This window comes from Corvus hawaiiensis, chromosome 4, assembly GCF_020740725.1.
Source record: "Corvus hawaiiensis isolate bCorHaw1 chromosome 4, bCorHaw1.pri.cur, whole genome shotgun sequence".
Taxonomy (NCBI): Eukaryota; Metazoa; Chordata; class Aves; order Passeriformes; family Corvidae; genus Corvus; species Corvus hawaiiensis.
In genome coordinates, this window is record NC_063216.1 from 43,595,362 (window position 1) to 43,667,450 (window position 72,089).

Here is a 72,089-nt window from a genome sequence, read left to right on the forward strand (position 1 = left end):
CAAGGCTTTATCTTATTTTCTGCAATATTTATTGGTAACAAATACTGGTAACACCCAAAATTAGTCTCAACTAGAGATACCTAAAACAGTAATACTAATGTAGGAGTACTGATTTTGGTATATTAGTCTTCCTTCTTACCTCCCAAATTTTTATTAAACCTCCATCTGAGGTCTGAATTTGAGATCTAAGAATCAGGGACTCCGTAGCTGGGCTGCTTTGTAAGAACAAGACACCTTTCAAGTATAACTTTCAAGTATAACACTGACATGACATTGCTTAGGTTCTTCTGCCAAAATCTAAGCACCTGAGATTTTCAACCAGAACAAGATCAACTCTACTTAAACTGGAGGCTGAACAAGCAGCTGCTTGTTCTGGTATAACCAGCTCCCATAAACTTACTCATTCAAATACATCCTTAACTGTAATAAATTGTTTTAGTTAATTTATTGCTTACTTTTTGTTTTCTAAACTGTAACAGACTGATACTGGAATTTCTGGTGGAGAAACAAACGTTCCTGCAGGAATCCTAGAGCCCTGGCTGTTATCTGTGGTTCTGTAAAACTGTGGGATTGTGATTAATGGTAACACATAAGCTGGTGTGAAGAGGGGGCAGGTTTGTGAAGCTCTAAAGGACTCTTCAGCTTCCTTCAAAGATCCCATACCCATGTGAAGTAGCACTTGGTGCTGATTTAGGGACATACCAGACTATTGCACTGGTTTATCTACAGACCTTGCATCTTGGCTTGAAGCCAAAGGTGCTGCTGCTGCTGCTGGAGTTTACCTGAACAAGAACAGAAAAAGGGGAGCAAAGCTTTCCACCCCTGGTGTGACAAAGGTGGTTCTGGTCAGGAAATGTCTTAACAACCAGTGCATAAATAATGTTGTCTTTGACTCCCTTTTCAGCTCTGAGTGTTTTGTTAAATGTGGTTTCATACATCCCTCTTCCAAAGTTTCTGATTGCCAACAAATTTCCTGCAGTAGCTTGGTACACATTAAATGTTACAAGTAGATTAGAAAACAAGAAAGAAAGGAACACAAAATTAGACTTCTTTCTAACATTTGGAAGCTGAAAGAAGTAGTTACAGTTTTGAAAGTAATGTCTACAACAGTTCTGTAATTGGCCCATATATTGTGTTTAAACTCCTCTTTTCTAGATGTTGCCCTATTTTCACTAGGCCCTCTAGTAATGATAATAATAATCATAATAACAACACCACCACCAACAATACCAACACCACTTTAAATTACTAAAAGCTGGGTTTTTAAAAAACTTAAATTGCCATCTGGATGCTTACAATATTGTGAATTCAGAATTAATTAATTAATCCTGAATCCATCACAAAAGTAGTATGTATATTTAATACATGCAAAACATTCATTTCACAATCAATTTTTACTTATAACACCCCCCCTTTCCTTATTCACACCTAATAGTAGTGATAAGCTTGAGAATTAAAAAACCAGCAAGTAACAGTTGCTTATGACAAATAGACCTGAAAGGTTTTCCTCACACTTTCCATCCAAATTCATACTTAGAATAAGAAAAATCTGAGAAGTCTAAATTTAAAAAAGTTAGAATTATAAACTACCCAATATTTAGAAGAGTTTCTTCTTACCTTTTACCTAAATGTGTAGGATGCAAAGCACAGCCAGTGCAGAGTCTAGAAGTAAAAATAAGTATGATTTAATAAGAGGCAGGAATGTGAGATGATTAAAAGCAGCACAACAGAAAGAAGATAATAACTGTTATTGTACATAGCTTGCTAATAATTCTTTTACATTCATTCTTTTCCTAGGAATTTAGTAGATTTGCCATAATACAGCATAACATTTCTAAATTTTCAACAAGATTTTAGAAGTAGAGTTTCTGCCTTATTTTTTTGTATCTCTGAGATAGAACTTTCCATTTCTCTTCACTGCTTAAAACATTATTCATATTTATGCTTGATAGCATGCATTATGAATAATACAGCTTGAAAGTTAAATACTAATTTAAACATCTTCTATTCTCCATTGTTAATCTTGTTTTCTCAATAACCAAAAACTGATTGAAGACAAAATACTGTTCAATACATGAAATTAAAAACTTGTAAACATTGTTAACATTGTATTAAGTATAGCTGGTCACAAGGGCCTTGAATAATATTCACACTCTTAGAAAAGACAGCATAGTAAGACTGTAAAATTTTATGCTGATAATGTCTTTAGTTACAGAAAACAGACAGGAAAAAGTTATACTGCAGGAAGGGAAAAGTAACACTGCAGATAAATATTTATCTTAAGTAGAGCATTCATAATTAGTAGTTGCCTGTGGAAATACCAAACAGTATTGCAAACAGTAGATTTCATACCAAAGGATTTGCTTTAGAGACGAATTCTTAACGTTTTTGAAGCAGTTAAAAATGTCAGTGCTTAACACTATAGCAAAACTATATATACCAGGATTTTGATTGTGAACTATAAAGCAGCAAATGAAGAATAAATATCCAAATGGCTTACCAAAAAATAGCAGAACCTAGAATGAAGCTTTAAGTATTAAATGTATTAAATATGTGTGGATAGGCTTTAGCTTTGTGTTAAATGAGTTTATCCAAGGACAATGACACCAATTAAATTTATTCATAGTGTCCTTTTTCTAGTCATTTATTACAAATTACCCACCTTTTTACTGTGTGTTTATGCTGTGTTTTTCTACTTTATCAAGTAATTCAGGAAAGAACCAACATGTTGAAAGTAGCATGTGTTCAGGATTGTGATATCTCTAGTATATTTGCATTTTACAGAGGAGAAACTTAAAGAATTAAACTAGAGTGCAAAAACAAGGTAATGAAAAAATAAAGGTTTCAGCAGTGGGTAATTCAGTAATGGGGAAGGGTAACAGTAAGTAAGGCAGGTAAAGATCTAAGAGGACTATGTGCAAGAAATGACCATCTTCAGTCATAGACTTGCCAAGATGGTAAAGAGGCTTTAAACATGCTGCCAGGGGAGGAGAACTTCCTTCCATCCCAGTCCCACTGGTTTGATGCCAGTGCCGCCGCAAGAGATGCCCAGAATCTGGAGGAAGGATCATAGTGATGCCTAAATATTTTTAGCTTTTTTACATATTTGTAGCTTTGTGGATTTTTAATATATAGCTGTATAGTTTCTAGCACTTTCTTACACTTTAGAACAGTAGTTATCCTTTCTTACATATTATGTCACATTCTTGAAATGCTGTTTGGTCTTATTTTCAAGGAAAAGAACTTCTAACAAGGACATCTTGCTTTGCACCAGTGCCTGGGAGACATAACAAGATACAGCGCTAGGAACCCCTTGGAGACACTCCAGCAGGCCAGGTCCAAGGGTGGGTTACCAGGGCAACCAGTCTCCTATTGGATGTACTAATTAGTTGAACTTATAAAAATTGTGAAAATTTAATGCTGCGTGTGGACATAGGGATAATCTGTGCACCTGAAAGCTTTCATTAAAAGACTGCTCTTTATGTTAGCCATTCTAATACTGTTTTTCTTCTGCTTTTAGGCAACAAGAAGTTAGCAGGAGAGCACCTGAAGAGCAGCACAAAGGAATTCCAGCTACTCCAGCCAGTGAGTTGGCTTCACTGGGGGGGTCCCACTTAAATGGCTCTGTGCAAATGCACACAGCATGGGGAATAAACAACAGGAGTGAGAGATGTGCACATGCCTGCAGGGCTACAGTCTTACTGGAATCATGGAGACATGGTGGGATGGCTCCTATGACTGGAGTGTTAGAATGGAAGGATACAGACTCTCAGACATATCAGAAGGATGCATCTCTTCAGAGACAGGTAGGAGCACCCTCACGTTCACAAGCCCTCACCTTCACAAGGGACTTCAACCATAACAATATCTATTGGAAGGGCAACACAGCAGAGCATAAGCAATACAGGAGGTTGCTGAAGTGTGTTGATGATAACTTCCTTCTCCAAGTGACACGGAAGCCAACAAGAAGAGGTGCTTTGCTGGGCCTTGGTCTCACCAACAGGGAGGGGCTGCTGAGGCACATGAAGCTGAAGGGCAGCTTTGGCTGCAAGTGACCATGGAATGGTAGCTTTCAAGATACTTAGGGCAGTGAGGACAGTGCAGAGCAAGCTCACTGCCCTGGACTTCAGGAGAGGAGAGGGATCTCTTCAAGGATCTGCTTGGTAGAGTACCACTGACTGACATCAGAGCTGCATCTCTGCTGTATGGTGTAAAGCATAGTCTATGCTGACAGAATTACAGCTATGCAAGGAACAGGATTGGCTGGCTTTAAGATTGAGAAAACATTTAAGTGATTCAGAATCATTAAGTTACATTTTTATCCTGTGAAAACTCATGTCCTCCACATCTGCACAGCAAGTAGGTGTAGCTTATCATACATAATGATGCAAATCAGCAGTTCAACTTGTTTAAGTAGACTGAGAAGCAGTGATGGAACTATGCACATATATATTTTTCCCACACTGATCATAATTAGATTTTAGGATCTTGTTGGGGTTTAAACCCAGATGGCAACTAAGAACTCTGTAGTCGCTCACTTACCTCCTCCCCACCCTGGTGGAATGAGGAGGAAAATCAAAAGCAAAACTTGTAGGTTGAGATAAGAACAGTTTAATAATTGAAATAAAGTTAAAAAAAAATAGTAAGTAATAATAATGTCAATAAAAAGGAAAAACAAGTGATGCACAAAGCAATTGCTCACCATCTGCTGACCGATGCCAGACACCATCCCCGAACCCCAATTAGCCCCCAGTACAGGTAACTCCCTTAGCTTATACAACAGGGCATGATGGTCCATGGTGTGCAATATCCCTTTTGCCAGTTCAGATAAGCTGTCCAAGCTATGTTCACTCACAGTTGTTTTGGGGCTGGGGTTTTTTTGGGTTGCTTTTTTTTTTTTGGTTGTGTACCTCCTCACTGGCAGAGCATGAGACCAAGAAAGTCCTTGGATAAACACAACTTAGCGACAACCAAAACACCAGGGTGTTATCAACATTATTCTCATACCGAATCCAAAACACAGCAATGTACTAGCTACCAAGAAAAAAATTATCCCAGCCTAAACCAGGACAGATCTTCAGCTCAAGAACTCTGTCACATTTACCTTTAGGGTGTTTAGCATACAATCCTGGTAAATACTGCTGAAGATTTAAGATTACTAACTTTCATTGTGCTTAAAATAATTTGTAAGAGATATTGGGAGGTGAGGGGGTCAACCAAAGCTAAATCTAGATATGGAATAAAATCTTAATAAAAAAATATCACCTCCAGTGACCTGGCCTGTATTCTTACAGGCTTGCCAAGAATTTTTTAATTTTTTTGGTCTTCTTGTTAGCAAGATCAAATGTAATGAGCTCAAAAAGACATCTGACTGCAGACATGACAGTTTTATCCATGACTTGAGAATCGCTGGGCATGTAGAAGACCAATGTTTACCAGTCTTTACTTGTCAGAACTAAGCAGAACAAGGATGGAAATTTGATTTACTATTTTAAACTATTCCAACCAGCAGACTAATGGCTTTTCTAGGGGATGTCCCTGTTACAAGAGTTTTGTTCACATTCTGTACTGACTTCAGAAGCTTTCCAACAAAACAAACAAACAAACAAACAAACAAACAAAACCAAACAAAATCAGTCACAACAGGTATGTTTTGATATTAGCTCAGTAGCACTTAGCAAAAGGAAAAAAAATTTGTAATATTCCTAAACATTTATTCCTAATAGAGAATCCACATTAACAGGCTATCAAGTCCAACTATTTGTGAATTTATGTTTCGTTGTAGAGGTTCAAAATGTAGACCACTCTGTGAGTCACTGGAAGATGAAGAGAAATGGAAATGTGTGGCTCATTGCAAAAATAATCTCCTTAATAGGATGGTAAATTATGCTTTCTTTGAACAGTGGCTTGAGTACCAAAATGCTGTGTCTATGTAAATAGTTTTGGACTGAGACTTTTCAAGAAGTTGCTCATCATGTCTTTATCTGGATCTGAAATAAAAGGGCACTAAACTACACAATGGCTGCTTGAAGGGTAAACTCTGCCAGTGTAATCAATGGGTGATAGTGTTTCATCTGTCACGTCTCCAGTCCGGATATGAGTTTGTATCTTCCCCATTGCCTTTTGCCAACATTGTTTTCAGTTGCTCTAAACTACAGTGACTCCAGTTCTCTGCCTTTTCCATGTGAAGAGGGTGGGGTGTTTTAGTAAAAAAAGCAGACTTCATGGACTCTGGCATGAACCCTTTGAGGCTGTACAATGCTGCGATGCCATGCAAGTCAGGGAAGATGTGGTGATACTATGTGAAGACTGACCCAAAAACTCAAGAGAGATGATATCAACACCATCAAATGGATGAATAAAACCATATGATGAATCCTGATAGAAAAAATACAGTAACCATCACTTCACTTTGTCCACTTTTGACTGTAGTCCTCATTTATGATTGTTTCAGTTGATTAAGACTGGAAGCACAATAGAGGTTAGTGCATGTGTACTTAATTCAGTTCTGACTAGAAGTATAGAAGTATAGAAAGTATAGAAAAATAGTTGTCACACCTCTCTTCTGCAGTTATATTTATTAGATTAAATTTATAATCCATTATATAAAATCTACTAAAGCATGTAAAATGCCTCTTAAATCACCTTCAACTTGATTTCATCTTTTTATGTTATTGAAAGCATGGAATAGTTGAAAGTGAAGCATCAAAATTAATACGAATTTTAAACTGAATAAAGGCACTATTAGTGTTACCCATGGCTGGGTGTTATATACAGATGAGAGGCACAAGCATCAACTATGAAGACACAGCATAAATACTGAGGATATTGTGTCTTTCTGAATTAGCAAGTACTTTGTGTTTCTATAGCAGTTAATCATAAGAAGTTAAAAAAACTTCACAAATGGGCAAAGTTTAAGGAAAGGAAGTAATATTGGTCAATGCCTTGTTCCAGATCACATGAAAAACTTAATCAACAACAGATTGATTAATCAAAAACAGATGATCTGCCTTTTTTTTTTTTAATATATTGTGAAACATTATATTAAACGTTTTATTGAACATTTGTAAAAGTTGCCTTGAGCCCTAATCAGAGTCTCTGGATCCTGTAATAAAATAAATTATAAAATTATTCTTCAGTGGTTACCCATAGAACTACCAAAGAAGTTGTAAGGAAAGTTCATGAGGGAAATATCCAGCTGTGGGATAAATGCAAATTCAAATCCACAGCTCAATGGGACCTTCCACATGTCATACAATGTAGAAACCTTGTATTGATTTGGTCTTGTGTCACAGAAGACCCTATACTTTAGTAGTAGCTTATTAAAAACTACTACAGACAGCAGTGGTGTCTCATGTTTATGAAGAGACTTATTTTTCTTACATACACTGCAGCATTATCATGAAGTTTATAATATAAATTAAACCTCATAATTCTTAGATTTACTGTAGATTGTAGATTTGTATTTGTAAGGTTGTATCTGAAAAATTATATGTTGTGTCTTACCTGGGCAGATGTTCAGTTTTTTGTTAAACCAGATAAATATTATTTCCTCAAAGAGATAAATATTAGAGGATAATGCACTTGCCAAGTGCACTATAGATTTGGCTGCATTTTGCAGATAGACAAAAGCAGCAAGTACTTTGTGACTAATAAATTGGATTTTGGGAAATTTACTTTTAAATAAAGAATGTATTTTGTATAATTGAATATTTATTAAATCCATACATTTACTCATGCAAATACAATATTTTGACTTTGGCCGTACAGAATTTTGGTCCTGGTTCTCCCAGGGCAAATACCCAGAGATTCAACTTCAAACACTGCTAAGGAACTGAAGACTTTTTCAGTTTAGAAACTGGGTAATCAAGTACGAAATGTGGAAACAGCCTGGAAAACTAAAACTACAGAGTATGTAAGGAAAGTTTTACCTAAAAGAGGTGGCTACATGTGTACAAAAGTTAAGCAGAAATATCCCTTACCTTTTTCTCTTCAGTCCAGATTCAGCAGAACTGGCGCAGAAAAAAGTATTTAAAAAGTAAGATGAGTTGAAGTCCTATGACAAAGAATTGCAGATTCCCAATGTTTTCAGCAACTGAAGTATCTCATCAGAAAGAATATTGCACTGCCTATTCTGCTGTTTTTCCATGATAATTTATTCCCATTCTTTCAGACGACAACAGTAAAGTGATGCCACAAGAAATCATTCTGTCCTGAAGCAGATTAAAAATGGAGAAATCAAGACGGTAACAAACAGGGTGGAGCCCAATCCACTCTTCTCATGCCAAAACAGTGTCAATTAAAGATTTATTTTCTTGTTCTTCTGACTTCAGAGATCCACCCAGTGTCAGAAGTTGGTATTGAAGTCCCAGAACACCAGACACTGTACTAAACACTCCAAGGTAGCACCACTGTTTTAATCTCTGAAAAAAAATGCTTTGACAAGCTGGGGGTGGGGGGGGGTGGAAGAAGCACGTTCTTAATCTGGGAAAGGAATCTGCATTTATGCCTTATTTATGCCTTTGTCATAACAAACATAAACCTTGGTGCTCTGCTTTTCAGTATATGAAATCCTTCAGTTTTATGAAGTCTAGAACATCACCATACCAACAGGATGTTATCTCCCAGTTTCCAAGTCTTGCTACATTTATTTTTTCTTGATGACATTGACATTTGATAATATGGATGAAGAAATGAGAATGACTAGGATTCAAACAGAATCTTGTCAGAAGAAATCTAAATAAATTTTAAAAAGTGAACATTTTTAACATCCATAATTATTTCAGTAGAATGGATTATGATTTTAAAAAAAATATATTTTGCAGTCTTTTGTCTTGAGATTTTACCAGCCTGCTTTTATGTTAATTATTTGAGACTTCCCCTGTAAATATGTCCAGCTGTCTGGAATTCATCTTATATGTTTAATTTATGTCAGACACTGATTTAGCTGTAAGCCTTAGGCATGCTGGAGCTGGTTTTCATTTTTTTTCCCCCAAAGATTCAAACCCAAAAGAACTTATGTCAAAAGCTGTGAAAATGAGAAACTCGAGAACTCTTCTGGAGTCAGATCTGCCACATGGAGAGCTTCTGAATTTGTTATTTTTCTTCCTGAAAACTGATCTTACAGTTCCACTAGAAAAGGCTCACATCCAAATATGACTAGTAATGAAAAGATTTCTGTACAATAAGCAGGCCACTAGTAACTGCTGGCTGACATAAGGTACTGAAACTTTTGCAGGAATGGCTCATGGCATGATGTTCAAGAATTCTTTGTCTTAGGACATTTTCATATATAGAGTCAATTTGAGGCTATAGATGTCATCATCCTCCTACTAATTAACACAATGAGATTCCTGCAATGTATCTCCTCTCTGAAATCACTTTACATTAGGGGAACTGAAACAACCAGTAAAGAAATTTTTCTTTCTCCATTCACTAAGAGAGAAGACTTCGATGATATATTTATACTGCTAAACGAAAAAAAAATAAATAGCAGCTGGGAGCAGCTGAAGCACTGACCTCTCAGTAATTGACACTGCTTAACTGTAAACTTACTCTCCAGATGTATTTGGACTCTTCTGAGGAGACGATTCCAGGAAGTCCCTAGAGAGTGGGCTAGTCCTAAGCACCAACTGGTCTTGAGGGACTGGATCTAAGCCCAGTTATTTGGCAGCATAGGCAAAGTCAAATATCAACCCTCTGTGCCTTAAACTGGGGCCTTTGTGACTACCATCCCCTTCAACTTGTTTCCTTGCCAAGTTAAGGTTCCTGAACTTTCCTGAAGATAGTATAAAGAAAAGATATTTGGAGCAGGACAAACATCTAAAATTCTTTGATTTTCCTACATATTTATAGTAGAGATTACATTTAAAAATAACAGTGAAGTGCTGCTCGAAAAGCTGAAAAATTCTTCTGGCACTGAGGGTCATGTCACACCTCTTTACATATCAGTTTAATTCTCTTTCACAACTGTTTTGCAGGACCCAGCCCTGGGAAATGAAAACATTCCCTGGCTGTGCCAGTTACACCTTGATTCCTCATGGCCCTCCCCGGATAACCACCTTGTTGCACCTCAGGTTCTTCTCACTTACTTTGCTGGTGTCACTCACCTAGTGGCTCGCCCCAGCAAGGGAGTGTGATTGCATCAGTACAACAAGCTTGGTTTGCCCCAAGTTTTCTGTAAGAGCGCAGCAATACTGCAGCACTTTTCCAATTTAATTAGAGCTCACCTAATCCACCACATAGATCCAAGATACAGGTGAGCTCTAATAGTGGGAAGACTATACACTCACAGGTTGAAAAAAATCCTTCCAGAACTTGCCTCTGAATGTACCACCACTGGGGACCACAGACCTGAGTCTACACCCAGGTGACACATGCACGACTCAAGATCAACAGCATCAGATCCATCAACAATCCAGACTGTTTGCTCTGTCCTCAAACAGTTGAAAGTCTTTGTATCTTTGCATAAACTATTAAAATACCTTTCTTCTGTTGGCCTACCATTATGCTAAAGACTTAAATGTTTCAAAATGTTGGGTGTGTTCCAATATCCCTCTTCACTCTAGTGAAGGTGTCATCATGCTTCCCATAGCATGTAATTTGTCAGTAAAACAACCAATCTGAAAAACCCTGAAGGCAAAAATTCCTTTTCCAAGGTCACAAATGGGAACTGTTCTAGCTGATCCAATAGAGATATGCATGAAGTTCCAACTCCTACCCACCACCTGGGATTAGTTGCATCTGGGAACACTTGTTACTTGAAAGCAAATGCAACATGCCACATGGGACAGAGTAATTTCCAAAACTGCAGGACATGATAGGATATTGCTTCTGTACGTTTCTACAGTGTTTTTAACAAAAAGAAGGGTATTGTACCTTCCATACATAGATGACAATGCTACAGTATAATTTCACACTCCTCATCAGAAAAAAAAGTCTCAGGAAATTATTGTGAAGTTTATTTTTTCACTTCTTTCTCCTTCCAGCATTCTGTATGGAACCAAATCCATTGCAGTATTTACCTGTCAAATAGAAAAGTTACAATTGCTTATATTATTTTAAATCATGCCAATTTGAGCTTTTAGTTTCAGACTTTATGTTTTGAGGAATATCTGAAGTGTTTAAAAAACACTGAGGAAAATACCAAAATAGTGGAAAGTGCTGCATTTGATCTACTATATATGTACTTGCATATGTATCCAAGCATGAAAAATTACCACAGCCACTTGATCTGTTAAATATCTCTAACTGGGCTGTAGCATCTGCACCCTATAAATAACAATATAAATAACTATTATCAATCATGTACACAATTTGAAGAATTAAGCAAGACCAAACATCCCATCAAAGGGCAAAAAAAAAGCATTACATACTCATCACAGTCTTTGGGGTTAACATTGGTCTAGGTGTCCAATGCAAGTACAAACTCAACAGAAGAAGCCCAGAGTCTTCTTTGCCTTAAAGAGGGCACAAGTTCTATGGTTCAGTTTCTGACATTGCTTGCTTACTTCTCTTCAACATGTTGCTCACTTCTAGGAGTCCTTGCTCAAAGGCTTATGTAGGGTCTCAAGTACCAATGAAGATCCTCAGTTGAAAACCTCTGGGGATACAGGAAAGGGTGCTGAGATTCCTGAGAGGGAATTGCCATTCTTTTTAGCAACATCTAACAGGAGGGAGTTAACTGCTACTTGAATGTGTTCCATCTGAAGTTATCTGCAGTGACTATTTCATGTTCCTAAAAATAAAACCTCTTCCAAAAGAAAAAAGCTTCTTGTATGCAGTTTGGGAAAGACAGAACTCTCAGCTCTTCCATCAGACTATTAGTACCTGAGGTGAAAACCTAAAATAACGTTTTGACATCTTCCAGATTTTAAAGAAGTCTTCTTTAGTAACTGATAGGTACTAAATAATTGCACAATCATAAAAAGGATATTTTTCTCATCACCAAGTGCATGTCTGAGAACATAACAATGTCACTGATTCATATTTTAGCATTAACTCACCATAAATACCAAAGTAAAGATTACAGACTACTTTTTTATTTGAAAAGCTTTTATAAATAATCTTCTGTAAAATATCTCATTTTAATCTCCTATCTCAAACAAATTGTAGGTTACGGGGGTTCTGGGGTCCAGTCGGGACGGCCGGACATAGACGGTGACGGATGGAGACGAGAGATCTCTATAGGCAGGTCTTGGGACACAGCCGGTTTATTGTAAAGGGCGTGGGTATTGGGGCACTGCTCAGAGCTGGTAGACTCAGCTCTGAGCAGGCCCAAGAGAGCAAGAGAGTGAACGGGTGAGAGAGAGAGAGAGAGAGAGTAGGAGCATGAGTGGAAGTGGAAGAGAGAGAATGAATAGAAGAGAGAATGAATAGAAGTGAGAATGAGAATGAGAATGAGAATGTCTGAAGTCCTGGTTACAATACAATAAATCATCTTCTGCACTGAATATTCTAATTGTCACTAACCAATCTAATACAAGATACAAATCCTATAGCATTTACATACAGCCTATAAGAGTTCTTATATTACCATAGAGTGTTACATCTTAACTTCTAAAAACTACTCTTTGGACCCCTTCTGCTGAGCTAGTAGGGTCTGCTCTGACCCTTGGACCTGTTTGCAAGCAGAGGGTATTGTTCCATCAAGAGGGGATTACTTCAGTCGGCCATACCATTGTTTTCTAGTTGTTCAGTAACTAAGACCTGGTATTTCAAAAGTGGCTTTCATTTCGATGTTGCCTGTAGTTTTCATATTCCCAAAATCTTTTGTCAGGCAATCATATTTCCAAGGCTTTCCTGTTTCATCTTCCCCAACAACAAATATCTTGTACTTATACCTCATTCAAGAAAAGATTCTTTTAGATATGTACTATACTCTGTTCAGATATATCTCTTGGTGAAATAATATTTGATTTTAAGCATGTCATGAGGCATTTCAATCTATCATTGTCCAGCTCTGCCTGCTATTTGAATGTGATCCTTTGTTCCGTTTTTCAAACTTATAGTCTCCTCTAATTTTTACTTCTTTTTACTTTCGTATGTATTTTGAATACATTGTGTTCAAGACACTGTGGTCAGACTGTTCAATAAGAACTTACCTACATTTAGTGTTTATTTTGAAACTGGGTGTTGGATGTTCCTGCTTGGATAGAAACTGCTCTCTTCTTTGGAAGATTGCACACAGGTTTCTGTTAAAAAAAGAATTAAAAAATCCAGAAGAAATTAATTAAGAAACAGAACAATAAAATTATCAAATTATCGATTAACTGGATAGCGTGTCAGCTGGCACAGGCACAGCACAGGATCAACCATGAAACTGCAGAAGAAATGCAAAGAATACATAAATCTTTGTTACCTCACCAACCAGGGGATCCACCCTGAACCTATGATTGTAATTGACACTTGCAAAACAAGAAGAGCAAAAATAATTTTAGCCTAAGCCATGTAGTACCAAAAGATACTGAACATCTTTTATATTCTGAAATCTGGCCCAGTCCTTATAACTCAGACTGTGCTTCTGTAAAAATAAAATTCACTTTACTTTTTATCATTGAATTTAATTTACATGGTAAACATGTTACTAATTTCCTGCCTCAAATTTTGAAACAAGTCAAATTCTGTGTTCCTGTATTAAAATGTATGGTCTCCTGTATTTTAAATGATTCTATTTGTCCTTTACTGAAAATATATTCAGTATTTAATACAAAAACTTTTTCTCCAGCATCAATATAATCTGTTTCAAAGGCATGAAGTCAAATGCAGCTAAAATAAAATTTCTTTATTTTTTGTCTTAAATTCACACATTGCAACGAAACCTCACAAAAAATTTCTTAATCTATTACTCATGTCATAAGCAAGGAAGTTTCTTCATATTTATTCTTTCTATTTGAATGACAGCTCCCTTGCAGTTTTCAAATATTTATGACCTTTGTTCAAATGTGTAGGTAGCAAAACCATCCGAAAAAAATATTCTTTTTACACATGATATTTTATACCCTTTACAGAAAAGAATTTAACACTATCAATTTCTCTATTGATTAACTGTGGTGAATCTGCTTGTTTCTGAAAATTTAAAATTCCTTGCATGATAACCCTAGATGATAGGAAAAAGCTAGGAGTATCAGATGACTGAAATGAAAGAAAGGATATATGATACCACAGGATATGCAAAACCACTGGAAAATTCTCAGGGTCTTCTTTCACAGATGGTTAAGCACAGATGGTTAAGTTTTCTCTTAGATAGAAATTTATAATACAGATCATGTAGCATTGTTGAATAAACTCAGCACACTTGTTGGATGAACAGTAGGCAAACATACAATAACAATCAACAGAGTGGGAATACCCACGTCAGGGTAATTTCCCATAAAAGAGCTGATGTTTTGCCAATACCTTACAGTTCTATAAACATTTTCCTTTCTAGTCTAAAAGATACTAATTTCCTGCTACTGGTGTGTGAAAACACTTAGAAATAAAGGTAACTGTACAAAGGCAACTGGAATCAGATGTATGCAAAGCTCCGGGATGGCCAAGTAAGGACATGTGTGGCAGGAGGGAAATTTCTGCAGCTTACATGTAGTGATACTGAAACTGCTTTGTAACTACAGTGGATTAGATTTCAGAGATGGACATAGGCACCTAGCAATGTTTAAGAGACCTGTCCAGCTGCTACTTGAAAAAGTTTTTAATATGTCCTATGTCACATTTGCGTGTTTTTAGTACTGTGAGATATGTAAAAATGTAAGCCTGATTCCTGGGGATATTCCTAGGGATACCAACTATTTGAACAGAAGTACTGACACAAATAGCACATTAATGTAGAATGATAAATATGTGGGGTGAGGAGGGGGAGTGAAACAGCAAACCTTTAACTTGCTTCCCTGTAAATATCTTCAAAGAATGCACAGTTTTAAACAGAAAAAACCTGAGAAATTTTGGATATTATGTACACATTACATTACTCTACCCTGTTTTGCATGAAGTCACTGGAATCTATTTTGAGTCATGTAGTTTGTCCAGTTAGACCAAAAAAAGGGTAGAAAGTGTTTTGAGCAAAGAAAAGTAAGCTTGTTTAGCATAACATTTTGGACTTTACAAAGCATATGTATTATCCACTCCCTCTATACTTGTTGGATTTAAACTAAGTCTAGAGAGGAAGGCAAAGGAACATAAATAGTAACATGATACCGAGTTTTATTTTGGTGCTTGTGATTTCATAGCATGTTACTCACTAAAAAATACCCAACAAAACATTCACTCTCAGGAAAGGCACAAAGATGCGCTCATCTTTCTCCAAGTTTAAAAATCATGGCAAATCTGCAAAGACATTTAGCATGCATAATGGAAAAGAATCTCTCATGTTTCTCAGTTTCAAAAGTCAGGTTTTGTGAGTTTTACAGGAGACACCGATCTAACCTAGAAAGGCTTTTTTTAAAATGAGGTTCCTTCTGCACAAGAAAGTCATCACTGCTCTCCAGTCAGCACTCTTGGTAGGATGTTGCATCCCTTAACAACCAATTAGGTAGCAACAGAATGCTACTTAGAGATATGAAAATAGAACAAATGATTGAAGTGAAGGTGTTTATGCAATTGCTTTACCCTCTCTGATGCTTGCTTGTCACTTACATCACTGAAGGCATTAGGGCCAATCTGAACTTCTAGGCAATTACAGGTCTGGAAAGCTTCACAGAAACCTCCGTCTTAAAGATTTTAACACTAGCTTAGCTACTGGGAGGGTGCTGGGGGTTAATGCCTGAACACCCGCTGCTTTCCCTTCTTTAGCAGCCTGTGCACTGTTTGGGGGGAGCAGTAGGACACGGGCCCAAACAACACAGGAATGGTAGCCAGCACCCGCAATGAACACCCAGGAGGCCCAAGCCCCCGAAGCACCTTACTTGGCGCAGCCTGGACAGCGCCAAGGAGAGCTGCCGCTGACCGTCCAGCGGGAGATGAGAGGAGAGGAGAGGAGAGGAGAGGAGAGGAGAGGAGAGGAGAGGAGAGGAGAGGAGAGGAGAGGAGAGGAGAGGAGAGGAGAGGGCAGGAGAGGGCAGGAGAGGGCAGGAGAGGGCAGGAGAGGGCAGGAGAGGGCAGGAGAGGGCAAGGCAGCCCGCTGCCGTGCCCCGCCACCACTCCCTGCCCACATAGAGCCGTGCCCTTCGGTAAGATGGCGGCCTCCTCGCTCCCCTCCTCTACCAACATGGCGGGCCGCTCGCCCATTGGCGCCCGCCGCCGCCGCGCGATAGGCTGAGGCGCCGGCTATCCCTTTGCGAGGCCTCGCCCTGAGCGGGAAACTACATTACCCAGGATACCCCGCAATAAGGGCGTTGCCCCGCGCCTCTTCTTTTCTTACACGTCGTATCGCTGTCCCTTTTGGGGTGGGAGGGACGGGGCGCGGTCTCGCGAGAGTTCGCGCGGGCCGGTGGAGGGGGTGCAGGGCGCGCCGAGACCGTTGTCGTGGGTCCATGGCGGCCGCGGAGGCGGCGGCCGCGCCCGACCCCAGCGGGCTCTCCCCGAAGGAGGAAGGGGAGCTGGAGGACGGCGAGATCAGCGACGATGACAACAACGGCTTCGGGCCCTGTGGCGGCGGCTCCGAGCGTGCCGGCGGCCTCGGCAGCAGCAGCAGCAGTAGCAGGCCGTACTCGAGGCGCCGGCCGCCCCCCGGGCTCCACGGGAGCGGCTCCGTGTCCTCCTCCGGGCGGCCCTTCCCGCGCTCGCGGCACCAGCCCCCGCCCGACACGGGACACGTGCACGGCCACGGCGGCTACCGGCCTAAGGACTCATTCCGCTCCCACCCACCGGCACCGCGGATGCCGCCGGGCTCGCACTCCGACACGGGCCCCCGGCTCTCTTTCTGGGAGCGCAGCCACAACGCCCTGGACCGGTTCCGCTTCCGAGGCCGGCCCTACCGGGGCGGTGGGCGCTGGGGCCGGAGCCGAGGCTGCAGCGATCGGCCAGGCAACCCTCCGGGGAGGCCGCCCGGAGGGGGAGGCAGCGGCGCGTTCAGTAGCAGCCAGGGCTGGAGGGAGCCCTCGCCTCGAAAATGTATCCTTGAGACGCGAGCGGGGGCGGGGGGCCTGTGCTGCTGCGGTGGGCCTGGGTGTGGCGGTGCCGCGCTACGTGGCCGAAAGCCCTGGGAAAGGTCGCGTTTCCCTCCCGCTCTGGCAGTGGGATTCCCGAAGCGGTAACGGAGAGGAAGGCTCTCAAGCTAATCCTGGGGGTTGGCTGGGGCAGCCGGCCCTGCTCAAGGAGAGGCTGCTGGGAAGTCGGATTACTGCCGTGATCTGGCTTGCGGCTTGGCCGATCCGTCGGGTGTAAGGAAAAAGAAAAAGCATAGCCTGAAAGGAAGCTTTTGTCGGTTGGATTCCAGGCGGCTGCTTTTCTAGCCCGAAGTGTGAAGATTGTGAGGTGGGGTCAGTCTTTGGTGCGGCAGTGTTAATATGTATAATTAGTGTCACAATTGTAAAGCTAAAACGCTAAGCTTGTTAATTTCCTATATTGTGCAATGAAGGATCTACTGTGTTTTTTTCTTTCTCACTTTCATCCCTTCAGAGGCTATTGTACATAGGTTTAGCTTTAGTCAGTTTTAGCTAAGCTGAAGTGGGTCTGCATACACAAACTATGCTTTATGTGGGCATTCAAATAAAAGCCATATTCACATTCCTTGTAGGATGTTCTCCACTGATTGCTCTTAAGAGGTTTAGATGACTCTCAGAATTCTGATATTTCATCCTTTTAGGAGCAGGAATTGTGAAAGTGGTGGGAAAAGCTTCCCCAATTTTTCTTGTTTGCTGTAACAAGTAATGTAAAGAACTGACGCTGAGTGTAGCTTGGGGCAGCCTGGTTACTTCATGTAACTGCATTGTTGCCTAACTGAAGCTGTAGATGAGAGGTAAAAAACACTGAGCAAGAGAGATGGCGGTTAAATCCTGTTCTCCAGAATTTTGCAGTGTTTTATTGTCCTTCATATCAATATCAAAGGATGTGTGTTTGCTAGACTGTGCAGGTTGATCCCTCGGATCCTTGTGTTTTATATTATTATTTATGTCATTAATATTTTTTATTTGTTTAAATGTGGATGGAATATGTAAAATAGCAATAGAGATGTTTTTATTAAGTCTCGTGGTAAAGTTGCAGCATTATTGAAGGCTTCATCGGAACCTTTCATTCAAGTGTTTTATCTTGAGAGGCAACGAGTGAAGATGTGATTTGCCCAAGTTTTCACAGTAAGGCAATTCTAGTGCTGAAAATAGTTTTCAAGACACTTAATTTGCAGTGTTGCTCTGAGTAGCCAAAAGTGGTTACTTTCTGTATAAGCAGTAATTTGCAGAGCAAATGTTTGTATTGTCCTAAACAGACCTTGCAATGTTTCTTAATACTGATGCAGAGTCTCCTTCTCCCTTTTAATTGAAAGAGCATTCAGAAGCCAATAATTCCATTTTCAAACCAAAAGCAGAGAATGCGGATGTTAGATGTGTTTTTACTCCTGGCACTTAAGATTTGCTCTTCTGTTTAAACATGGTAGATAATGTTCTGTTACTCTTGCTCTTTAATAAGTGAACATTCAGTTGTTTATGGATCATGTAGTTAAGGAAGGTCCATGATTTTCTCTCAATATGAGCTACTTCCTGTGTTTGCCACATCCTTGCCACCTAATGGAGTCAGTATTAGAGAATTCATAAATATTAAGGCACCTCCATGTTGCTAACATTAATGGAGTACCAGTGTAGTTCATTGGCATGTGGCTTCAGCGGAGACTTTCATATCAACTGGTGCAAGGAGCCTCATGGCCTGGAATGGTATTAGAAGTTCCTCCCAGAAACTAAAATGTTTTAAGTGTATTGAGTCCTGGTTTTGGCTGGGATGGAGTTCCTTTTCTTCTTACTAGCTGGTGCACTGCTGTGTTTTGGATTTAGTATGAGAATAATGTTGATAGCACACTGATGTTTTAGGTGTTGAGTAGTGCCTACACTAAGTTGACTTCCAGTGTCCCATGCTCTGCCAGTGAGGAGGTGCCCAAGAAGCTGGTAGTGCGCAAAACTGAGACCCAAACTTAGCCAAAGTGGTGTTGCATACCGCAGAACGTCAAACCTGGTGTATAAACTGTGGCTGAGAGCCACTGATTGCTGCTTGGGGATGGGCTGGGCATCTCTCAGTGGGTGGTGAGCAATCGTATGTTGTATCACCCTCCTTCCTTGGGCGTTATTCCACTCTCTCTTTTTGTTATCTCCCTTTCTGTTGTTATTACTATTTTACTTGATTTCCATTATTAAACTGTTCTTTTTTTCAACCCACTTTCCCTCAACCCACATTACCTTTTTCCAAGTTCTTTCCCCATCCCACCATGGAGGGGAGGGAGGAGTGAGTGTGTGGCTGTGTGGTAATAAGTTGCTGACTGGTGTTAAACCAAGACAGTCTGGTAAGACAGATTTTTTTACTTGATTTAACCTATGAAGTTGTGCTTTTCACCACGTTTTGGCGGAATATATATGTAAGTGGAGTAAAGGACATGGTGGAGCACTTCAAGAATTCTTGTTACTTTTTTTGGGGTGTTAGCTTTTAATAGGCTTTTCTCTTTCAATTCTTGGCAGCGTTAGTGTGAAGCTGTTATATAGTAATTCTCCAGGAATTCTTGCATAGAGAAGTGTGGAATTTGAGTCTGAAGTATAGAACCTAAATGGGAGTTTCTGTTTCCATTGAATTCTGAATTTTTCACAGCGTACATTTTTCTTCATTTCTAATGCCCCATTTCTTCATTTTGGTTCTCAGATGAAGTTGGTTGAAGCACCATTGTTGTTTTAATATATATATGCCTGTCTGCCTTTCAAAGCACTTAATGGAGTCTTGCATTCTATATGTAGAACCGCATAAAAATATTTCTACATATGTGAACCACAGAATTTCTGGTTAACACCATTGTGGGAGCTCCTAGCAATTGTATTATTGTGAGCACGAAAAACATCTCAAAACTGTCTTGTTAGCCATTTCCAGATGACTTTAGAAGCTGTTGAAGCATTTCAATAGCAAATAGCAGTGAGGCTTACTTTTATAAATTATGGTAAGTCAATTAACTTCAGAATTTCCTGTGATTTACAAAATTACAAAAGTAGCTGGCTCTTTGAAAGTGGAAATGTGTTGGAACGGAATTTCACAAATATGCTTATTGCATGATTTGGTGTTATATTGCACATAGTTTTTAGTATTTTCAGCATATTTATAGGTTGTTTGATTGCTTTTTGGATTCTATGTACTTTATCTTTGCTAGTTTCTGCTTTTTGTGCTGACACTTCAGAAAACACTGTATAGCAAAACATTTCCTGGTATTACGGAAGTAGCTTTTGTAGTATACATATCAAGATTCTTCATACTTATGTTAGAACTTAACATAGCAAAACATCCAAGTAGTTGATGCTTGTTATGAGCAGAAGACAAAAATGTTTTCTTCTGGATTCAGTATGTCTGTCTTCAGAGGATACCTATTTTAGCTTATAGTTTTACTCTGTTTATTGTTTTAAGACATGCCGTTGTTGAAGAAGTATTTCACGTAACTGGGTGTGAGTCAGCTATTATCACAGTGGGGTTGATACTGTGAGTCAAATGAGTAAAACCTGACTTGGTATCTTAAAAGATTTCCCCTTGAGCATGATTATTTTACAGGATAGTTTTCAAGTGTCAGGTTAAGGTAAGAGGAGTTGAACCTCTAATAGTGACAACTTTTGTTGTGGGTAGAGGTGCCGCATGGAATATTTCCACTGTTTGCCTTGGACATTCATAGGCAACCTTTTCTGAGTAATTCCCAGTCGTCTTCAGCATTTCTGAATGTTTTGATCACAAGTCTTAGTCCCTTTTTTTTATTCCCTTCAGTTGCTCATTGATTCTTCTGTGCCTTACCTCATTTGCTGTACTGCATATATGACAGTGTGTAATGGTGCTATGGCCAGACTTAGTATTGGCTAGACGTGGCATTTTATGAAAGGATAAAATGACTGAGAAGGAATTTAACCTGTCTTTTTCAGAATGTTAGATGGGGAGTCAATACTGGAGTTATGGACTCTGGAAGTCTGACTTTCTATGATAGAGAACCATCTCGGCATTATAGCTATTGTTTCCAGGAGGATGGTGTGAGTAAGAGATGAGACTTCTCAGCAATTCATGACCTTCTTGTCATAAGTAGGATATTTGAAATTGTTGGTTTGAGAAAATGTTTGTCAATATGTAATAATGGCTACAGCTTTTGCATGGTACTCGTATTTATTAAGGCTATTTTTCAAGCTAACCTTAAGATAAAATATACAAAAATGACCTATAAGTTAATGTTTGTCTTAATTTAGTCTTCCGTGGTAATATTGCCACTGTTTTAAGATTATGCAAATTCTCGTCTTAAGTTTCTTGACCAGTAATTCAGCCAAAACTTTTGGAAGGTCCCCATCTAGAAAGCAGAACTACTCTTCTAAAAATGAAAGCTCTGTGGAAGAAAGTTTTGAGGATCTGCTCTTGAAATATAAACAGATACAATTAGAACTCGAACACATTAATAAAGATGAAAGACTAGCTTTGAGCAACAGGGAAGAAAATGAGAAACAAGATGATGAAAAAACAGTGGACACTGAGGACCAAATAACTGTAGAAAATGACAGTATTAAAACGGACGCTATAAAAGAAGTACCTCCTGAGGAGAAAAATCCGGTTATGGGCTTTCAAGCATTTGAACTGAAACCTCTCAGACAAAAACTGCCTACTCCAGCTGAGAGGAGCAGATTGAAAAAAGGCAAAGAAGGAATGAAGCAGTCCTCGCAAAAATCTGAACTAACAGAATCTGGCCAAGGTAAAGAAATACTTATAAAGTTATTTTAGCTTGTGAAGTTCTATTTACTTGCTATTATCTATTGTATTTATTAGGTGTCAGAGAAAACTTCCATTAAAATGTTAAAAGTTACAAGTTAAAGATTCAACATACTTAACTCTTGTGTTTTGTAATTCCTTGAATTACATAAACATGTTTGGAAGCATGTTTTTGCTTTGGATTTTAAATAATGTGGTTGTTTTAGACCGATTGGCAGAAAGCATGAGGACAAGACTTGAAGGTTTAAAGTGCTGTTCACAGCAGAAATCACCGATTTTTTTCCCTGAAAGTTTTACTTCTTTATTTGCCTTGTTCTTTTCTGCAGAAGCAATATGTGGTTATTTTTTAGCTGAAAAAAGAACATTTAGAGATCCCTTTTTCTGCATTTCATCTTTGTGTGTTTTCTGAAGTGGAGGACTAGGATCATGGAATATTCTGAGTTGGAAGGCACCCACAAAGATCATCAAGTCCAGCTCTTAAGTTAATGTCCCCTACAGGGATCAAACCCACGACCTTCGCATTATTAACACCATAAGATGTTTTCACGAGAATTGTTTTCATCGTTGTTGATATTCACAAATAGTCAAGAAATCATAGGCCAGAAATAGAAAGGATTTATAGAAGAAATGCAGCCAAAGAGTAGAATAAGTGTTTTGTCAAAGATTGTTCTGGACTGCTGACTGAAGAGGGTAATTGCTGAGATGCATTAGCCAGTTACTGAAAAACAAGTGATCATATATATTCCAGCTGACTTGTGGAAAAAGCACTTGAGCTTACTACTAAGTCTGCTGCAAAATAAGGCAGCTGACTTAAGCTTCCTACTCTGAGGCTTCATTTAGTTTAGTAAGTGATTGCTGTGGTTGAGGGTGGTGCTTGAGGCTATCACTTGTCATCTAATGTTCCCTAATTTGCCAGTGTGTATAAACTATCAATTTGAGTGGGAAGAGACAAAGTAGTTAATGGATTTAATAAGACTGCAGGTGAGTAATTGGCAGGAATATGAAGAAAGGTTGGACTAGAGCACTGAAAGTCAGAATGATTTATGTGTAACTTCAGAATGAGAATTTAGGAGACATCTTGTAAAGAAAACAAAAGAGAAAACTGATAATTAGTAGTCAAACCACCTTATTCTAGGTAATTTCTCCCCATCCTGTGTTTCCCATTAATAATAAACTTTTTTTGTGTTCTTTAAGAAGTCATACAGTTCTTATTGGCAGAGATGAAGAAAACGAATAAATTTTCGTGATAAAAGAAAAACTAATAGCCTGTGGGAAGAGAACGTAGCAGGACAGGAGTAAAGCAGCTATTTAAAAAGCAAAACAGTCTCAAAAATCCAACTTCCAAACTTAAAAGCACTGGAGTTGAGAATACAGTTCATATGGTAGTGAAAAATAGATGCTGTAATATGCATATTAAGAGCATTTAATTTTTACATGATACTCAAATCTATGATACATGAATGATGTGAAAGCAGACAGATTATGTATGACTGAATGTTTATGACAATATAAGGCAGGCTTCCAAAGAAGAATTCAGCTGATTGGAGTCATTGCAGATTCATGTGTATTAAGTGATTAATGTATACTACATTAATCTCCTTACTGCCACTATACATGCTGCATGTATTGGGAAATCAGCAAAATTTGATTTTCCCATTTTATTTATTTTTAAATGGTGTACTGGATGTTTCTACGGACCTGTAAAAGTTGAGGAACTTGTCTTAAAACTCAGGGAAGTTTGAGTCTCTCTCAAATGAATTCTCTGTGGTTCAGCTGCTCTGACAGGCTTTGACAGTATTCCGTACTTTCCTTCTCATGTTGTGCATTAGCTTTTTGTGTCCATGTTGTCCCCTTCTGGTGTGTACAGAATGTCCCTTCATATGCCTGCATCAAAAAAAACTACTATCTGTCTTCCTACTTCCATCCTGTGAACTGGATGGTTAGGAACTTTACTTAGTATAGTAACTTTTTTGAATTTTCTTCTATAGTTCATATGGGTATTAGATATTACTCTTTCTTTTGTATGTGCATTTTTAACAAACACATGCATGTGCAAGGAGGTTCAGCATTTTTTAAGTTTCATATTCGTTTATGTATAAGATCTTGGTGTACTTTAAGCCATGGCTTTCTGAATGAAGCTTTCATAAAATGCTAGGAAGAATTAAAGCTGTACAGAATCCGAATTTATTTTCCACCAATTTGAATTGTGGGAAGGAATCTCTCTTTGAAGAAAGACTAATATAGGAAAAGAACTCCAAGTTTCTCTAAATGTTTCCTCCTTGCCTGATGCATATAAACATATATGTATGGTTATATAAAAAGTCCATAATTACTTTTTTTGCTGCCAATTATATTACTATAATATAATTGTGCTATAATAAAGTAGGTAATACTGCAATATATACAGCATTATATACTATGTGTAAAATATAATATGTTAATATGTGTGTATATACATATATACACTATGAGAATTGGCTGTATTTTGGGAAGTCCAAGAAATTAATATTTTAACATCTAAATGTTTAGTGGGAAAGGAGTACTGTACTATGCATTTCCATATTATAACTTTTTTCTGTTTTCCTTTGGTGTGAAATGGAGCAAATGTGTTCTTACTGCTGCTTTGGGCCTTTATATTCTGCAAAAGAATGACCAGTTACTCAAAATAGCTGCCAGTGAAATACGAGATGCCCAGGACAGCAGCTGCTATGAGATGGTAGTATAAAACACATGACAAGAAGTCTTCTTTTCCCCTTGTCTGCAAATCTCTTTTTCTCTGCTTCTTGAGGAGGTACATGCGAACCTTAAGACAGGAGTTACTAAGAAATGACAAATCTTGCCTTAGGCTTATGGAGTTGTGAGGATGTGGATTTTATCAGACATACCAACTTTCTACAAATGTTTGTTCATGTAGTCTTACATGTACCACTGCTATTGTTTTATACTGTGTGTCAGTGATACTGATAGAATATGTTTGTATAGATTAAATTTCATGTATCATTTTAATGTAGCTCTGTCTCAAGAGAAACAGCTTGTTCAAAAATACGGTATGTTTTCTCTTGGAAGGTACAGAAGACAAAGAACAAACATCAGTGCGAAAGCTTAGCAGTTCCGATGTTGCATCTGAAAAGGTAACAAAGTATTCCTCCATAGATGAGGCATGATTGCATTATGAATTTCTGATGGCTTTTTCCAAATGGCAGTCCAGAAACAGTCCAGTAATAGGAACTGTCAATTTTTAACAAATGATACTTATCAGTAAAGTAGGATTTTTGAGCTTTCTTTTAGTAAAAATATTTGGGAAAGATTTCAAAGGACCTTGTGAAGAAAAAGTTGTTAAATTATGTTTCTTGACTTCTTGTCTTGTCCTTTCTTCTGTTTTCTTCTCAAGAAGCTGCTTGATGATGAGGAGGAGATGTCTGAATTGCAACTTAGGCTTCTTGCACTTCAGTCTGCTAGTAAAAAATGGCAGCAAAAAGAACAACAGGTGATGAAGGAAAGCAAGGAAAAATTAACAAAAACGAAAAGCGTAACACAGAAAGTCAAAGCCAGTACAAAAGCACATTCAACAAAAAAACCTAGCACTACAGGTAATAAGTTTAATGTTACTGAAATGGCTGTCAGTGTTGTGGCCTCAAAAAAAAAAAAGTTACGTGAGCAATGAGCCTTTAGTCATTCTAAACTCTTACATTTACTCAAAGCTCTTGAAGAATCTAGGAATAGGTGGAGCCAATTAGGTAGAATGGAGTTAATCACATACCTTTTTATTTAAAGGCAAGCAAACTTTGAGGAAGCAACAGACAAAGACATCAAAGAAGATGCAGCAGCAAAAGGAGCTAGACAGGCGGCAGAAAGAGGAAGACCAGAGGAAACAAGAAGAAGAGGAGGAGAGAAGAAAGAGAGAAGAAGAAATAAGAAAAATTAGGGACCTCTCAAATCAAGAAGAGCAGTACAATCGATTCATGAAGCTAGTTGGAGGAAAGAGGAGATCAAGAAGCAGGGTAACAAATTTCTTACATGGTGTTCTGGTGTTACATTTAGGATTCATGAATGATTTCTATCTTGCCCCACCTGGTTTTGTGTCACCATCCTGTCTGCATCCCCCTGTTCTTTTCCCTGCTTTCTCTACCCCTAGAATAATCAAAACAGCAATGAAAGAAAAGGTCAAAATACTTCAGTGTTTACCATGTTTTAATCCCGTGCTAGACAAGCGTTCCCTTTGGATTTGGAAAAACAGTTTTGTATGAGTTGTACATTTGTAAGTTACTGGTAAAGCATTTTTCTCCTAAAGACATTTTGAACATTGTGATCAAAGAGCAGCCTGTAATTTAACACTAACCAATCAGTGAAACTTCTTTGGCTTTCTTCCCTTAGATTTCTGGGTTTTCTTCCCCACATTTTCAAACTTTTTCTGTGTATACAACTTCAGTGGCTTGCTTCTTTTGAAATGTCATTGGAGGGCTTGGTTGCTTTGTAGTATTTTTCAATTGTAGTATTTAATATATTTTGTTGAGGCATAAGATATGCCCAGACAAAAAGATAATTAGTTCAACCTCACATAGTGTCAAATTGATTAAGTACTAGAGTCACTGCAGTGGTCATCATGCTACACTTGTAGGCTGTACTTGTTCTCTCATATTGAGATTAGCAAAAGGCACTTGAGTAACCAATGTTCTGTCTCTAAAGCATTGGTACATTACAGAAAAAAAAGGACTGTTTCTTCAGCATTAATTGTTGCAGCCTGGAAGCAATACAGCTGCTGCAGCTGTGTGCTTCAAGTGCTTGGTGCTTAATGCTGTAAGAAGAAACAGCATCTAAGGGAATTGGGGCTCTCTGTTTGAGCTCGTGTTGTAGAAGAATCATATTTACAGTAATACTGAGTGGAAAATTGAGACTAAAAATGTTTGACTGTAAACTAGATATTCTAAAAGCTACCAAAATGTCTTCTGTAGGTCTCTGAAAGATACAAGTTAAGGAGTCTGAGAGGTCATAGTTAGGTGTTCTGCATGTTTTCAGTCTGGAACATTGATTGGCATCTGTACAGTGTTAGGAGTTCTTTAAACAACCTGATTTATGAGTTGACAGTCTCTGGATTTGTCTCAGTGTGGTATATGCCTCCTTCTGGGACAATAAAAAGATTCTTCACCTGAGAGTTGTTTCTAGCAAGGGTAGTTCAAGCATTCTTGGTAGTTAACATGGCAGATTACCAGAAATAATAAAGCGTTTAATTCTCTTGCAGTCTTTCAGAAATATATAACCATGCCAATTTAACAGATATATAACGACCTACTAGGTATTTAAAAATTCTTTCTTTTTATCATAACACCCCCCACCCCATCATCCTGGAAGAGATACAGTTTTAAAACTGCCTGTCAATTTGTCTAGTCTACTTGCAGTGGATTTGATTAAAAGGTAATATTCAGTTTCATCTTCTTGTACAAGATAAGTAAATTGTATTTATAAAGCAATTAGAGGAAAAAATTGTAAAGGCCTTCTTGCAAAATTTATTTCTTAGCGGTTTACTCTGAAATAATGATGTAAGACCAGCTAAATAAAATACTTTTTTTGTGTGTTTAGTCTTCAGATACAGACCTGAGATGGTCTTTGGATAAGCAGTCTACGGAGAGTGCAGGAGGCATATATCAGTATGATAATTATGATGAAGTTGCTATGGATACAGACAGTGAAACTAACTCACCAGGTAAGACTTAGTTACAATTTTCTGTTATGGTGATTGGTAAAAATAGGTAAGATGTTGGAAATAAGCCACTGTTCTAGAAAGGGTTTGTTTTGAGCTGTCTGAATTATAGAACTAAAATTTTAAGATGAGCCAATTGTTTTAACCCTGACTCTCTGTCTCTGCTGTAGTGGTATTTTTAAGGTCTTCAGGGTATTCTTTTCTCGTTGCAGTACTGTAGGTTTTATGCTTGTATATTCTCAATCAGCTGTGCAGAAAGTGAGGGCCCCAGGGTGCTGACTGGACAGGCAGCAGCTTTGCAGAAAAAAGGGCCTGGGTGTCTCAGTGGACATTGAGTGGCACATGGGTCAGCAGTGTGGCTTTCGGTGACAGGCAAACCGTAGCCTGGGTTGTAGCACTGTGACTGTCGGGGGTCAGTGATTGGAGGGGGCTGTTAAACACTGTCAAGATTGCCAGTTTTCTGGTTTCATGGTACAAAAGAGTGACATTCTAAAATGAGCCTAGCAAAAGACCTTTTTGACTAAGGGAGACTGTTTCAGGCCTGGTTTTCAATAAAGTTCATTGGGAGACTGAAGCACTTGGCTTACAGCATGAGACTGAGAAAGCTGCATTTGTGTTGAGAATGCTAAGGAAGGCTTTTTGCTCTTGTCTTCAGCTACTTAGTGGACAGTTACAGAAAAGACAGGACCAAACTCTTCAGTCAAGTAGGCAACAGAAGGACAAGTAGCAACACTTAAATTGTAACAAAACAAATTCTGCATAGATAGAAGATGGTCAAGCACTAGAGCAGGTTTAAATATTGTGGAATCTCCATCGTCAGGTATACCTGGAACTTAATAACCTGACTTTGGGGGCAGCCCTGCTTTGGGCACTTGTGTTGGGTCATATATCTTCCAGAAGTCTCTTCCAGCCTAAATGATTAATTGACTCTTGAGTTTGAGGTACATTTAAGGTAGTCGGGTTTCCGTGTTCCATCTCAACATGTGGAGAGTTGAGAAAATTTCATTAAGCATACTACTTGATTGGCTACTTCTTTTCTCTTGCTTTTCATCTTCCACTTTTTTTTTTTTTTTTTCTTTTCTCCTTTCTGGTCAGCCTTCCTTATACCTTACATTGCTAAAATATGCACCTGGTATTTTGTATGTGTAAGCTACAAATCTCTCTTGATAAAGCATCTCAATCTCTCATTTAATGTTTCAGAATTTATCAGCTGTGCTTTAGGTCTGCTTTTGTCCTAGTTTGTGTTGTATTGTCATTTTGGTAGACAGTAGTCAGGCAACTGAGATACCTTGTTTTAGAAGGTAAATTCTTGCAATATAAATCCAGTATGAGGGCTGCATTACCTCAGCAGTACTGGTTGGCTGCACTTATATTTTGTATGTAAAACAGGAAAAGAAAACATAACTACTCTTTTTTAAAATATACATACGTGTAAAAAAAAAAGCGCTGTGCTGTGTCTGGTGTTAAGTTTGAAATTAGTGCATAGTAAAAACATTTGTCTCCTTCTGCTTCATTTAATCAGTTGAAGCATGAAGTGTGAGTTGTTGTTTAGTAAATACCTGTCAGATTTCTTACATTCAGTATTTTAATTACAGCTTCTTCCCCAGTGCAGCCTCCTTTCTTTGAATGTCCAATAGGATATTTTCCACCTCCAGTACCACCAATTTCCTTGCCACTACCTCCTCCAATTCCAGTAAGTAACCCTGATAATTCTCATTTGGTATCTGATTTCTAATGCTAAAGCTAGGATTAAATTTAGATTCTGGTTTTGATACAATTCTCTGTTTAATGATTCCCTTGAACTATCTGTTAGACTTGTGGTTGCTTTTTTAAAATTTTATTTCACCTATCTTTTGGCTGATGCAGTTGTTGGTTAATGGAGGTTTTCCCTATTGAATTGAAATTCTCTTCATTGTTAGAGCTGCGTTTTTTCATACAGAAAGCAAAACTTGTCTGAAGCACATAAAGAAAAACGAATTTGACTGTTAGCATAAGGCAACTTTGCCCCTTATCTCTAGGCCATGTATGTAGGTAGACAAGCTTATTCTCTGACTTGTTACCTAGAGGGGGAGAAAGCCAAGAAATACAGCTCATCACTCATTCAAACTTTGTGCTTTTTGGCTGTGTTTTCTGTCTTCTCACCTAAGAGTCCACATGGAAATTGAATTAGTGTGGGGGTTTTTTCACTACCAATTTTTTTCACTGAATGATTGTTACTCTTCTTAGAAAAGCAATAGAAATGTACCATTCTCTCTCACATACAGCTTCTGAATTTTTGACTAAGGGAAATTGTAATTTTGTTAGCTAAGACAGTTTCATAAAACTGTTTAAAGACTGCTGGTCAACTATGTTTCCCTGGCTAGACTATCTCTGGTTCCAGTTCTCATTTACGTTTAGTTTGTATGTCTTCACAGCTTCCACTATCCAAATCTAACTTTATTGCTTCTGTTAACCACTGTGAGACATTACTAACAGTTCAGTGACAGCCTTTGACAGTCATGTAAATACAGTTTGAATGTTAAACTGACACAGTTTACGTTACTTTTAAACCATGGAATAATTTAGGTCTAAACCTCTGCTAAGTAATCATAAAGTAGTAGTTATTTTCACATTTCAAACTCTTGTTTTACTTTTTTGTTCTCAGCCTGTACCATCTTTGAGCCATCTTTACATGGAGGGTATTCCCTGTGTTTCTCTTGAGCCACCTCCACCTCTTCCCCCTCTTCCCCCTGAAGAACCTGAACAGCCACCAAAACCTCCATTTGCTGATGAGGAAGAGGAGGAGGAGATGCTCTTACGAGAAGAATTACTCAAGTCTCTAGCCAACAAACGTGCTTTCAGAGCTGAGGTACTCTATTGTTTTTTGAATGTAAGCCTCTAGATGGCAATCTTGATCGAGATTTCAATGTGACTTGCTAACGTCAGGCTTACAGGGGTTTTATGCTGCATTTCTGGAGACTTAAAAAAATCAAGAGCCACTCTGGAGTTGCAAATTGCACCTTGCCTGTTATTTCTGAAGCAGTTAAGAAAGTTCAAGGTACTGATAATGGAGTAAGTTCAAGGGAGTGAGGGTTTTCTGCTAGAAAATGTTTACTACTTTTCAACTTTCAGTTAGAAAGTAAAACAAGTAAATTTGTTTCAGCCTTCCAGGAAAAGGAGTTGGGAGAGGTTAACTGTTTTGGTTTTTTGTTGTTTTGAGGGTTTCTTTTGGAGTGAGAAGCTAAGCTTCTAGTTTTGAAAGTATATGTTGATTTTTCCCTTATTTAAAGGTCTCTTGCAGTTGATCTGTGAATAACTGGCCTGTTCTTGTGTGCTGTTTTGATATTACTGCAGAATTGCAACATTTGTCTAATACATTTGGATAGTCTGCCTAAATCACATTTTCAAGTTCCAAAGCATGTATGAAACAGTCTCATTTATACTGATACTTTTTAAAATAGCTATGGATGGTGTGTATTTCTAAGACTATATTTTTATTTTTTAGGAAACATCAAGTAACAGTGGTCCACCTTCCCCTCCTGTTCCAGACAACTTGCAACCTGTGCCAAGAAGCAATCTGTCTGCTGTCAGTATTAATACTGTGTCTCAGCCACGGGTGCAAAATACAAAGTTTGTTAGAGTACCGAGGCTTCCACGAGCAGTGATCACAGTAAGGAAATACTGGTGCTTCCTACTAATAAGACTATTGGTTGAAACTGAGCTCAGAAGTGAAGAGCAGACTTAGACTTAGGTTTTCTAGTGATACAGCACGGAAGAGTGAAGCTTCAGTTAAGCATCTGAATTATTAGTCACTTTGATAATCCATATTCTCTTCTAGAAAGAATTTGACACTGAAGCAAGAATTTATAGCTGAAGAGAGCATCAAAATATGCCAGCATGCAGTGAACTAAGAGATTGTAAATACAGTTCAGTTATTTTCTCATCCAGACTAGCACAGACACTGTTGCTGAAGCAGAGGTAGTCTTGCTCTTCCTCCTGCACCTGGTCAGTTGGTGTCTCCCTTCCTTTACAGTGGGGTCTGAAGCACCAGTCCCATGGCTGAACTTACTTTAACATGCTAGATTGGTTAGAAAACTAACTTCTGTGGGGGGAAAAGTACTTTTCCTTCTAGGGGGAATTGAATTTTTTCAGTGGATAGTATATGTATGTCAGAGTTAGTATGTCTGTGAGTGTGGCTGGAAGAGAGTATTTGTGAGGAAGGGACCAGTGCCTTGCATGAGCATAAACTAGAATTTCACCCGCCTGTCCTGTTGTGGTGAAAAATGATGCAGCTGGAGTACATTCAGAAGTAGTAAATACAGCCCATATCTTGAGAATTGCCCAGAAGGAGTATCAAAAAGAACTGATTGTGGAAATTTGAATATTTTTCATTTTTAAAAATGGTGGTTTTTTGATGGGGTTAATGCTTTAAAAGACATTTAGAGCTTTGATCAAGGTTCTATCCTGAGATAAAGGATGTAATGTATAATTACAGTTGTCCAGATCTACCGTGAGAGATCAGAGGAGCAGTCCTGGAAATGTGAAATAAGTTGCTTTTTTTCCAAGCTGTAACTCCTAGAGCATTTGAGGTTAATCTAGATTGTCTGTTTGTTTCTGCATTTTTCTTTGTGCTGGAATGGCAGTCACCTCATCTTCAGTGAGCTTTTAAAATTTATGTTGGCAAAAGGTAATTAATCATGATTTCATCTATTTGTTACATTCTATTGGTGTTCTGCCAATTAAACTGCCTGAGCAGCTTGCTGTGAGATCAGCTTAAGTACAGCTGTGGGACAAGAGACATTGCAACTGTGTAGCAGAAAGATGAGGGAGTTTTGGTATGTCTGCCACACCATTTCTAATGCAGATTTGATTGGTTGTTACTCCTGAGTTACTTGAAAAAATGCCTTCTAAGTGATGGATGATCATTTCAATTGCAATTAAAATAATTAATCACCTATAGGAGTTAGATGTTTGAGATTTGTGCTATGACCATGGAGCCATAAATGTGCTGCAGATACTTTTGGGGGTAGGTTGAAGATGTTGGAGTACCTTTCATGTTACAATGTCAAGACTATGTACAGTGTTACTGTCTTGTGGAGATGTTCAAGTGCTTATTTTTTTCTTACAATGTGGAATTGGTGTGTGTGATAACAAAAGGAGTTAACTTTCTTTTTCTCATCTTGTAAGTATGTCTTCTGTTACGCCTGTATCTCTAACTTTTTCTTCTAACTACAAAACTTTTTACATTCTTGCTGCAGCTTCCAAAACACAAGTCTGTTGTGGTTACCTTAAATGACTCAGATGACAGTGAGTCTGATGGAGAGCCCTCTAACTCAACTAGCAGTGTGTTTGGAGGACTAGAATCTATGATAAAAGAAGCAAGGAGAAATGTTGAGGTAAACGCTGTCCGGATTTTAATAGGTTTATTTTGTAGTCATTTTTCTTTGTATATAGAATCTAAAGTTTAGAATTTGGTCAAGAAATACTGAATTGCATCAGAAGGAGGTAAGAGTGTGTACATTACCCCTGTCTGGACAATTACCTTGTAATTTGGATTGCACAAGCAAATAAAAATTTTTTGTTGAAGATGGCATCCTGAAGATAGAACTTGTAATATATTTTGGTTTGATTTTTTTCAATTAAAATTCAGTGCATTATTAAGCAAAAAAGTACTGGCTTAAAAGATATAACTAGCCTTGAACAGCTTTAAGTTAGTGCTGAAATTCCTCTTATAAATACTACTTGATAGCTGTATTTTAAACTAGTGTGTCTGGTACTGACTTGAGTCTCATTGTAACAGGCATCAAAAATCAAAGCCCCTCCAAAATCAGAAAAAGAAAATGATCCAATGAGAACTCCAGAGGCTCTGCCAGAAGATAAGAAAATAGAATACAGACTTCTAAAAGAAGAGATTGCCAGGTGCAACTTAGATTAATTGTTAATGTAAAATGTGTTTTATTTGTAGCCCTTCACTAGTCTACTTTTGTAACTTGAAGGTAGATCTGATTCTGAAAACCTTGCCATCACCTTCAGGTTTTTCCCCCCATGCAATTTTTGGTAAGACAGCATAGAGGTCTAAAGAAAATCCTTGGATTTGAACTGATTTATAGTAACTGATTGCAGTTGTGGAAAGTACTTTTTCTTTTAACTTGAAATCTTGTCCTGCTACTCTCTTCAGAGATGTAAAAGCTCTTGGGAGTACACATTAAAATGAATGTTGAAGCTACTGAACATCTTTGTTTTGAACATTTCTGTTTCAGTCGTGAGAAACAGCGCTTAATTAAGTCTGATCCAGTGAAGAACAGTTCGTCCCCTGCAAATTCTGATGGTGAAGTTGATGGAATTGGGAGAATAGCAGTAGTGACAAAACAAGTCACAGAAGCGGAAGCAAAGCTGAAGAAAAACCGGTATGCATTTCACTGTCATAAGTCCTACCTTTTGCTTAGCAGGATGAAAAGAATAAATAATATTTTTAAATGTGTAGCATTTAAAAAACAGCAAATGATTGATTTCCTGTTGTCTTGAACTATTCAGCCTTTAATCCTATTGCTGTGCAAAAGGAATTGTGTTGTAGTGCCAGTGTCGTGTTTGATAACTTTTAAGTATGATTTGTCATGCTAACTGTTTTCAGCTGTTTATGTTCAGTGACAAATATGATTTGTGTCACCTAATACAGCTTTTCTCTTGTGGCATGCCTTTTCCATGTTTGTCACCCTAATTTCAAGTTATGGTTGGAAGTAAAAGTGCTTTGCATCCTCTACTCGGCTTCTCTTGCCACTTGATTATTACAGTATGGTCTTTTGAACAAACTGGTTTGTGGTCAGTCATCAACTGAAGGACAGTATTCCCTCCTCTCTTTATCCACACCCATCTACCTAAGTGTTTATCTTGCTTCCTTTGATGCATAGCTTTTTGTATTTATCTACTCTATTGTTGTGCCATAATATTATGGCTTGTAATCCAATAATGTGTGTATGTGCCCTAAGATGGAACTAGGTTGTTACTTAACAGAAAGCAAGAACATGTGTTTTGGTTGTCATTATATTAAAAACAGTATTAAAGATAGAACATTTGCTTACCTTCCTCTGTCCTTGTAACTACATCTGCATTATACTTACATGCTGAACTTGGGATGATGAAATGTGCTGTATTGACAGTATTTACTGTCTTACGGATGTTAGGACTATCTGGAGAGGCTTAATGTGTAGTCTCTTTATAAGTGAGGAGAGCTGTGTTCTTAATTAACTGGAGTTTTGGAGGAGCAGCAGTAGCTCTAAGCAACTTACCTTTGGAAAAAATTGTTATGTTCCTTTTCTACTTTCAGAATGCTGTTGATGAAGGATGAGTCTGTCTTGAAAAATTTATTGCAACAACAGGCCAAGAAGAGAGAGAATGTTCGAATTGCTGAAAATAAAATTAACAAACTGTCTGAACAGCTACAAGCAACAGAGAAGATCTTGAATGCTAACAAGGCATTTCTCAAGAGGATTCAGGAACATGTAACTTGCACTCTGAAATGTTTTTGTTTCCTAGAGCTGGAAATCTTGAAAAGGGGTGCCTGATTTTTGGAGGCAGTAGGCTTTCTTTGAATTAATTATTAATTCCCATCTAGTTATATTATGTCTCATTAATTCCATGTAATTATATTTTTATTATCCGGTCATATCTGTAAATTTGCATCTTGCTGTAATATTTAGTTTTTATTTTTATTTTTTCAGATACATAAAGTTCAACAACGAGTTACAGTAAAAAAAGCTCTGGCATTAAAATATGGAGAAGAACTTGCTCGAGCAAAAGCAGTAGCAAGTAAGGAAATTGGGAAACGGAAGCTAGAGCAAGATCATCTTGGTGTAAGTTAGCATGCTTTTAAACCAAACTACTTGGAAAAGAGTATAAATTTTGATTAACAAAGTTCAAGTGGAATTTCAGGAAAACATTTCAGAAACATTGTAGGGAGTGTTCCTACTGGATTTTGTACGTTTTTGAGAATTCAACAAAAAAGGCATTAATGATTTGAGGAAGAAAACTCTTCAAAACCTTTATTTCTGTGCTAGGGGAATGTCATTCATAGATAAGTAATAAGAGGAGCTGTATGGCTGTGAAAGAAGGAAGAAAATACTTTGCTGTCTGTAGACATCAATAATCTTGTTAAAACTATCAGGCAAAGTTGCTGCAGAGGGGATCGGATATTGTTTTGAAAAAATATACGAAAACAAGGCTAAAATATTTTTGTCAATTTTAGTGCTGCCACTCCCAACATCACTGTGTGTACTTGTTTTATAGCTCGCCTTTTAAGTGGGGCCAGAACTTCTGTTGAAGCCCCGTACATGATGCAGGATAATTTTTACTGCGAAACCTGCAAATCTCCCAGTTGAATTGTGGCAAACTCCTACGTGGTTTTTCTGCTGTTTGGTGAAATCTTCAGGCAGGAGTTTAAAATGTTATTATAAGCTCTGAATTAAATACCTTGCTTATGTTTTTACCTCCTGTCGATAGATCAGTAGATGAGAAAATTGAAATAAAGAGAATTTTTTTCTTTTCAGCCAAGCAAAATACTGAAATTGGATACCTCCCCTGCATCAAGTCCAAAAAAGCCTTCAGCAGAATTGATTGCACTAGAGAAAAAACGACTGCAGCAACTAGAGTATGAATATGCTCTAAAGATTCAGAAGTTGAAGGAGGCCCGTGCACTTCAAACCAAGGAGCAATCAAATACTGCACCTCATGTAGAAGAAGAATCTGAGTTTGCGTTACCTCAGCCATCACTTCATGATCTTACACAGGACAAATTGACTTTGGACAGTGAAGAAAATTGCTTTGACGATGAAGTTTTGTCTAACACAAACAGAGAACGAAGGAGATCTTTCAGAGAATCAAATTCTTTTACTAAACCAAATCTTAAACACATGGACACTCCAAAACAAGAAAGTATAAACAAACTTTCTAAAAAGGCTTCAGAGGAGCCTGAGCTGTTCCTTGGGTTGAATATTGATGAACTGAAAAAACTTTATGCTAAAGCTGACAGCTTGAAAGAACTGCTAATGAAAAGTACTGCCTTTATTGTGCCTAAGGAAGATCTGTTGTGTGGTCAGGTAAATGTTTTACAACTAAACATGAAGCTTGTCTTTATTAGGTGGTATTGCAATTGCTGTATATCTGTTTATCTATTTCCTAGGAAATTTCAGTGGACATGGATTTTTTTACATCACAAAGTAAACAAGCTGAAGTGAAACCATTTCCATTTGGACCATATCATAGTCCTCTTCTACTGTTCAAATCCTACAGGTATGAAGACTGTATCAGCTCTTTGACTAATGCATAGGTGTTCTTGTTCAAATGTTCTTCAGGGCTGTTCCTTGATACCCAGGCATGTACACAAAGACAAGTCCTAGTGAGAAACGTGGCTATCCCTAAACAATATTGTCTGATCTAGGGAATCTAATCATTTTATTCAGTCATTTTTTCCATGCAATATGCTGCTTTTACATTGTATTGCACATTGTTTGATACAACTAAGCTAAAAAAATAGTTAAGCGTTTGAGAACAGGATTTTTATATCCAGTATGAATAATGCAAATCTAAGAAGCATATTTCAATTATGCAGTCTTTGAACTTGGCTAGGATTTACATTGTCTGAGTCAAAATTGGCTCAATCATCTATTTTTGGATTCCTGCTCAGTGGAAAGAGGCATAATCACAGTGATTCATCTTGACTTGACAGTAACATCTGCAAGTGTAATCAATTTGGAACATCTGTCTTTTGACTAAAGAGAACTTTGTTCCTGCACATCAAATTTTAGAAAACAAAAGTCTGGAATTTAAACTGGAGTAGTTGTATCCTACCATGTGCTTCAGGTTTTTTATTGCTTTGCTCTTAAGTAGTGGAAGATGGAGTATGCCATCTTTGCAGGAGTATTCATTTTGACTTCCAGGTTATGACTTCAATTCCTGAAGGAGCTAGAAATCCCAAAATTGCTGTAGTCAAACTTCAGCTAAAGATTTAAAATAAGCATTAGTCTGCTTAGCTACGACTGGTTTCATTTTTTTATACATTCTAAGGCTGATATGTTTTGTCTTTTTTCCCCACTGTTTCTTCAAGTTCATCTTTAACAGTTCTCTTTACACTTTTATTTGATGTTGGTCATCCTGACTAGAGGATGAGATTTTCTATAAACTACTGAAATGCACTTTCATTAGTTTGCTTTCTGTACTGGGTTTTTACTGCACTTCCTGTTTTCATATTCCTGAAGTTCTGCACCTAAAGAAGAGAATGCTAGAGGAGAGCTTGATTAGATTGAGAAGTACTCCTTTGTTCCCTTCCTCTCCCTCTTGTTCTTAGCCTGTAGGTTAATGATGCTTTTGATTAGTAGCAGGGTTTTGGAAATAATGAGATTTAATACAGAAAGTGATTTTTAATTACTTTTTTTAGAAAACTGATGTCTTGCCTTGTGTACTTTTATGACAATAATTCACTGTTTCATTTTAGGTTTAGTCCTTATTTTCGTACGAAGGAAAAGCTGTTCCTCAGTTCAATAACGTATAGTAATATGATAGAGCCCAAACAGTGTTTCTGCCGCTTTGATTTAACAGGCACGTGTAATGATGATGACTGTCAGTGGTGAGTACTTTTTAATTTTCTTGACTTAAACTAAACCTCTCTTCTAAATGTCTGACTCTTGAGTCCGAAATAAGTATGGTTTTTTTTTCTTTGAAAGATCTGGGTATGTGATCCTATGCACAAGTTCTAGACAAGGTTATTTTTAATACTCTATTGCAGATACTAAGTTGGAAGAAAAACTCCTTTCATCTAAGCCATGAAAAAAGAGGAGGCTCTTTAGATGTACATTTAGAAAAGTAGTATGGCCCGTTATAGAATATTTCACCTTTCTAGTAGTTTAAATGGAACTGGTCTCATACAACTTCAGCATAACTTCAACTCATTGTAGAACCTCACATAGTGGTTGATACTGTTAAGCACACTTGAGATGAAACGTGTATATCAAATACATGATTAAGTAAAAAAATAATAATATTGTAATATTGTAATTCTAGTTTCATCGGAAAATACTGGCTAAGTTTGTTTCCTTAAAGGCTGGTGTTAAATTTTATTAAAAATTAATTTGTTTAACGGTGTTGTGCAGTGTATTTACAAGTGGATATGAATTGGTTAGGAATGAACTCAATATGAAAACTTAGCTACTGGAAAAATAGGAGTGAGCTTTATTCTGGATCAGCTTGTAGCTGTTGTCATCAAACCATTGTTTGACTCTTTAAAATACAAAGCGATAACTAATTCTTATAATTACCTTATTTGAAGTGGAAGGTTCTAAGTGCTGTGGTTTTGTGTTATTGCAAAATGAGTGTGTAGACATGTAATTTAAAGAGTAAGGCTGTAGTGAAATAATGAGGACTAGGATTAAGTTACTTACGTAGGTTTAAGTTTAGAAAAGGCCTAGGTATATTTAACCAAACATCAAAGCAAACAATAGGTTTTTTTGTGGGTATTGTTTTCTTTATGCCTCACCCAAGTGTGTACTAAAACTTTCATAATAATTTGTTGCTATGATAAACGTATTAATTGCTTATTTATTCGTTTTAGGCAGCACATGAAAGATTGCACTCTTAGCCGTAAGCAGCTCTTTCAGGATATTCTGTCTTACAACTTGGAACTGATTGGCTGTTCAGAAAAAAGCACTGATGAGGAAATCAGCGCTGCCACAGGTTATTAAGAGTCTTTTATTCTCTTTTGTATCTAAAAATTCATTTCTGAAGGAATAGGTTTCAGTAAAAGCTGTGGGTGCAAGGACTTTGATGTGAAGCAATGTATAAGATACAGCTATATGAAGTTTCTTTTGTTGTCCATTTCTGCCCTTTGTAGTGGGTAGTTACTTAGTTACCTTGTTATCTTACAAAACGAAAACAATCACTGATCTGAAAAACATTTCACTCTAAAAAATATAATTGCTGCAATTCAGGGTGTTGGGGAGCAGTGAGCATGGAATCTTTACTCTCCTCTTCCTCCGTTCTTTCTGCAACTACTGGACTGACCTGTTTTGGTGGAGCTGGAATTTTATAACAATGCCTTTGCCATATAGGCAAGTTGCGAAACAGAACTTCCTTCTTTTTCATTTCTTTGTGCTAGTGTGTTAAATCGCCATGCATCTTAAAGCAGTCATAGTTCATAATTTTAGCATAGATTGTATTAAGTTGCTGTTAAGTTGCATAACTGTTTTCTTCCATATGCTTATCTTAAGCTACACATATTCTTGTTTCAGAAAAATATGTTGAAAAACTTTTTGGTATAAACCGAGATCGTATGTCAGTGGATCAGATGGCTGTTCTTCTGGCCAGCAATGTCAACGAGAGTAAAAGTCACAGTAAGTAACTTGGTAGATTAAATGCAATATATATAAACTTTTAAAAATTATGTAAGTACCCTGATGATTTTGTAAACCAAGAATATTTTTTCTTATTGTTGCTTAGTTTATTTATCTTAGTATTATAAATTCTGATTATGGTGAATTCAAGACAACACAGAGTTTGTTTTAAGGCAATAATATAATAGCTTTTGAGTTCCATTTGTAGACTTTATTTATGCACTTAAGCACAATAAATTTTAAATGAGTGGTATTGAAGTTTATACACTTCTGTTGAACTCACAGAATCTTTTTATCTAAAACCTTTATCAGGAAAAATATTTTACTCTTGAATACAGAAAAGTGAAAGTTTCTACTACTTTGTTTACAGCACCTCCACATACAACTTGGAAAGAGAAACGGAAATGGAGACCAAAGTACTGGAGAAAACCTCTGTTAGATAGTAGCAGCAGTGAAGAGGAACAGTTTGTTGGACCTATTAAATATGGTAATCTGGATGTGTGGTGGCCTTTAAAAAGAGTACTGGAGGAAAATACCCACCCACTTCTTTCTAACACTTGGTTTTTAAAGTGGTTCTTGAGAAAATCAGTGCTTTTAATAGTTCTCTTGACTTTATACTTCCTGTATGCAAACTTTATTTTACATAAATTTATGGGTAAAGGTTGACCTACACTTGTAATTCTATTAGATTTTTTCCTTTAATGTGACTGGAAATTAAGGTGGAATTTGTAATTACCTGTTCTCAAAAGGAACATAAAGACCTTTTTCCCTAGAATGTTTCAGCCTTGCCAATACACTCCTGGGATTAAAAAAAAAAAAATTATTTTCCCTCAGCATCTCCACCTTCTCCTTCCCCCTCCCCCCAAACTTTAAGTGGAAGAACATCAGTGTTCAGTTATCCTAAATTTTTACAGAGTTAGTATTTGCTGTGACCTCAGGAGTTAAAAAAATCTGCTGTTAAACAGCATTTTGAAGCTGCTGGAGCATCAGTAACCTGCCAGTGTTTCACACGTGACTCTTGCAAGTAGGAGCTTTAGCATTTGTTAGCAGATCCCCTAAAAAGGATTTTTTGAGACTCAGAATTGAGAAAAATTTTTCTTTGTCAAATGTGTCTAGTTCCTAATGGTGCCTAATGATCTGCCTCAGCTGGTGTCTGTTGGTCAAGGCAGCCTTTGCTGCTATTTGTTTCATTCCTTCACATTTGAAATATAACCAGTTCTCTACAGGCAATACAGTTTGAAGGATGCTGGATAATGCTATTTAGTTCTGATCAATGGCTATGCTTGAAATATATAGATGCCACCTCTTGTGAGAGTTACAGATCACTACTGTTTTGAAAAGGAAAATTTTTTTTTCTAAAATTTGTATATTATTTACAGCCCCTCCCACAGAACATAAAAAAAGAGTTCCAGTGCTTGATGCTGTGGTGACTCCAGATGATGTCCGGTATTTTACAAGTGAGACTGATGACATTTCCAACTTGGAAGCAAGTGTCCAAGAAAACCCCTGTGATGTACAGCTTTGGATTAAACTTGCATATAAATACTTGAATCAAAATGAAGGGTATGTTGCTACATTTTAGACACTTGCTACCTATTAGCTATGTACCTATAATGCTATGATAAAGTTTCCTACTTAATGTTAAAGAACTTCCTCCAACAATGGCACAAATAATTGATTACTTTAATTCAGATTAAAAAATAGATTATATTTCCTACTGTATTTAGTGTAGTATATGAGTAATAAATTACACTGATGGTTTATCTTTGGGTAGGTTCTGATTCAGAGCGGAAGTTGATGGAAGGTAGTGTGGGAGAAGTAATTGTTCATGTTTGAAAAGTGCTCAGTGGAATGTTGCAGTAAAGGTGGACCAGTGAACTCAAATCATTCTCTGCAGAGTGGATGGTTGGAATAATGTTTGAAATTACTTTCATCACCAAACTTTCTTATAAGAACAGTTCTGCTAGTTGGTTTTATCCCTGTAGAAATGGTCTAATTGAGCACTTGGTTTCTTAGTTTGTGATATTTTTTTTTAATGTTGGTTTTCTAAGTTTCTCTAGCTTGTCTTCCTTAAACTTACACTGCAGGGTACCGTGTTTCTGTTGGCAATCAGATCATTTCAATAGGAATTCTGTCATGGTGGTTTCATCCATTATGACGATTAACCTCAGTTTTAAGTGAGGTACAGCTGAGCAACTGCAACAGGAAGCAAGGGGAATGGAGAGGAGCAGATCTACTTTAAAAGCCTTGTTTAAACTGTGGATAATGGAAAATGTAGGAAAAAATCAGTATAGCTGTATCAATAGGTGCCTGAGCAGTAGAAGGGGTAGAACTGGAAAGACCAGTAATCAAAGTATTACCAGCAAGTGGCAGCATGAGAAGAGCATGCCTTCTAAAAATAAGTGTACTTGGGAAACAACCAAGAAAAGGGAGAAAACCTGGTGGAAGATATGCATCCTTTTCATAAAACAGCCACCTCTCTCATTCCCCACTTCCTCAGCACTCTGAAGAAATTTGACTGCTGTAGCAGGTGAAAGTAGTGGCATTGGGAAAGCTTCAGACATATGCATGGTTAACTGTGTTAAGGTTTTTTTTGAGGCTTGTGTTTTTCTTCTCATAAATGTCCATGCAAAATAATTTCTAAAGATGATTTCAGAACAAATGGGACCTCAGAAGTATTCTGTGGTTTTATGCAAGATGTATTTATGAATTAAAGCTCAGCTCTGTGGTTTGCAGTATAGTCAGTTATTTCAGCTAATCATATATTACTTGGTGGGTGTCATCTCATGATTCGTTATCTCAAAAAAGCAAATTTCTTTTTTTTAATGTCTTAGAGAACCTGCATGGTATGCTGAAGTAAAGGCTTTTGTTTAGTGACTGTAGAAAATTTCATCCTTTTACTATTACTTATTAAATATTTAACAAAAATACAGCTTACTTTACTACATTCTTAAAATCCCTACTTAAGTCCTTAAGCCTGTATGACATAAATGCCTTTATATCCTTGCAGCTTGAGAACTTTGCTTACAGATGAATCTTACCCATTTTCAATAATTTGGACTCTTTTATTAGAATTGGCAGTCTTCATAGAATACTTATTTCCGTGCACTATGATAATTGCACCTGATAACTTCTGAAGGTTGAAAACTTGCTGCAGCTTTGAAACCTGGTGATAGTAAAGGACAACGTGTAAAAAAGATGGTGTACTGTGTGTGACTTTAATTCTAATTAAAAGCATCTATTTTCATATTTGATGTTGTGCAAGTCATAATACCAACACAGTTGATGAGAGTGCTTTTTTAAAATTTTTATTTTTTACAGCTCGTCATCTGAGTGTTTAGATTCTACTTTAAATGTTTTGGCTCGAGCCCTTGAGAACAACAAAGAAAATCCTGAAATTTGGTGTCATTACCTCAGACTTTTCTCAAAAAGAGGAACCAAGGAGGAAATACAGGAAATGTGTGAAACAGCAGTGGAATATGCTCCCTCTTATCAAATCTGGTGGACAGTAAGTAAAAATTTCGAAGTATATGTGAAATGTTCCTGTAAGTGTGTTTCTACTGTATAAAGTCAGTATGTATGACAGGGAAACTGTAGAATAAAAAGCGCTGTACCTTTTTAAAAACTCAAAAGTTGAAAATGAAACAAATCAAGTTCCTGCAGGTTATTTGTAGAAATCATCACTTTTCCTTAGGTAGTAAAAGTTATTTAAAATCAAGATGTTACATTGATTGCAAAATTTGGCTGTTCTTGTACATATTAAATTAATATGTTTAATATGTTTAATATGGAACTTTGTGAGGGAGGGTAACACGGTTCATAAGCTAGCAAAAGATACGATTCGAAGTTTGTGATCTGTATGATTTTTAACCTAGAAGCCTTACTTGTATTGATTGTTATTATTATGATTTGTTTCTCTCTAGTTTTTGAATTTGGAGAATTCCTTTGATGGAAAGGACTATGTTTGTGGGAGGATGCTGCAGTTCCTAATGGAAGTGAGAGAAGGAGGAGAAAATCCAAATCTTGTGTCCTTTCAGCTGCTGGAGACTCTGCTCTACAGGGTTCATTTAAGCCTGTTTACAGGAAGACATCAGAATGCTCTTGTTCTGCTGCAGGTAACTTCCAAGTTACCACCTCAGGAGTGTTTCCATAGCTTTACCTTTTTAATGCCTGTGACTGTGATAGTTTGAACTTTAGAGGAACTGTGCCTTCCTTTAGGAGAATTCCTTCAACAAATAGAGGCTTCTGTGTTGAGCTATGATGCTGTTGTAATCTGGATATACCTTTGGGGGTTTCGTTGCCTACTTTTTTTGTTTGAGTAGCTAATAGCCTAGATTACTATGTCTCAAAATAATGCCCTGGGAGATGCTTTATTTTTTGGTTTCTAGTAAGCCAGAGATCAGGTTTTTGCAGTGAAGGGCCTGTTAGTAATGCCTTAGGTATTCAAAATTGCCACAGAAATTATCAAACCAGTAGTTCTTGGGAAAGAATATAGTAGTTATCTAACAGTATTGCCCTGCTCTCCAATCTGGAGACTGTTAAATCAGATTTTATTTCTCCTATGAACTCCGAAGTCATTGAGTTATCTCAGGCCAGAACTATGTAGAAATAATTTAGGTGACTGTTAACTGTTGCGTAGATGATAAAAGTGGTGGCTGAGGGTGAGAAATGGACATTATCCTCTCCCAAAGTGGGAGCTCTGTCCTTTCAGTTGCAAGGTGTTTCATTCCTGCCAGCAGGTGCCGCCTATTGCTTGCTGCAGCCTGTCCTTAGACAGAGTTTTAGGCCTTCAGGCTTTTGTCTGGCTCCAGTTAGAATGGGAGAGTGCAATGCTGTGCTGGCTTTCTCCAAAGGTACTGAGACACATAAGTCTGAATTAATAAAAAGAACAGAGGGAGAAAAAACTCCTTGTGTCAAATCAACATGGGAATCCAGGGAGAATAACACTGGTTGGTTACCCTTACCTTTCTGTAAAGCATCATCACAAAGCTAAACTTTTTTTTTTCTAAATGAATCTGAAATGTGTAATTGAAAAGAATGGCTTGAATAATCTCTTGCCAAAGAATGGCAAGAGATTATTTAATCATATTTCAGAGAAAATAATTTCAAAGTAACTGCTACTTCAGAGTAAATAGCAGTGTGTATTGGAAAACTTGAAAGCAATTTCTAAGTATTTTGTGGCGTGAATAAGTGAAATGCTTTTGAAACACCAGTTTTCACCTACTTCAGGGCATGTGTCCTGCTGAATTTTGCATAAATTTGCAAGTACATTCATTCCCTTGAAAAATGCATTCTTTGATCATACTGTGTTTGTCCAGGAAAATGTTGACACATCACTCGTCATGAGGTTCTATTGAATTTATGTTTAGACTTTATTTAATTGCATGCTCTAATTATTTTATTTGGGATCTGCTTGTTTAACTGGACTATTCTATCTTTGCATGTGACTAGTAGAAAAATTTGAAATAGTATCCTTGTTCTCAGTAAGGATTTCAAAACATTTTTTAAAACATCATGTCTAGAGATGGTGGCCTTTTCAGTAGACTTGAATAGCTGTAACTTAGTACCTTTACAACTAGAATTTAATACATAAAAATGCCAAGGTGAACAGACAACCCCAAACGCACAAAACCTAGTTGAATCCAGGTTGTAGATGAGTTGTATCTGGTGTTACCTTCCAATTCCATAGAAGTAATACAGTAATAGGAGAATAGAGAAGGAAAAGGGAACATATATGTTGGGAGATGTATGTTTTCAAAGTGTCTCTCTTCACTTTTTGCAATAAGAATTTTCTGTGGTTTTTCCAAACCTTTTACTAGAAATGGCATAATTTGAATAGCCACCCTTTCACATAAGCTGAATATAATCCTGATTTACATAAAGAATTAGTTCCTGTCTTTTCTATGGAAAAAATTGGAGAATATTGAAACCTACTCTTCCTGTTTTCTTTTCTCATTCTTAAATTCTAAAGACTTTGTGGTTGAGGTGCATTGTATTTCTTTTAACCTTTACAGAATGCTTTAAGATCAGCAAATGAAAAGATAATATCAGAACACCTTACTGCAAGTGACCGTTGTTTGGCTTGGCTGGCTTACATACATTTAATTGAATTTGGTGTTCTCCCAGTCAAGTTCTATGATCCAGCTAATGTCAGTCCTTCAAGGATTGTGCACAAAGAGGCGTTTTTAATACCATGGCAGACAGTTCAAGATGTGAAGACTGATCCTGATACACTCTTAGCTATGTTTGAAGGTAAGATTAAGGCAGTAAATATTTAATACATTCTTCACACGTTGTAATTCAAGAAATATTATTCAGCTTCTGGAATTTCAAGGCAGTGCAATATTGCTGATGACTTTGTTAAGCCATTGAATTAATCCAGTGTATTCATTTTGATTTGAACAGAATAGTGCGGAAAATCCACGTTCTTGGGTGCTTAACAAACATGAGGTTTGCGTCTGTGGTTCCAAGCCACAGCTTTAGCTTGATAGAATATGATCGTTCAGAGAAAAAGACCAGACAGTGGCTTGTAATTGTATAACATTGCTATTTTTTTGGGCTTATGCAAGCATAAAGCCAAGCTTCAGTTGTCATTCTTTCTTACCCTTCCCCCTTTCTCTCGCTAGGATGTATTTATTGGAAAGTTACTTTCCTGAAATATTAGTGTATTTCCTTAAAAGAGGCAGAACAATCCATGTGTTTATCTTAATTCACAGTTTAAAAAATTTATTCAATTTACTTAAAGTGTAAAATGGAGATATTAGAAGGAATCGAGATTTTAACTTATGGTGGTGCTGTCAGAGGTAGACTTCACAGTAGCAGGCAAGTGCTGTTATATAGTATTTATAAATGTCAGTATTTAGTGTGTTAGCCAGCAGCAGTATTGAGTTGCCACTGAGAATATACCTATGCTTCCAGTGGTAGTGCAGTGTTGAAATACTCAAGGATCAATGGAGTAGCCCAGCTGTGTGAGTGAGGGCAGTCTAGCTATGGTAATGGGGTGTTCATTGTTGGGTAACTTTTTATTATACTGAGGAGAAAAATAATATCCTGCATTAGTGTTTGTCTCAATAGCTTTCAGCAGCTACACTGGAAATCCTGGTGTGTGATTTTAAATCTAGGTATATGCTTCTATCTGAAACATTGCTTTAATGTTTCATTGTTAGGATGTTTCCTGTTTTTAAAATGAGTAAGAGATGAAACAAAGATTTTTGTTTTTGTACTGTGGTGATTAAGTGTGAAGAGAGCTTTTCCAAAGATGATCATCTATTTCTAATAACTTGCAAAACCAGCACCTTCAGAAGTAATCTTTTCAGATTATGTATTTTCCTTATGTTAAAGGAGACATTTTATTATGTTAAGGCTTCACATAACTTTGACACTGCTTGAGGTGTAAAGGCTTCACTTTTTACTTTTGTTTTGAAGATGCAGTCAAAACATGTACTGATGAAAGCCTTGAGGCTGACAAAAGAATAGCTGTCTGCTTCCCTCTCTACAGAAACATGATAGCTTTGCTGAAACTGCTTGAAAGGTAAGTTGTTTCAAGACATTCTTAACTGAAGTATTTGACTCACTTTTTTTTTTTTTTTTTAACTGACCTTTACTTTTCTTTAAGGTGGGAATCTGCTGCAGAACTTTGTAGATCTTTACTGGAGCTCTGCCCTAACAACTGTCAGCTCTTGGAGAGTTTGGCCACCTTGTATTTGCAGATGGAGCAGAGTGAAAATGCCCACAAGGTGTGGATTGGAGCTTTTGAGAGGAATCCTCAGAATGCAGAAGTTTTTTATCAGTTGTGTAAATTTCTTGTTTCACAGGTAATACTCCATGTCAAAACTTGTTTGCTGGTCTGCTAGCTCTGTAAAATTTGGGGTTTTTGTTGTTTGAAAAGCTTGTCGAAGTGATTCAACTTAGTGATATTTTTGTAATGTCTAGTACTCCTTTATATAAATAGGAAAAGTATAATTGTCAAGACAAGTGAAATGATAAAAGATAATCTTAGAAATTACATAAAATCATAAATTTGTAGTTTGGGTTGTTCTAATTCAGTGTTAATCTTAAGAAAGAGTAACAGAAAGTAAAAAAACCCCCCTGTAATATTTTTTCAGCTTCTTCCTACTGCTGACTTCCCCATTTAAACTTCATTCTTGAGAGAATGAAGACAGTGGAGCATTGCAGAGATAAACACGCCACTTATTTATTTTGCTTAAATTACTCTCACCATATTCCAGGTTGATGTTTGATTTTAATTTTTTTATTTTTAAAAAAAAACCCCAAACAACAAAACAGGAAAGGTCAAGCAGTATTCTTCTACTGTTGCAAGATTTCGTGGCAGCTTTCTTTGAGAATACATGCCAACAGCATGGTCCCATGGATCTCTTAAGGTATGTTTAGAATAATTTTTAATTTAAATTTTGGCAATATTGGCATTTTCATGAATAACATGGTAGCCTAGAACTTTCAAACTCTATTTTTTAGCATGGTGTGTTTTGCCAGAACTTCAGTGAATGATGGTTTAGTATAAGGTTTACGCTTGTTTTTGCATAGACGCTAATTTATAAAACCATGAGCATCTAAAAATAAAACAGCAAGCAAGTCAAATGTCTGGATCTGGGCAATGAAAATCAATCATATATATACCAAAGTTGGTTTTGGTTTTTTTTTTCCCCCCTAAAGCTAGGAGCCTAAAATGGCGTATCTGAAATACACTGTTTAGGCACTTGTAAAAGACCTCAGTCAAGACATCCAGCATGTTATTAATCACATTAGTATTGATTAAAAGATACAGGTTTCGTATATAGCCTGATGATTTTCCCCTTGAATATTAGCACCTAACTGAAAGACAGAAGTTTTGGAATCTGCAAGTTCCCTATGAGCAAAATAGATGCCTCTGAAGGTCTTCAAAGCAAAAACCTTCCGTGCTAGAGCTCATTCAGATGAGCTTTTGAAATGTTTTTATCTCTTAAGTTAGGTATTAGATTTTGTTCTTGCTTACGTTTGTTATGTACTTGATGTATTTTATGAAGGAAGGGGAAAGTCTGTAATATAAGGCAATATTTAACTTCGTGCATAATGAGAGAGTAAATGCCTTCTGTATTAATTCTACATTTCTGTGTAATGCTTTCTGTACAGATTTTGCCTGGATAGAGTTAAACTGAAATCTAGGAAAAGTGCATGTTTTTTTAGTATTTTTTGTGAACTGGACTTCGTAACTGAACATTACGTCTACATAGAATTCTTCCATGTAGAAGCATATTCTTGTTTACTACTCCTTTTTTCTCTTGTAGATATCTCTTGAATTTTCCAATGCCAATTGAATTTACATCACCTCTCTATAAAGAACATCTTACAGATGATGTTGTTAACCAGCAAATCCCATATCTGTGGCAGATCTACTGGTGAGATTTTTCTAAGGAATTTCTGAGAAACAGCTGTTGGGTCTGAGTAAATAGCATTTTCAAAAGCAGAGTATTCATAACTTGCCTAAGGGTGTATCACTTTCAGTTCTCTCAATAAGTGATTGGCCAGTCTTTAGAGAACCTACTGGCCTGCTGCACATTGGAGATAATTTTATGAAACTGAGTTGCACGTCAGCTTAAATTTTCCACTTGAGAAATCTTTCAGAAGTTCTGACCTACAGGAATGGTAAAAGGTGTGTTCATCTCAAAATGATTTTTTTGTTTGTTTTACTTTTGGTTTAGGTTACTGCTGCTAGTAGTGTTCCTCTTCCTTGTGGCTTTCAGTTGTCTCCCTTCTATTTTACAATAGTTCTACTTTGCAAAGTTTCCATTCTATTTGGTCCTGATCTCCCCAGCTCCTTGACTCATTGTTTCAGCTGTTCATGGAGAAGCTCCACAGCAGAGTTAATGCAGGAGGGTGACCTGTTCCTCTGCAAGAGGTTGTAAAGGAACATGTCTTTGTCATGTATACACAATCTTTTTTCCTTTTTCTTCTTTTCTTTTTCTTCCATCATTCCTTTTGATAGCAGCCTTATACAGGATTGCCAGACACCACAGTATTAGCCATCTGTAACTTATACTAGCTACTTAACTGTGGTTACTAAGGTGCTTGCTTAGGCTGTTTAGGAAGTTTACCACTTTGTGGTCTGGGTTTGTCAGTCTACACAAGTACCTATTTGGCTTTTCAGATAAGTAAAAAGGCAAAGATGGTATTGCTTCACATACTGAGTGAAGACTCCTCAGAACTTCTTCAACACTGTTGCTTATTGTTTTTAGTTGGTGGACAACCTACAGGTAAAATGAATGGTTTTCAAGAAAATTTAATCTAAACCTTTTTTAAAGATTACCTTTATGGGGTTTTTCTTACATTGTCTATTAATATCAACTTAAATTAATTTTTTTTTTTAACCAAAATATCTCTTGAGAAGTTCAGTTTTGGGTTTCCCACTTACACAGTAGAAGTATTGTTACTAAGACACTTGAGATCACTATTTAGTCATAAGGTACCTTGACTTAAACTCAGATTCTCCTGTATTTTAACACCTGCTTCTAAGAGGAAAAGTAAGTGTTCGTGAAAGAAGTGCCTAAATTACTTTCAGAGATAATGGAGTGTTTCTCTGTTTGAGTTTTGCTACAGTAAGTCTCTAGGTACCTGGGCCTGTGTATCTGTATTTCCTTTCTTCAGGTATGGAGGACAAAAGACGTAAAAGTTCACTTTTACCAACTGAAAATAGATTGAAATCAGCAAAGTCTTAAAGGTCTTGTAACAATGTTTTACTTGGAAAGATCCTATTGTGTGTGCACACAAATGTATACACACTATTTTAGAGTAGCAAATTGGTGATTTAGTTCATAATTCCTGGGGAAAGCAGGAGTAGAATCAGGCACTGATTATGTGACTTCAGTCAGGAGGGTTCTACAGCAAGGTAGCAAGGTCAGCCCTATCTTACTTTATATATTTCTGTATTCTGCTTCTTTATGAGGTTGTTAGATTTCCCCCTGCCCCCCATTACTTACTGGAAGTCTTGCCTTTTTTTTATTGTTACTTTACACTTTGAAATACGGATTTTTCGCCATGTCTTGATCTAAGAGTGTGTCTGCTCTTGTCTTTGATGAGGTCTTGTATGTTGGTCTAGCTGTATGTTTCTTTGAGAAGCTGTTTAACAAAATTAAGGGGGGGGTTTTGACCTTTTCTTGTCAGTTTTCTTTTTCCTCTGACACAATCGGTATGTTTCTACCCCAGATCTTGATAATATTTGTTTCAGAATACTAACTTTGTTGCCAGAGACTGATACTATTTCCCAAGTGGCTTTAATCAGACTTTGAAATTTATCACTTGGAGCTTTCCCAATGGAAATTCAAGACTTGTCTCCATTCTGTAGCAGTTAGAGCATTCCTATTAGAAGGATTAGTAAAGGGTACTTTACAAGAGTAGAAGACAGTTTGTAATATTTAATTTGTTCTTAAGGATTGCATTTTAAACTTCATGGTTGCTTTATTATTCCTTGTTACTTGCTTGCGAGACTTACCCATTCTAATAAATTGACTGATAGATTAGTCCATGATGCTGTTAAACTGAAAGCACTGGTTTTTTTTCTTGCATCTGAGAATGGGAAAGTCTTAATTGTATCTTACTGTTAATATGTAATTACACATACTGTTTATGACATACAACAGTTCTTATCTTTTTATATAAACAGTTTGTGCCAGTCTCTTCATGCAAGTGTTGGTGAAGCACTGGATGCTTATGAAGCAGCTCTGGGGGCAGTGATGCAGCAGGAAACTGTTCAGAACATTTGGTTGGAGTAAGTTCTTAAGGGAAGAAGGTTAATTAATCTCAATTATTAAGTGAAGGCTACCAGAACCATCTTTTTTCTTTTCTTTTTTTTTTTTTTTTCTTCCAGTTACCTTGTTTTTCTCAATAGCAAAGTTGTTGAATCCACCAACAAAGTTCAAGAATTCAAGCTTTTTACTGATCTAGTGAACAGATGTCTGGTGACAATCCCCACAAGATACCCAATTCCGTTTAGTACTGCTGATTATTGGACCAATTATGAGTTTCATAATAAGGTAAAAATGTGTCTGTGGACAGTTTTAGCTAAACAAAGAGGCTGATGACCTGTTAGCAGGTACCTGTAATCTATTTATTCAAGTACAGCATCAGTATATGAACACTGAGAGCTAGAAAAAGAAAGAAGTGTCTGAGTATAGTAGTGTTTTGAGCAGAAGAGTATCTAGCAGTGACCTTTTCAAATAAAGGTCATGTAATGCAAAGAGAAACTTTATGGCATGTTAATGACAAATGATTTTTTTCTAGAGAAAAGAGAAAATGTGTAAGGGAGGGAAGATAAGGTTAAGCAAGAGTACCACTGGCAGATGGAAGCAGTTTTGATCATAGAAATTATAATGGTTGAGAAGCAGAAGGAATAAAGTAGGAGGAAGAAATTGAGCACTTGTAACAGACAGAATAAAGCTTATAGAAATCCTGGATCCCATTTTGCTAACAAGCAGTGCATTGATCTTTATGCATGACATGCAGGCTAGAAGGACTAAAATATGTGGTGCTAGCAATTTGACACTGTATTATACAAATTGATTTCTGTACCCTTGAGGGATATAAGGTTTGAAGGTGGCAACTCATTTTAGTCATAGTGTTCATAGTGTGTGATACCATTGTTCTTAGCAAAATAAGAGCTGTAAAGTGGTTTAATGTTTATAATTCAAATTCTACAGGTAATTCTTTTTTATTTGAGCTGCATTCCAAAATCTCAGCATTCCAAAACCTTGGAACGGTTTTGTTCTACCATGCCTACTAATCCTGGACTTGCACTGAGGTATGTAAAAATACTTTTAATCAAGGCAGATGGTTAACATAACAATCGTTTTTTTGTGCAAGTCATGCATGATTTGCTTTCTACTACGGAAGTAAAACTGTTCCTCTATTATTGCATATTGCTTGAGGCATATTGTGCCTTCTGATGTCATCTCAATCTTAGATTTGACAATGTTCTGTTCTATCTACAGACAGGTTATAATTATACAGGAACTAACTCTGCATTGTACATGATGACTACAAATGGTCAAAATTTCAAGTGGGTAGAGAAACATCAGATATATATTAAAATCTTGTTGTTACCTGATGATCTATTACAAGTTGTAGTGCTAGCTAACCCATGACACAAGTATAGTTCCAGAACAAATAAAAATGGATATACCAGTCTATAACAATGCTACCTTAAGGCTTAACTTGACATTTATTTATCAATGATAAATCATAATTTAAACAAAATCTGATGGGAAACAACCACTGACTCTTGCACTGACTCTTACTTGAACAGTATTTCAAAACATGCTCTTCCAGGATGAGAGTTGATATTTTACTGTGTTCAGGTGCACTGAACACATGAATATTTGAGTAATATTGAAAAGTCCCAAAACACTATTCATCATCAACAGTGACCCCAAAGAACTCAAAGCAAGGCTTGAAGTGAGTGTGTGGTTGTGAGCATGGGGAGAGTGTGACACACCTGCCTTAGGCAGGTTGGAGTTGAATGGCTTCATTTTAAACCAAGTTGCGATTCTGTCTAGATGGAACTTGCAGCTCCTTTAGACAATGTTGATACTGCATGAAATGGGTGAGCAGAACTGACTGAGTAGCATCTCTGGCCACATGACTATAAAACTAATTTGTCTCCTTTCAAATGTGCAGTTACCTTGTGCATGCTCAAAGTGGATGTGTAATCCACTTGGAATCTTGTAATATGCCAAGATTGTATTTTCTCTCTGATTTCACACTTCTTAGTTACTCTCTGAAAGTGTATCTTACCTTGTTTTGTTTTGTTCTGAGAGCATGATCAGTCAGTATTGTATATGGTGGCTTGGGCTTTTTCCTGCTTACAGCTCTTGTCTCAGATTAGGTATAATATATTTTGTGTAATGTGTTTGTATCTTTGGATAGCTTTTCTGTTCCAAGTGATTAGAACAGTGTTCCTTTCTCATGAATGCCTTTTACAGACTGCTTCTGCAATACTGGGAGGAGAGCAATGTTCAGATTCTGAAACTACAAGCCAAGATGTTTACATATAATATCCCAACATGCCTGGCCATCTGGAAAATGTAATGCAACAGTCATACATCTGTTTTCATAGATATTGCTTTTGTTTGTAAGGTTTACTTCACAAAGGTAAATCAGAAGTGTCCTTCCAGTTGGGCTTGTACTGGAAACTTCTCTTTTGTTAGCTTGTTATTTAGAGAGTAATATTAGTTCATTACAGCAGACAGAGATACTGTCACCTCTTTAAAATGAGAAATGAAATTTCCCTCTTGGGGAAAACTTAAGTGAATGGATATTATGCAGATAAATATGAATGATGTATTTACAAGTTGCTTTTTAAAATTCAACTATTGACTTCTGTCTCCCCCTCTCTACCCCTCCCCTTTATATATCACAATAGCAGTATTCTCCATTATCCAGTGATGCTGAACTGATCTTTTTCTTCAGTGTTTGTTCATAATGGGGAACCACTGAAATGTCTTGCTCATGTAAGGTTGTTTTTAAAAAATGGCTATTTTTATCTTTTCACAATAGATTTAACCTCATTGGAAGTTAGTTTCTTCTCAAGAAATTAGTAATTCCATTCCGCAGTCAGTATTCTGCCATTAATGGCATTTAAAATACTTCAAGAATAAATGTTTTTATATATTTCTTTTCCTCAGAGCCATTGCTGCCGAATGCTTTCTAATGGGACAAAGAGAAGTAAGTCAATACAGTGTACTAAAACAAGTGATTATGAAATACTGTAAAACTTCTCATACCTTGGCTTTACCCAAAGCAATGGTCATCTCGTAAATCCAAGATTTCTAGTTAGTTGAAGTACTCTAGTTTATGAACACCAAAATATTTGCCTCAAGTGTGAGAAATGTTTTTGTCAGTCAGGGTAGAATGGATTATATAATGAGTGCACAGTCTTTCTGTGTATCTTTCCCATACTGGGAAGGCTGTATTCTTCTCCCATTTTACTTTTTTTTACCTGGAGGAGATTGTTATATTTTAAGTTCTAGCAGAGGGAAGCAAGACTTGTGCTGGAAGATGCTAGTGACTATCTTTACAAGTGGACAAGAGAGCTGGAGAGGAACTTTTTGCAAGGTCATGTCATACTAGGACAAGAAGGAATAGCCTCAAGCTGACAGAGAGGAGGTTTAGATTGGATATTAGGAAAAACAGCTTTACTGTGAGGTGGTGAGACACAAACAGGTTGCCCAGAGAAGTTGTAGATCTCTTGTAGGGATGAGGTTTCTAGGCCAGACTGGGTGGGGTTTTGAGCAACCTGGTCTAGTCTAGTGGAAGATGTCCCTGCTGACGATGGGGTTTGTGAACTAGATGATCTGTAAGGTCCCTTCCAACCCAAACCATTCTTTGGTTCTGGGAAGTAGTTGGAGGGGTGGGTCTGCCATACTAATGTATGGAAAGAGTTTGCATAGTTCCTGACACAAAAGATGCCAGTTCCTTTTTTGCCAAAAATAATAGGTTTACTTACTAGTACTTAGGGTAGGGAAATACCACTCTATGTACAAACACAGAAGAGGTTTTTGGGTACAGCAACTGAATCACTTTTCAAACAGAATGCTCTTCCTGGTATTGTTGCTGTTACCTTCAAAATACTCTTCTGCCTGTGGAAAGATGTGTATTTGAGGGTGGGGGTTGTCATGAGGCCCTGGATTTGTGATTCATCACTTGCTTGTGGTGTTTGATCTACTTCTGTGCTTGTATCTGGTTTTGTGTCATTGTTGTGACTTATTCTTAGCATCCTTCTGTTTTTGTCAGTGGTCTTCTGAATCAATACTAAAGCTTTAGCTGATCCATAAAGGGTAGCATGGCTGTTGTTAGACTCACATACGAAATATTTTCCTTCCTTTTTTACGGTCTCCTAGAATGTTTAAAAAGAACGTCCCCTAAGCAGAATTATTTGTTTCTCTAGATCAAATAGCTCAAAGTCAGGAGATACCAAAGACTGGGTTGCCTCTTCAACCTTAATTCTGTCTCTGTGTTGGTTTGGTGTAATCTGTAATAAGTCACAGATCCCTGCTTCAGTCATTGTATTAGATGGACTACATCTTAAGACACTGCCTCTAGTAAGGCTGGTGGCTGGTTTGTTTGGTTAGAAAAATATATGTCAAATGCATAAAAAAGAGGGCCCTTAGAGAAAATGAACCAATTAAAATGGAGACATATGTGAAACATTGTAGCTGGATTACACCCAGAAGAAATCTTGTGATTTTCTTCTGCAACCACCTCACTAATTATACGGTATGTGGTAAAATCACTTCAGTAGGCACACACAATGCAGTTGGGTTTTTGTGGGGGTCTTGGCTTGGAATGTAGTGAGCACTTACAACTGTTTACACAAATCAGTGATTGGTCCAGATTACTGGATTTTCTAGTAAACAAGTAGGGTATTGGTTTAAAATTGAATTGTGATTCAGATTATGGATTTCCTGTTCCTGGAGAACCCGTCATTTATTTCCTTCAGAGGTCATGTAAAGGTTTGTTAAAAGAGTATGAAAATGAGTACAAGTATTTAAAATGCCAGCAAATACCTCCCCTAGTGACTCTGATTGAAGTTGGGACTTTAGATACCAGTAGTTGAAGGACACTTGAGTAAGTACTAGTATTAAATATTTTGGTCCTCTATTTTGAACCATAAAATGGTAAAACCATTTTTTTTGAGAGTTGCTAATACTCATACTGATGGTTAAAGCATAGATAGATAGATGCTGAAGGAAAAAAAGCCCATGAAACAGTTATTTTCATTGCAGGATTGTGATGATACGCAATAAACAAGACTTGAGACTACATATTGAGTGGTGAAATATTCAGTAAGCTTCTTCATTCCCTGAACATGTTCCATCCTGTGCAATGAATGAGGCAAGAATCTTGTGAAGAAAAATAGCATGTCCTTATGTAACTAGTCATGTTCATACAAGGGTCAGAATTAAGGTCAGACATAAACTTGCCTTTGCTTTTAGTACCAGTTTAAGGCTTGACTTCAAAACTATTTTAAAAATTATTGCAAGAGATTTTTGTACTTCAGATATTTCATTTTGAGTGCATGAAATTGTGCTGACTTTTAATACTTGCCTTTATTTTACAGGTCCATCATTTATATCAGAGAGCCCTTCAGAAGTTACCTCTATGTGCAACACTGTGGAAAGATGTAATGTTTTCTCCTTATGATTCAGTTTGAGGTTTCATATAAATTCTCTGCATATCCCATATCCATAGATGTGGTGATGCTCAGGCTCTGGCTAAATCTTATATCTGCTTCCCCATCTCTTTCAGCAACTCTTGTTTGAAGCATCAGGAGGAGGTAAAACTGATAACCTGAGAAAACTAGTTTCCAAGTGCCAAGAGGTTGGAGTCAGCCTAGATGAGCTTTTAAATTTAAACACTTACAGAACAGAAAACAAGAATCACTGAACGCTGGGTATGGTCAGCCCTAAGTCCTATAAAATGCCAAAATCAGTTGAATGGTTCTTCAGGCTGATCCATGCCCTAAGATCTATGTAAGGCAGATGAGTATTGCTGAGCGTATCAAGTCTCCAGTCTGCTTTCCTTGAACCTGGAAACAATTAACATGACCTTCTTCTGGAAACATGAACTCCCTGTCTGGCCTTGCTTCTGGGCCCTGCCAGATTCTCATAACGTCATCTACGTAAGTATAGTTAATCAAAATGACAGACTTTATTTTTTTATGTTTTCTTTTTATTTACTGTTTTTGTTTTGCTGTTCCTGATTCACTTGACACTCTCGCTGATGCCTGAGAGATCTGTGTTTGGGATTAATTTACTGGGCTGTGTTTACAGTAAAAAGCAACTAGTCCATTTTGGGTTTTTCCTTTTTTAAACCTTTTTTGAGACCTTTTCATTACAGGATTTAAAACAAAAGCAGCCGCTCTTAAGGAAAGTGTAACTGCCGTGGCCACAAGTATGCTTCTTGCACTTGAAGGCTCTAAGAGGGTTGCTTACTGCCCTTTTCTGCATTGGACTCATGGCAGAGACTATTAAACTTGAAGATTAAAGAAACTTTTGCAAATGCCAGTGCATCAGAACCTAAGAGTGGTCAATTATGTGCAATTTTTTTGTAAAGAAATTTTAATTTATAATAAAGTTTAACAGTTTAAAGAAAGATAATATTCATCTGTTTTGTTTTGGTACTACTTCGTGCTATTACAGGTGTTCTTGCAGAGATATTTTCAATACAAGCCGACCTTTCAAAAAAAATCTGTTGTCTTTTGTTATTTTGATCAAGAGATAAGCAAATGTGGTTGAGCTGCCTATTGTGGATGTAGAATAACTGTCCCCTTGGGGGTTTTTTTCATCCCCTTGCCTCAGGTACACAGCTGTTTGTCCTGTAACAGCTATTCTTATCAATAATACCACTTCAGTAATGGAAAATGCATTTTATATTGTCCTTTTTGCCCTTAATGAAATGAGGCCCATTTTCCAAAGTTGCTACGTGTACATTGGAGAGAGAGATGAAATATGTGCCAAATCATATCAAAAGGTGGCTGTCGTACCTGTTGCACTGGTGTTTCATTAAGGTGCCAGTAAATGAGTGGTCTTCATGGTAGGAGAGGGAAGCAAAGTAGTTTGTGACATACAGTTCCCAGTAACTTTCAAACCCCTTACTTTATCTAAAGCTAAACATGAAGCAGCTCTTAAAGGAGGTAAAAGTGGGAAACACTGATTTTCATCCAGGGGAATGGAGAGTGTTTCTGTACCTTAAGTCCTATTAAACAACTCATACTTAATTTTATCAGTCATGCTTAAATATAAAACTTCAAGTACTCACTTTAATGGCCAAGTTTTCCTGCAGACTACAAGACCAGTATTGTAAAACTGACTCAAACCTGTTCTTCTCTGGAGTAGGGTGGTATCCTGATTTTTGTTCACACTTATGTAATATGGCACAGACCACAAAAGTGTAGTATTTAATTTTTTCTATTAAAAACCCCCTTAAGTTTGATGAATGCTGGCTTACATACAGTGGCCAAGTATTTTTTCACAGTTTGTTTTAAAACTTTTCAGATAAACAGTTGATATTTTTCTGCAGCAGTGTTTATTTTAGTGGGATACCATTTTACCTTTTCCACTATTAAAAGTGGAAAAGCTGTCAAGGGTTACGGTGCTTGTTATGCTACCCTGTATGACTCTTACCTTAGTCTCATCTTGCCCTTAGGTCACAAAGTAACAGCCTTTTCTTGCCCTCTTGTACAGTGACTTGATAGCAAAAGACCTTTATAAAGAAGACATTAAGCTTTACATTTTCATCAAGGATTAATCATGTATACTCTGCCTTAATGGCTTCTCTAAATACTTGGAGATAGGGCAGGGGAAACCAAAAGCCCACAATGTTCTGATTTCCATTGGCCTTAATTCATATTTTTCTGGTTAAAATACTCATGGTTTATGCATGTGGCCTTTTGACCCAAACTTGCTTGACAGTATATAAAAGTGGCTAATCATAATAGGAATTGTTAAGTTAGAAACTGAAATGAAAAAATATGAAGAAGCTGTATGGTCTTCAGAGCAGCACAAATTTTTTTTGTTTGTTTGGGTTTATTTTTTTCCAAGAAAGAAGAAAAATGCCCTGCTGGCTAATGTAGAAGTTCCAGGAAGGAGTTAGTGCTTCCACAGATCTGCACTTAGCATGGAATCCTCTCCAGGCTCTGGTATTCTACTAAGTGGGCTTTCTGTTCCAGAAACAAGGGGATTTTTAGCTATCATTTGCAAAACTTCATTAATTATTCACCAGGAGGAATTAAATTTACCAAGGGCGTTAATTTAATCTACATACTAATCTTTCAAATTGGTGATCTTTCCTAAGGACTTCTGTTCTACAAGCAGTTTTTTATTACAGGCAGTAGTGGTGAAGAACTGGGAATAAAGGGTAATTCCGGTCAATCGAGCAAACTACTAGCTGCTTAAGAGGAAAAATAACAGGAAACCACAGTAATTTATACCAGAAATTTGTGCTGCTACTTGTTCTGTGCTCAGAACAGCTACTTTATGAAGAGTGAGTTGATTATTTGGTCTTTAGTTTTAAGTCTTTCTGGAAATAAAGTCTAGATCTTTAATAATACTGCACCAAAGTACTCCCACTACAATATTTTTCATTTTCTGGCCCCTTGCAAAGACGCATCAGGATGAGCAAAACATTCAACTGCATTTATTAGGAAGAATAAATGGAAATTGGTGTTTGTTTTGTTTATCTTCATGTAGGTCTACATTGAATCTACTAGTCTCATTTGGTGTTGGTTATTTTAGTGCTCACTACTAATGCATGTGGGACAGCTCTTAACATTCTTACATTGGTGCTCTTATATTGTGCTGTGGCAAAGGTCATTGTCCCCCTGCTCATCTCCATTAGGAAAGACATCTCCAGCAGGTCCAGGGAGGTGATCCTTCTCATCAGCACTGATGAAGCCATTCCTGCAGCCATGCACCCTAGTCTGGCTTCCCGGTTCAAAAGAGATACGGAGTTACTGAAGAGAGCCCACTGCGTGGCCACAAAGACGAATAAGGAATGAGCATCCCATATATATGGACAGGCTGCAAGAGCTGGGACTCCTCAGCCTGAAGAAATCTAAGGGGAAGAGCTTATCAGTGTGTACAAAAGGAGGCTGTAAAGAGCCAAGCTCTTAGTGGTGCCCAGTAGTAGGGCTAAAACCATTGGGCATAAACTGAAATGTGGGAGGTTTTGGGTGAACGTCAGGAGACACTTTTACTGTGAAAGTGACTGAGTACTGGCACAGGTGGCAAGAGAGGCTGTGGAGACATGAAAAAGCTGCCTGGCTGTGTTTCTGGACAACTGGCTCTAGATCTCTCTGCTTGAGTGGGGAGTTGGAGCAGGTGATTTCCAGAGATCCCTTCCAGCTTCAGTGATTTTATGATGCTGTCATGTTCCTGGTGTACATAAACCTGTGTGCTTTCACCACCTTTGTCTTACCAACCTCACCTTCCACCCTGGTTGTCTCTATGCTCCTGTAGTCAAGGGCAAAAAGCACAGGGCCAGGCCAGCAGTGTTGGTCCTTTCTGACCATCTCTGGTCAAGACTGAGCTATGAGTGTGTGGTCTTCTGCACTTCTCTAACTTTGTGAATACTTCTTGCCGTAGTATATCCAGGAGCTGAAGAGCTAGCTATGGACTTCATAGTGTCTTTAATGTTTTTATTGAGGTCTTCCCCCACTGCACCTTTTGTTTTATATAGTGAGTGCACTGATTGCAGTTAGTGGTAGAGACTTCCTGCCTGGCTTTATTAATTCTAGATGAAAGTTGTATTTTAGGGTGGTTTTTTTTATTTTTTGTTAGTTTTTGTTAAGATGATTGTCAGAAACAATAAATGGACGCTTTAAATTGAGAAGATTAAGGAGGTGTGTTGATCTTGTACAGCAGGTGTCTGAGACCTTACCTCATCTCTGAGAGGGGAAGGTATAGAACAGGCTTATTCAAAATCCTTCAGGCATATTCCTTGTGCACCTATACTGCTGTTGCTGTGCTCAGTAACTACTACTCAAAGGAGTAGCTAACTTCTCAAAGTGGCAATATCCCACCAAACATTAGAAATACACATCATCTTCAGAGGAGCTAAGTGAAAAGGGGCTGTGAAAACTTCCACATCCTGCAGCTTCCCTGAAGAGCCCAGTACAGCTCAAACCGCCATACATTCACTGGTCTGTGGTGCTGTCCTGCATTTATACCACATCCAATTGGATGCTTGGATCCAATTTCACAGTATACCACGGTCAAGACTGTGCTGATAATGAAGACAGGGTGTTTTTCCTTAGCTCCCTTTTCTCCTGGATTTTAGTATAAATGTTCTGTGAGATGAGTTTGTGTCCCTGAGGATCAAGAGCACTCACATTGACTTGTTAAGGTTGGAAAAGACCTGCAAGATCATCAAGATCAACCTTTGCCCTCATACTAGCATGCCCACTAAACCGTTACCACAAAGTGCCAAGTCCACTCATTTATTTGAACACTTCCAGGGATGGAGACTCCACCACTTCCCTGGGGAGCCTGAATCTCTCCTTATGCTGGTCAGACCTTGACTAAGCCCATTCCTCCTCACAGGTAATTTCAGTTGACATCCCGTTAAATGTCATTTGGAATTACAGAGCAGTGAGCTGCATCTTACCTGCGGAATCTAGACCGTGTCCTTACATGACCTCCCATTCCCCTGAGACTGGGAAGCATCCTACCGCTTATTTTAGGGAGCAGTCAGAAAGGAGGTGAGAGCAGAAAAGGTTTGTTTTCCAGAACAGAGCAGGAGTGTTAGCTTATCTGTGAGATGGCTTAATGTTTGCAAGGAGCCCAAGATCAAAATTTGGCTTAAAAGTGGATATAAACGTTAACTGCTACTTTTCTTTTTTATTGCATGCAACTATTTGTTACTGTCTTACCAGAGTAGCAGATAATGGCCTGTAACTGAAACTTAAACCTTGTAAAGCTGTTAGCAATGAATTATTAATGTGTCTGTTTGTTCTCTGTTAATGGGAGCATAAAATGCCACCATAAAGTTTGCACTGCTGCACCTAGGGTACTGGCAGCAGTGACCATATCATGGCTCAGTAAAACGTTGACAAAGATTAAATGGGAAGAAGCCTTTCAGTGCAGTCAGGAGGGCCTCATCTGGCAGAAAATAGCACAGAAAACACACTCATGTTGTTCTGTAAGTGACTTGCTTCAAAGAGCCTGAGCTGGGAAAAACTATGTCTTTGGAAAAGGTAATGATTTTTAATTTCTCACTGTTGCCACAACATGTGATGGCCACAGGTGATCTGTGAGGAACTGCTCTTTTAGACAATGCTCATTGATTTCTCTATTTTCATGACAGCTGTCAATCCGGCTCTCATTTGTGACCCTTGGAGTTAGGTTTTCTGGTCAGTTTGAGAAAACTGTGGCTGAGGAAAGGTTCTTGGGGAACTTTTAAGAATGAGTCTTGAGGGCAGTGATGTTTTTGCTTGTATTGACCAGAGTTAATACAGCATAAATAGGAAGACAGAAGAACTGCTTCTACTAGCTTCCATGAGGAAGTTTTAGTTGTGATTTTATGTGATGTGGAAATAGCCCATATTTTTTCAGCACCTACTTTCTGTAATCACATCAGCTCTCACCTTTCCCTCCTGAGGCTTTCTTCTTCCTCTGTGTTATGGTTTAACCCCAGTCAGCAACCAAGTACTACACAGCCACTTGCTAATACTGCTCCCTTTCCCATTGGGTTGGGGAGAAAAATGGGAAAGAAGGTAAAATCCATGGGTTGAGATAAAAAAAGTTTAATAATGTATAATAGTTTTTATTATTTTCCTTCCTTTCTCAAAAGATTCTGCTGCTTAGTGCTTCACATGATGACATCATCAATGTCATCAATGCAGGTGTTCCAGAGTTTGGAAGGTGATCCCAGCTGCTCTAATTCCTATCTAATTCCACGGTACTAGCCCTGTTACTCAGCATTTGGGCAGTCAGGTGGTCACATGCTCACCCATTCTGCCTCTTCCTCCTGTTCTTGTGATGGCCCTGCTTTGTTCTCCTTTACTAAACAAGCTCTCTCGTGTCCATTTCTTCTGGTGGAAAGGGGTGATTGATATCGGCAGGGGTTGGTGCTCTGGTTCAGCCACAGGGCCTGGGGCCAGGGTTGGAGTAGCTGCAGCGCCTGTCACTTTGTCATCAAATCCAGGGAGATTCTTTTCCCTTGAGGATCCTCAATAGTGTTGAATAGGGCTCGGTAGGCCTGGGCCAGGACCCAGCGCGTTGCAGTGATTCGTGTCACTCTGGAATTGCCAGGCTGATGGCATCCTTTTCCCAAATATTTTCCTTTTTTTTTTTTTTTGGATCCTGTACTTGTTCAGGGGAAGTTCCAAAATGCTGGAGGTACCCACTGTCCTAGCCATTTGTCCATACTATCCCACACACCCATCCACTCAGAGCTGCCCAATCTCAGTGCAGATTTCTGGGTGGTTTTCTTAAAGAGTTGTTCAACAAGACCTGGAACACAGTCAGAAGACAGCAATAAAACCGTTCTGGTTTGAACATCCCAAGGATATTTGAAATTTGCAAGAGCTGTAGTAATTAGCCTGGAGGAGAAGAGGAAGATGAATGGAGGTATCTCTCCCATGGATTGGGTCTCACAAAGAGAAAAGGTAAAAGATACCATTATAAATAATTTCCAATAGATGGCTCACACAGTATGAAGATGACAGCAGTGCTGAGTACAAATAACAGATTAGTTTCACAACCAGCAATTCTGTCATATCATAAGCCAGCATTAAAGGACAACATGATGCAACTCAGATAACAAGCACAACAACTCTGAGAGCAAGTAAATCAACATTGTGATCAGTGACTATTAGTAATGAATGTTTGTAACAGGTTTGTTCTAACATGTTGTGATCATATTTGTCGTTATCTCAATCCTTCATTGCCCCATGTCGGGTGCCAAAAAAAAAAAGGACTGTTGTGGTTTAACACCAGCCAGCAACTCAGTACCACCTAACTGCTCAGTCACGCCCCCTCCCTCCCTGGAGTGGAGGAGAATCAGGAAGAAGGTAAAACCCATGGGCTGGTGTAAGAACAGCTTAAGAACAAATTGACTTTAATAATTGAAATAAAATATAGTATGCTAACAATAACAGTGACATGTTGTAATAAAAAGGGAGAAAACGAGAAATAACCCACTCCCCCCCATCCCCCCCCCCAAACTCCCAAGTGATGTACAATGCAGTTGCTCATCACCCACTGATAGATGGCCAGCCCGCCCCTGAGCAGGGATCCCCCCATCCCGACCAGTTACAGTTTTATTGTTCAGCACGACACCATACAGTCTGGAATATCCATTTGGCCAGTTTGGGTCAGCTGTCCTGGCTGACCAGGAGAAGCCGAAAAGTCCTTGACTTTGTATAAGCATTACTGGGCAACAACCAAAACACCAATGTGTTACCAATATTATTCTCATACTACATCCAAAACACACCATACCAGCTACTAAGAAGAAAATTAACTCTACCCCAGCCAAAACCAGGACTTTGAGACATTCTGTGAACTTAATTTTTCTTCTAGAAGACATCTTAAGGCACCTTTCTCTGACAGGATAGATTAGATAGATTTCAATAAGAAGATTAACGCCATGAGCTGCACTGTTCAAACCTCTGTAGAGTCAAGAAAAGTCAAACTTTGTCTGAAAACTCTTGTTGGGACAGCAGGAAAGAGTGGCAGTACATTCCTTACATCACCGTACGTAGACCAAGAAGACTGAAGCACGCTTTCAAAAGAGCAGTGGCTCCAAACAATGCAATTTTAAGTGTGATACCATCATTTCTAAAGTGATTGTGAGAGGATCAACTAAAAATCTCTACCCAGAGGACAAACTCCACAGTTAAAAAAGTTATTATCACAGAAGTCTTAGGGCAGCTGAGGCTATGCCTAAAGACAGCCATGCAGTCTGTGCTGAGGGTTTAATGATGGATGGAGGAGATGGCATATAGCAAGACCAAGTCCTGTAACAGGTGCATCCTACAGTACTATGTTGTCAGAAGCCAAATGTAGGAGACTTGGATAAAGCTAAAGGCTGAATTGTGGGTAACAACCTTGTTCAGACTGCAAAGAACTTGGTTTTAGAGTGCATCTGTTTACTTCAGCTGAGAAATGCCAAGGACTGGCATGTGGTGCTTGTGCACCAGCTCAGTGGAGTAGTTTTGACTCTGTAAGTAGGAAGTCCTGCTTCCTCATGTTTTCTGGCTGTAAAGGCACAGCATAATCTGATGGATTATCTGGAGATTACTGTGGAGAGAGAAAGATACCACACCATATATAATGTAAATGGATTTATAATTACATGGTGGGAGGCAAGAAAATGACCAGTGGAATTCATCTTGGAGGCAAAAAGTAAATATTTTTGTCTGAAATCAGCACATGAGAGGGTCAGGGTCTGTAAAGTGCCAATGAACATAAATGCTTTTATGCTTTAATACGAAAGTGCTTTTATCACTTGGTCAGCATAATCCTTCCAGAGTTCTATATTGAGTTATTTTTGAAAGCCTTGTGCCAGCACTTTATCAGATGAATTGAGATCAAAGGTTAGGCTTGATTATTATTTTTGTGTGTCTTTCTGCCTTTTTTTCTGCCCAATTCTACTAGGCAGTCCAGAGGCTTCAAGTAATGAAAAGCTTTTGTGGAAATGGAGAAATGAAAACTGTTTCAGCCTGACCTTCTCAACTAGCACTTAGCACAGAACATGCAGGTACAACGCCAGGACCTGAGCTCACTCTGTGTATTGAACACTGATTTTTGATGTAGTGGAAGTCGTAAATTGTAATATGTAGAAATGGCTGCATAGAGAATCATCCATAGAAACCTGGAGTCAAGAAGCCTTGATCCAGTCACATAGCACCCACTGATGAGGCTGGCTACTGGGCCTTATCCAGCACTGGGTTTTGTGTTTCCTAGATTGCAGGCAACTGGACAATTGAGTGGGCTGGAAAGTCTCTAAGCCAAGTCAAGAAATACACCCAGTAGCCTTGGATATCCTGCATCCAGTTCTGCTTGACAAACTGATAGAATACTAAGCCTACACCCTGGACTCTAGTCCTCTGAACCACTGGATTTGTGCCAGGAACTCCAGACACATCGGTTGTAATAATGGGATTGGGCAAAATACAGACTTAAGCTGAGGCTAATAGTTCAACCTGCCGTTAGCAGGCTCCCTGACATGGTTTTGGGCCGTACAGCATCTGTCCCAGTTTTGTTTGGTGAACTAATGTGTAGATCAGACACTGTTCCTGAGATTGTTTATGGACAAGACCATTCTATTTTGGGGGAAAGAGGGATTGGAGTGAGCGTGTGTAGACCTGGATAATGCTTTGAGGGCAGACAATAACCCCAGACAGTTTAATTCACAGTACAGAAGTAGCCACTGTGTCTAGAGGCAGGTGGCAAGTTGTGTGGTGGGACCCCAGAGCCAGAGGAGCTCACAGAACCAAGCACACTGACTGAAGCCTCCTGGCTTTTTGCTGGATGGAACTGGGATCCTGGAAGTCCTGAGTGCCCAAAGTGCTGAAGATGGGATCCTGATGCCTTTTCCTGGAGGCAGCAGCTGGGCCATTGGCACTGCCTGAGTGCTCTTTCAGCTGAAGCTCTCCAGTGCAGCTCACATCTCATTTCCTCTGAGCTAGCATGACATGTCAACCTTCCCAGGACTGTAGGGTTAAAAGAACAAGTATGTTAACAGTTATACAGGGTGAAAGAGGGGATGCTTTCCTAATAAAATGATTGTTTTTCTGTAAGGCCTATAGAAACTGTGGCGGTGGTGATGGCAATTAGATTCCAGTTTGACTGAGCAGTCAAATGTGTGCAGATTGAGCTCTTTTCTAGGACATTTCTGCTTCTGAGGAGTGTAGGAGTCTCTGGTTATACATCCTTACTATAATTTGCCTACCTGCACATTTGCTGGGCTGCCAGTATTTAGGTTGTGCACATGGGCTCTCAAAGTCAGCTGCAGTATTGACCATCTCCTTGGCTTCTCCAACACGCTTTCTAATGTCCCACCTGCTGTATGCTTTTGGAATCGTGAGCTGTAACACATCAGTAGATTCAGGACATCCCTGTCCTACCTTCAGCCTTCCAAATACTCTGGATTTACAGCTTACCTTTTTAGATAGCTGAAGAAAATAGGAATGTGTGCCTTTTATAGAATAATAAATACATAGATATGAGTAACAGTGTCAATACACTTAGTTTCCTTGATTTCCTGACCATTCTTCTGTATGGACATGGGAGTCCTCTGCACATGATTTCCTAGCCACTGCTTTCCCAGATCTACTTGGTTGGGGTCTGTTTTCTGTGCCTTTGACTTTCTTGATGTAATTTTCCTTGTGCTGCTTATGAGATCCTTTTCTCTTATAATGCTGGAGCCCTTTGATCAGTTTATCAGTTGATCTATTCTTTGATTGTTTCCCTTCTGCATGTAAAAGGTTTTGCTGTGACTTGAAACCATCTTGCCGATCAAGGATGCTGTGTTTCAGATTGGAAAACCATTGAAGCGGAAGGGCTCCCATTGCCAGCCTTTTGTCTGTCTCCACCACCACCAAGGCAGGAGAGGCTGGGAGCCTGCCTTCTCCCAGAATTCCTCAAATTTGCACAGGGAGTTTTCTCAAACTGTCCCTCTGACCCTTTCAGAAAAGGGAGGACTCGCTGAATCAGAAACTGAAAAGGAAAATAAGTGTTTCCCAGCGGCAGTGAGGCACACTTGGGCACGTGGTGGCACTAAGTGCCTGGCAAAAAAAGGCTGACTTTCTCCATCCAGCCCTGACTGCCTGCGACCTCAGAGCTACACCCCTGATGGAAGAGGCAAAAGGCTGAGTATTGCAGGGCAAGACAAAGTAAGAAATCTAAGGTTCCAGTAGGATGTCTGGGAATACTCTCTTAGCAAGTGTCTTCCTCTGTCTGTCATCTGTCTTGCAAATTCTGCTTCTGGTCATATTACACCCTCAAATCCCTTGGGGCAAGCTTTTCCTGGAGTGTTTTCTCATGTCTGCCTTGAAAATAAAGCCAGGGCACATTTCTGCTACCTTATTAAATGATCTATGACATTTATTGAAAATCTTGCTCACATTTTAAAAATACATTATTTTTAAAAGGTGATGGCTTACTTTTTAGTCTGAGTCCTTCTTCTGAACTTTTAATGGCTGGTTAACATCACATTGGCAGCCTAAACTTCTGAGCCATAAAATGTGAAACTTTAAAATCTTTCCCTTATGACAGAGGTATTTGGGGTAGAAAATCTGAATGACACGAAAGGAGAAATTTGCCAGGGAGCTCTAAGAGGGAAATAGAGCTGAACAATCTTTTTCTAATTATTGTAATAAGAATGCCATTATCAGAAATGCTCTGTGCTCTGTTGGGAAAGAGAGCTATGTTAATAGGAAACAAAGATATTTGATCCTTCATAGATCAAAGCACTTTTAAGATGCTGCTGTCATTATGAAAGGTTCTTGGTGTAAGAATGGTACTTAGTGGACAATAGCTCTATTGTTTGTCATTTATTTAAAAAAAAAAAAAATCAAAAATCAGACCTAATGTTTTATTTCTGAGGTCCAACATTTGATGAGAAATGCTTCACTCTACCATAAAGCAACAGTTTTTAGGACTATGGTGTAGTTAACTGCCTATAAACGTGAGAAATTTTACTGTGCAAATAGGAATATTTGGTGTGGGAATAAACACTTGCTGAAATCCACTGAAGGGAAGAAGGTCCTTGGAAAGCTTCTGAATTCTACACTGCAAAGGTCTGTGGACTTTTTTACCCATTTTTCTCCTTTCTCTTTATGCTCACGTGTGTTCAGGATATAGCTCTGAGAGCTTCCGAACAGGCTTTTTCTTTTTGTGTTTTTGCAGTGCTTAGAGCACTCAGATTCTGGTCTGAGACCAAGGCTCCAAAGTGCTCTCCTAACACAGATAATAATAAAAGTAGAGAGAAATTGATACTGATTCACCTATGGATCACAAAATGGATTTCTTACAGTTGTAAAATTCTTGGGGGGGGTGGGGTGGTGGGAAATTGCTTAAAGACCTGGAAAGACCTACATACACCCACAGTCTTGTGTAAAGAATAGCGTCAAGAGAATATTTTTCTGATATGCAGTCTCTATTTTTCTAAGGTAATTGCAAAAGCTTTCTGGCCCATGGTGATCCTAGAGAGTTTCCAGTCTGCCCTGACTTTACCTCTCTGCCAAGTGAAAGTGTATTTTTCTCTGACAGAGCACATTGACTCCTTGTCTTTGTGCTAATGAACATATGCCAAACTCTGCTGTCCATCCTGTGTGCTTTATTGCCTTATTTCAGCTCAGCAAGAACGTCATTGTCCCTTAGAGACATATTCTTCAATGTCTTAGGACTTGGTGTCTTTAGCTCTCCAAGTCCTCCAGAATGGAGGACTCCAGGATGGAGAAGCCCACCTGGGTGGCCAGGTTGAGCAGGACTGGGTATCCGGGGGAGTGGAAGATTTTCTAGAATATGTCCTGTTGTCCAAACCTACCAAAAAACCGAGAAAAAACACAAATCCCAGCAAAACCCCCCTAACAAAAAACCCATGGGAAATTCCAACAATTTTGGGAATTATCTGCATACTGGGGCAAATATATATCAAATAAAGCAAAACTCCTCATACTTTGCATTCACAGGCATTCAATTATGTCAGGAAACTGTTTTCCCACTTTGGGTATTAAGATGTTGTTGTGTCCCAATCCATTCCATGGGTTTAGGGGAACATCATTTGATTCACTCTGGATGGTGCACAGGAGAAACAACAAAATTCTCAGGAGGTTCAATAACAAGCATTTGCTTGCAAACTTTAGATTAAGGTGGACTAAGGTACTTGTTACATTTCAAAACAAAATCCAGACGAAGTAAGGAACTTCACAAACTTTAGCTTCGCAAACTTAAAGGTAGCCACCTTTAACTTATCCAGACAAAACAAGGCACTTACTAAAGCATTGACTCGAATTTTTTAGTCTGGCTTACAGAATGTTTTGAGAAGTTAGGAGAAGAAAGGGAGAGAAAAAGAAAGAAAAAGTAGAGAGGAAGAAAAAGAAGGGAGAAAGATATACAGTCACCATCCTCAGATGCAGCAATGAGACTTGATTGCTGCAATTTAGACATCTGTTGGTTGAATTGATGGTGGCAGTCTTGATCTGCCAGGGGTGGGAGAAGCCTGTGAAACAAAAAGGCCAATGTGTTAATATACACTCAGGCTCAGTGGCAACCCCCAGGTACCTCCCCGGGGGGGCGGGGCAGTTTTACAATGTCTGATGCAACACTGTGGGTCATGTGGCACTTCAGGGGTCTTTGATGGTTTATGACACCTTCTAAGACATGACAGCTGCCTCTCACATCAGCACAATTGAGCCAATTATGCCCATCACAAGGGATGAACCTTTAGACCTACCTGTGAATGTCCCATTATCTCTCTCAGAGGGAAGTTTTACACCTGAGCCAGTTATGTAATGTAGGATATTGGCATGATAAAAAGCACTATCCCATCTCCCAGGATCTGCTTCTTACAGGCCTCTTCCCCTGTGTGGTTCAAAACCCTGTTTGTAGCCTCTGGTGGAGGGTGTGCACTCCCTCTGCACCTGGGCTGTTCCCTTGCATGTCATTGTCAGCAAATCGCCCACTACTTTTGCAAGTGGCCAATTGTTTGAGCCATTCACCATCAGCATTTCAGTGTCTCACACTGAAGCACTGATTTCATATTCTAGAAATCATTCTCTGGCCACACAAACCTCTCTGGAATTCATTTTCATAGTCAACCAGAAAAGAGACCTAGAAGGACTTCCCAGAAGGCTGTGGTACTTCCTATGGGAGATGAAACACCTGTTTTGAGTAGAAAAATCTCCCCTATTACTTTTTTCTTGGAAGGCTGGGAGAACTCCTTCCTCCAGGAATAGGTTAGATCATAAATGGGAAATGCTGATAATAACTGCAGTGACCTCTATAGATAGTCCTGAGAAGCTGTTGTTATGCATGGAACCAAATTAGTAACTGCAGACACCTGTCAAAACAGTGATTGCATATAGAGAATGATACCAGATGCAGAAGGAGATGTTTGAAACTTCCTTCAAGAATTAGTTTTGGAGTCCTGAGACCTTCAAGGCTGACTGCAGAAGACTCTGGTATGTGTATGCATAAAACTTAGTGGAAGTATTTAGATTCACAGATGGACAGTCTTCCTCTTGTAAACAAAGCATATTTTTTTACTTGACAAGTGGAAATGTTGCCACCTGTGAAAAAATTAAGTAGGGATTTTGAGTGGACTCTTTGTGACTAAGAATTTTAGAAATCCTGGCTGAAGGCCAGCTCTCAAGAGGAATATTCTTAATGGTTTTTTTTCTTATGACTGAGATCGGACTTCAGATAATTTTGACAATGCCACAACAGATTTTTTTTTTTATGGAGAGAACATACTCAGGTTTCCTATGTCTCCAGAGTCGCTGGAGCACAAGTCTGTGATTCTCATTATATGAACAAGATGTTCTTAATGTTGATACTGCCTTTTCTTCCCAGTATACTTGTAAGGGTTGGGTATAACACATGGAGTCTCTTCTGCTTTACTTATTAGCATGGGTAAATCTGCATTTTTCTTTAAAATGTCTAATCTAATGTAGCTGGCATTTGGTTCAAGCAAAG

At 38.2% G+C, this 72,089-nt stretch overlaps 2 protein-coding genes across 7 annotated transcripts in view; one reads left to right on the top strand and one right to left on the bottom strand.

The window, feature by feature from the left end:
• Positions 1-8,243, bottom strand: part of TMEM19 (transmembrane protein 19) — a 21,145-nt gene extending 12,902 nt beyond the window's left edge. For both annotated transcript variants that reach the window (XM_048302534.1, XM_048302535.1), the window contains exons 1-2: positions 7,983-8,243; positions 1,618-1,662 (exon numbers count right to left, since the gene is read on the bottom strand). The gene's annotated coding sequence lies outside the window, so the exon portion shown is untranslated. The remainder of the gene's footprint in view (positions 1-1,617; positions 1,663-7,982) is intronic.
• An 8,177-nt stretch (positions 8,244-16,420) lies between these two features.
• ZFC3H1 (zinc finger C3H1-type containing) lies at positions 16,421-58,038 on the top strand. 5 transcript variants are annotated; one of them, XM_048302526.1, is made up of 35 exons: positions 16,421-17,046; positions 21,407-21,826; positions 24,910-24,974; positions 25,235-25,433; positions 25,618-25,844; positions 27,421-27,544; positions 29,137-29,234; positions 30,186-30,389; positions 31,026-31,190; positions 32,779-32,916; positions 33,321-33,439; positions 33,781-33,927; positions 34,845-35,019; positions 35,239-35,370; positions 36,064-36,612; positions 36,696-36,805; positions 38,007-38,138; positions 39,120-39,241; positions 39,796-39,897; positions 40,268-40,384; positions 41,277-41,460; positions 43,219-43,405; positions 43,821-44,012; positions 45,912-46,149; positions 47,323-47,428; positions 47,513-47,711; positions 48,184-48,278; positions 49,182-49,292; positions 51,554-51,658; positions 51,758-51,923; positions 52,587-52,687; positions 53,868-53,969; positions 54,570-54,609; positions 57,005-57,067; positions 57,193-58,038. In XM_048302526.1, the coding sequence occupies exons 1-35, from the start codon at positions 16,467-16,469 to the stop codon at positions 57,328-57,330; spliced, it is 5,952 nt and encodes a 1,983-aa protein (XP_048158483.1). In that variant the 5' UTR covers positions 16,421-16,466; the 3' UTR covers positions 57,331-58,038. The 5 variants fall into 5 exon arrangements, with proteins under 5 accessions (XP_048158483.1, XP_048158484.1, XP_048158485.1 ...); XM_048302527.1 differs by having other exon boundaries at positions 25,238-25,433; XM_048302528.1 differs by having other exon boundaries at positions 24,916-24,974.
• The last annotated feature ends 14,051 nt before the right edge of the window (positions 58,039-72,089 follow it).

Coding starts and splice junctions, on each gene's coding strand:
- ZFC3H1 (XM_048302526.1), top strand. CDS start 16,467: ATGGCGGCCGCGGAGGCGGCGGCCGCGCCCGACCCCAGCGGGCTCTCC. Junction 21,827..24,909: donor ACTAACAGAATCTGGCCAAG/GTAAAGAAATAC, acceptor TTCTCTTGGAAG/GTACAGAAGACAAAGAACAA. Junction 46,150..47,322: donor ACTCTTAGCTATGTTTGAAG/GTAAGATTAAGG, acceptor TTTGTTTTGAAG/ATGCAGTCAAAACATGTACT.